Raw genomic sequence first — 71,910 nt, 5'->3', positions numbered from 1 at the left:
GTTTTTTGTTTTTTTTTGGTTGTTGTTGTTTTGTTTTTTGTTTTTCAAGACAGGGTTTCTCTGTGTAGCCATGGCTGTCCTGGACTCTCTTTGTAGACCAGGTTGGCCTCGAACTCACAGCGATCCACCTACCTCTGCCTCCCAAGCGCTGGAATTAAAGGCGTGCGCCACCACGCCCAGCCCTGGGTTTGGTGTTTTAAACACTGGCAGTCAACCTGTGCACAGCTTTGCACCGTGTCTGATCCAGCTCACACTCTGCTCGTTGCTGGCCTGGAGCAGAGAAGTCAGGACAGAAACTAGAGCCCCTAAGGGTGGAGAGGGCCTTAACAGCCATCCGCCCCCCCCCCCCCCCCGTGTGGCCCCAGGAACCCTCTTCTAACCTCTGGGCCCCCTCTATATTTGCTTAGCTTCCCTTTACCCAGGGCTGTGAAGACATCTTTGAGTGGATTCCCAAGGCCTTTCCCTTCTCTCTCATAGAAAAACTGGCAGCCTGGCTTCATCATATCTGGGCAGGTTGGCGAGATTCCCCAGAGAAGGCCAACTTCAGGCTCTGGGAGGCTAGGTTGAGACTCCAAGGACCCTAAGGGCAATTCAAGTGAGTGGACTGAGGAGATGGACCACAGAGCCGGGGTGGGGTGGGGGTAGGGTCTTCTGGGGTCCCTCAAACTACCTGGGGAGGCACTTACAGACTGGGTTACCCTCTGTGCTGGGCAGAGGGTGCTTGGATGCTGGGCAATTGGCCCTGGCAATCCCTCAACTGCCTCAGTTTCCTCACCCGTGCATGAGGAAACTGGGTTCAAACGTGGGACCCATCACTGACCCAGCCCTGCCTGAGCTCAGAACCTCTCATTTGGATAAAATGGATTGCTATGGTTTGGCCCTTAGAGGTTTGGGGGCCAGTGTGCGGGGATATTGGGAGTGGGCCTAGTAAGAGAAAGCTGGCTCCCTGGGGGTGTTGCCATGAAGGGAATATCGGGACACCACTGTTTCTCTGCTTCTGCTTCCTGTGGCAACGCCCCCTGCCACCATGAGGTGCTGGCCCACCAGACACACAAAGCAACAAGCCGAATGACTATGAACCCCAAACTCTGAAGTTATGAGCCAAATAAACCATCTTTCTGACTCCTTCCAAGATGGCCCTTCCCGGCCGGGCGTTGGCCCACGCCTTTCATCCCAGCACTCGTGAGGCAGAGGCAGGTGGATCTCTGTAAATTCAAGGCCAGCCTGTTCTACAGAGTGAGTTCAGGACAGCCAAGGCTACACGGAGAAACTCTGTCTCGAAAAACCAAAAAATTAAAACAAACAAACAAACAAAAACACCCATGGCCTCTCTTTACCTAGCCCAGGTTAGCCTTGACCCTCTGTTCTTCCCACCTTAGCCTCTCAAGTGCCATAATTACGGGGCCCCCAACCATGCTGCCCCACGTGTTTGTCACTGACTGTCACGGGGACGCTGCTTCTTAGTTTTCTATTGCTATGTCCTGAATGTCCACAAACCTAGCAGCTTAAAAATACCAGTGCACGGTCCAGCATCAGCGAGGGAAGGAAGCCCTGTGAGGTCAGGGCTGTGCTCGGGGTCTCCCGAGGCTGGCAGTTCTCGGGGTGCCGGTGCCTCTTCCAAGCCCAGAAGTTGTCAGCACAGCTCACCTTCTTTTGTGAGTTCTCCGTCTTCAAGGCCAGGGCTTCTGTTTTCTCTGCCTTCCTCCTTTTCTTCCAAGGGCTCAGGCGGAGACTTCATGAACTCCCTGTTTTCAGGTGGTGAGCTTGCTAGGAACTTTGGCATCATCTGCAAGGTCCCTACTGCCAAGTAAGATAACGACTTAAAGAGTAACGCTGATGGCAGAGGCCCTGGGGCAAAAAAAAAAATCTGCCTGCCACAAACCCCAGACTTTGACCCCCTTTCTGCCTCCTTCCTCCAATAAGCAGATTCAGAACGGTAGGGTCTCCTGATGACAAGCCACAGCGCCACCTTGTGGCAAAGAGCAGGTTCGACTTTACTACACAGCGGAATTTTCTCCAGACAGCCTGGGGGGATGTGGGAAGCATCGCCTGTACCATTGTAAGACTGTTCTACCTAAGACTCAGCGTCTACCTCAGGTTCACCTCATGGCACGGTGAGACTGCACCACAGCCACCGCCCAACGGGTAGTCACAATGTCTTCTCCTGGATCAACACCTGACTGGTCTTGCACGTTTGCTGCTACAGTGCATCTGATTGGGTGAAACCACCTCCTGTGCATCTAATAGTTTCTGGGAAGTGTGTTTACTTTCTTTTTCTTTTTCTTTTTCTTTTTCTTTTTCTTTTTCTGTTTTTGTTTTTGCTTTTTTCGAGACAGGTTTCTCTGTGTAGCACTGACTGTGGCTATCCTGGACCAACTTTGTAGACCAGGATGGACTCGAACTCACAGCGATCCACCTGCCTCTGCTGGGATTAAAGGCGTGCGCCACCACGCCCGGTTTTTCCTTGCTGGGAAGGAAGACATTAGACAGAGGCCAGCATCGTCTAAAAGTGGAGAGGACCTGCGAGGAGGCTTCTAAGCTGCTGTTCTAAATCCCCAGGAAACCCCGCCCACTCGAAGTACCCACCAGAAAAAGCCTTACCGGGAACAGCTGCAACATAGCAGCCCAATTGTTTCCCCACCGGATAGAGGAGCATGCACGCCCCCTGCTGGCAACTGCACTGGCTACATAGCCAGTTACGACCTTTTTCTTTTTCCTACCTCTTCTGATTGCCCCCTTCCTCTTCCTCTCCCCTTCTCATTTGAGACAGGGTCTTACTATGTAAAGCAGGCTGGCCTCGAACTCACAGTGATCCACCTGCTTCCCCTTCCTGAACGCTAGGCTTAAAGTGTGTGCCATCACACCAGGCAGAGACCTTGCGTTTTTCTTCTTCCCTTGCAGAGAAAGCTGCTTCTGCCCTAGCTGGGCCTCACAGCATCCCTGGCATTGCTAAGAGCACAGCTGCCTGAATTTCATAGCTGTCCAGGGAGTCCTGGCAGGTGTGTAGCTGGGAGACTATCAGCTAATTTTATCAGTCCAAGCCACTCCTTAGGCCCTTATAGTCCTCACACCAATAGTCTATCTACAGCGACAGATGCCATTTCAGCTCCATCTCACAGACACAAACGCTAAAGCACAGAGGGGCAAAGCGACTTGCCCCATATTGCACAGCTTATAAGTGGCAGAATAAAGATTTGAACCCAGGTCTTCTGGTTTCAGGACTTGTAGAGGAACCTTAACCCAGCAACATGGCTGCTGTGGCAAAGGATCACATCTAAGACCTTCTAGGTCTCTGTGATCTGGCTGGAATACAGACACAGTCCGGACTACAATACGATCTGGCTGAAATACAGTCCTTAGTACACACCTTTAATCCCAAACGATGAAAATAAGGCTGGTTTACACAAGGGAGCAGCCGTGTTGGTGATGTCTAACTGAAGGGCAGACAAAGAGATGAATCAGAGACAGATCTGACAGAATGAGCAGAGGAGGATATGTCCAACTCAACTCTCACGAGAGCAGGACTGGAAAGGGAGGCTACTTAAGAGCAGCAGGGAGAGAGAGTTTTTGGTTTGTTTTTTGAGACAGGGTTTCTCTGTGTAGACCAGGCTGGCCTTGAACTCATGGCCGATCCGCCTGCCTCTGCTTCCCGAGTGCTGGGATTAATGTCGTGCACCACCCAACCCCCCACTACAGCCTTTTGGTCACACTTGCACCAACAAATGGCTTTTATTTTTGTAACTATGTAAAAGCAGCTGTAGCTTTAAAGTAGAAGGAAGGGACGGTTTCTGGGAACATTTGCCACAGGGCCACATTTTATAGATGAAGGTATTGACAACTCAGAGAGGCCAACAATCCTCCGGAAGTCCCACAGCTGGGAAAGGGTGGAGCTTAGAAGTGCTGTTCCTGCGGGAAGCAGCAAGAGTCCCCAGAGACATGCTCAGTGCCGTCCTCAAAAGGGACGACCTCTCAGCCGACTCCCTGCCCTCCAGGGTCATGGGTCAGATCTCCCGTACCTCTCTGGCCCAGAACCGTCATCCCGGCCCTAGCCAGTCCTAGCACTGACTCGTCCATCCCACTAACGCCCGCATCAGCTGTGCTCACTGCTTTCCTGAGGCGCCTCCTGAGCACTGAATAATTCAGGCCCGTGTAATGGAGTAATGAATTTACTGACAAGCCAGTGTGGTCTCAGTACTTACAGTCTGGAAGTGCTGACTCCCCAGGCTCACTAGGCAGGCGGCTGGTGGGGGTGGGGGTGGGGGAGGGGGCAGTCCCAACATGAAGCTGGCGCTCCAGCCTTCCCTAGGGAACTTGGCTTGATGAAGTGGAAAGCCCAGCTGGGTCTCACTGGTTCTCCTACTGCTGAGGGAGGTGGTTGGGGTTGGGGGGGGAGGGGGGCAAGAGGCCTGGTGGGACCTTTCATGGGGGATAGAACCCGATAGAAGATCGGAGATGGGTAGGGACACTCAGCCCTCTCCAGTGTGCCCTCGCACCATGGTTCTTTATGGGGCAACCGAGGTTGGGGCGCCGTAGCCCTGTCACTGTTCTGTGCTGGGAGTTTTGGGGGGCTCTGAGCCCCTGGGGAGGAGACCCGCTTTCTTTTCTGCTAACTTGTTGTTCACATGTCCCCAGGTGCGGAGGGTTGCTGCTGATGGCTTGCACGTGCCCCTCTCTTGAGGTAACCACCTGCACCTGCAAGTGGGCGGGCAGGTGGGCAGGCTGTGAAATGACTGAGGGGAGAGCTCCCCAGCCTGGGGGGGGGGGTGGGCTGAGGACTGTGAGGCTCTTCAGCTGTGAGTCCTTCCTCTGGGGATGGTGTGCTGGATCACCTTTCCCTCTACTGCCTCCTGCCTTGGGGTGCTGTCTGTGGGGCACCACATTGTAGGAAGACACTTTGCCTGGCCTGAGCCTTGCCTTCCGGAGGACCCCATCAGACCATGAAGAAGAGCTCAGGGCCCACGATCCTTGGTCCTGGCTTGGATACAGTTCAGCTTGGGCCTCGGTTTCCCATCTGTGTGGTGGAGGGAGGGAGGAACTCTTAGGGTTCCTTCCAGCTCAAAAGATGTGACCCGAGGCGTGGGAAGCTCTCTCTGATCCTACCTGGCCCTGCCCCACATGCTCACCGGACTCTTCCTAGGTAAGTGTCTCCCTGGTTATCTGGAAGCCCCAGAGGCCTCCACTGCTTCCTAGTTAGCAGTGTGGCTGACGAGGGGCAGGGAGAAGATTCCATAGAGACCTGGCAAGCCACAGGTGGGGTTTGAAGGGGCCTACTAGCTGTGTCACGTGTGAGCCTGAGCCCCAAGCTCCTGGAGGCTATTGCTTACTTGTGTGGGGACCCTTCTCTGAGAGACTAGGGACTGTGAGTAAGACAAGGGCATGAAGGCCTTTGACTCGGGAAGAAAGGAATGTCTTTATCCAGCACAGAAACAGTTGCCCCTCTTCGCCTTTAAACAGAGGCAGAGGTGGACCAGGGCTGACTTCAGGTTGTGAGGTGTCTGTGCCCAGGGCCAGGGCAGAGCCAGTGCCCTCAGCATCCTCATGGAGCCAAACTTACGAGGACTAACTGCTGGTAGCTGAAGAAGAGAATGGGCAGTCTCCCCTGTCGCAGCCGGGAGGCCCAGGCTAGGGCAAAGGAGCCTGCTGGCTCTGCTCACTTGGTTGCCCACCTCTCTGCGGCCCTGGTTTGAGGCAGGCAGCAGGCTTTGCTGTCCTAGATCTCCTCGCTCCTAAGCTAGAGGTCCCAGTCTGGCTATTGTGGTGGTCTTGAAACAGGGAGCAGTCTGTGTCCCTGGCCATCTAGGACAGCCATTGTGAATAGAACACAGGCAGTGACGCTGAGAGGCTATAGGCTCTGTGGTGCCCTCACCTCCATCAAATGCCTGCAGTGCGTGATGGAGCCAGAGGGAGATGTGCCAGGTTGAGTCCAGCAGCCTCCAGTTTGAGCAAAACATTGAGTGTTTGGGTCCCTGGGTTTCCTAGGTAACTCATGCTGGGTGAGACCGAAACTTTTGAGTTTCGGCTCAGAGTTGCTGGGACCAGAGCCCAAATCATAGTCTTCCTCGGCAGGACGCCCTTAGGGAGCAGTGTGCTCCTGGCCTCTCTCTCAGCTTGGATGTTTTGGGCAATGTTTGATACCCTTAGCTTTCAGATTTCTTTCCATGTGTTGCCCTTTACACTGTTTTTGTTTTTTTTTTTGTTTTTCTGTTCAGTTTTCTCTCCTTCATTCGAAGACCAGTCATCTAACTTGGATCTTTGGGGGTGAGGCGGTGTCCCCTTTGGGCCCGCCTTCTTTTAACTAATACCAAGGACTTTACTTTGACACAAGGTCACATTTTGAAATACCGAGTATTAGGATTTCAAGCTATCTCATTGTGGGACACGGTTCAAGCCACAACTGTCCATCCTTTGGAGCCACTTGCTATGTAACGATGGTTGTTTAGAGCATTTGAATTATGGGATGGCTGGGGTTGTAACTAAAGCACCAGTGAAAGTGCATTGGGATGGGAACTGTTTCTAGAGCATCCTTCCAGGAGGCTCCTATCTGTGGCTGGAATCACTGACTAGCTGACTAGCTGGTAGCTTGGGGGTGGGACTAGACTCTCTCCCAGATATGAATGTTCTAGTAACAAAATGAGTTTGAATAATAACAACAACAGGCTGCTTCTGAAATGCCTCCTGACAAGCCAGTGTGCTCTCAGCACTTACAGTAGGAAATCAACTTGGAGTTTTCTCTGTGGGACACACTTTCCTTTCAAGAAATCCAGACTCATGGATTCTGTATGGCACAGTGTACCCCATCAGAGCAAGGCTAACTGTGAGGTGCTGTGTCCCGGTTGAGCGTCTGGCTTCCTTGGAGACTTTACACAGCCTTGGGGCCAGGAAGATTTTATCTTGTTTTCTATCAAATCCTCAGCACAGTTCTTGGCATGCAGTAGATACCTCATAGCTATTAGCTCAAAGAATGAATGATGGAAAAAGAACAAAGCGATTTAAAAATACCTGTATAATGACTAAGGATTCAAAGACCTATTAGCTTCAGAGCATGAAACAATGTTAGGGAAAGTGCTGTTGAAATCCCCTCTAGTTGGTAGCAAGAGTCTGCAAGAGACAGAATTACCAGAGGCCAGGAACAGATTGAAATCACTGTTACCAGAAAGTAAGTGACCCTCTGAGCACCCTAGGACTTCCACAACTTAAGGCTCTGGGCAGAAGAAAGAGGCAGAGAGGACAAAATCACCAGGAAGATCTAGTAAACACTTGAATTAGTTACACACGAAACACTCAGAAAGTACGCGGAATTGACATGGCTGGAGGAGCAATTTGTAAAGTGAAAGGTTTAGAAAATTATAGCAAACACAGAAAGGTGGAAATGTACAAGGAATTAAGAGATAGTAAAGTTGGAATTAAAACTTAAATTATTTGAAAGGAATTATAAAAATGGAGGGAGGGCTGGAGAGTTGGCTCAGTGGTTAAGAGCACCGTATGCTCTTCCAAAGGACCAGAGTTCAATTCCCAGCACCCACATGGCAGCTCACAACTATCTGTAACTCCAAGATCTGGCACCCTCACACAAATGCACATAAAATAAAATAAAATAAAAATATTTAAAAAAAGAACACTCTAACCCCAGCACAAAAAAAAAAAAAAAAAAAAAAAAAAAAAAAAAAAAAAAAAAAGAAGAAGGGAAAGAGGCCACATTTAAAATGACAGTAGCTCATGATTTTCCAAATTATTGAAAACAAACTGTAAGTCTGGTCTGGGGAGACGACTCATTGGGTAAAGTGATGGCTGCACTAGCCTGACCCCATTTTGGAGGCCTTAGACGCTATTGGAGGACAGGAGCTGGTGGCAGGCGAAGTCACTGTAGCTTGAGGGCTCCTGTGCAGAGCTGAATGAGGAAATAACCAGTTTCAGGCAAGGTAGAAGGTGAAGACTGACACCCGAGTTTGTTCTCTGACCATGGCACGTGTCCTACTGCATGCACACACATGAACATGCATGTACATACATGCCATACACACACATAACAAAACACAAAACAAGGTACACCCTGAAAACCCCCATAAGTCTTGGCTTTGTGTGACGGCACACACCTGTGATCCCAGCCACTGGGGAGGTGGAGGCAGGAGGCAGGAGGACTGGAAGTGCAAGTCAGTTTCAGGGATGTATTTTGCCCAAGGCCAATCTATACTACATGAGACTCTGACTCAAAAAAAAGTCCTCATCTGCAGAAGTTACAGTGATTTCAAGCAAGCTGAATGAAAATAAATTCATTTTTAGACACATCATAGTCACATAGGAGAATACCAGAAAATAGAAGGTCTTTATAGAATGAGAAAAAAAAAATGGTTTGCAACTTTTAGGACTAGAAGAGATTAGGCTAATGGCTGATTAGTAACAATAGTATCTATCGTAACAATGAAAGAAAAACATTAACTTTGAAACCAACAAATTTATATGTATTCTGTGTGTACGAGTATTTGTGTGTGTGTGTGTGTGTGTGTGTGTGTGTGTGTGTGTGTGTGTATGCACCATATGTGTACAATACTGGCAGAGACCAGAAGAGGGTGTTGGATCCTCTGGAACTGGAGTTGCACACAGTTGTGAGTTGCCCTGTGGGCTCTGGGAACTGAAGAGCAGCCAGTGCTCTCAACCAGTGAACCATCTCTCCTACTTCAGAGTATTAACTTTGAAACAAGGTTTTTAAAAAAGTGAAGTTGAGAGCTGGAGAGATGGCTCAGAGGTTAAGAGCACTGGCTGCTCTTCCATAGGTCCTGAGTTCAATCCCCAGCAACCACATGCTGGCTCACAACCATCTATAATGAGATCTAGTGCCCTCTTCTGGTGTGCAGGTGTACATGCAGGCAGAACAATATACATAATAATAAGTAAATAAATCTTTCTTCTAAAAAGTGAAATTGAGCCAGGTGTGGTGGTGCACCCCTTTAATCCCAACACTTGGGAGGCAGAGGCAGGAGGATAGCTGTGAGTTTGAGGCCAGCCTGGTCTACAAAGCCAGTCCAGGATAGCCAAGGCTACACAGAGAGACCCTTTCTCGAAAAACAAAACAAAACAACAAAAAGCAAAACAAAAAACAAAACAAACAAACAAAAAAACCAAAAAGAAAATAGAATCCCTTTCCCCTCAAACATCAAGAGCAAAGCATGAAATAAAGCCAAGTAGATTTGTGATCTTTAGAAATAAAATCAGACTGGCTTCTTCCAGATAAAAGCACAGACCACTAGATTTAAATATATACATATGAGAGCAGAATGGGGTTATCTGTTGGGGGTCAGGGGGAGGAAGTGGGACCAACATGGACAGAAGAGGTTGGAAGAGAGGTCATGAGGTGTGCTACGGCTAAGAACAGTAATAATGTGCATTTGCAAGTGCCACAGGAGAGCCCAGCAGTTTGTTCACACACAAAACCAAACCAAACCAAAACAATAAATGAAAAAAAAAAAAGCATAAACTACCAGACTGGATTTTAAAAGATTATGGGGATCATCAGGTAAGAGTGAATAGTGCTCTTATAGGAGACCCAAGTTCGGTTGCCAGCACCCACATTGGGTACCTCACAGCCATCTGTCCCCACAGTCCAGGGGATCTGCTTTCATCTTCTGGCCTCTGTATGTACCTGCACTCACTGGTACATATACATACAAAATAACCTTTGAAGGAGATTAGCCTTCTACTCATGAGTCTCACCTTAAGGGGAGACTGACGAGAAGTCAGTAAAGCAGTGAGAAGGAGTCAGGGAAGTACCAACCGAAAGAAAGCCAACCTGGTCGTGCTAATGGCAGGCAAAATAGATTTTAAGACAAAATTGCATTATCAGAGACAGCGTGTGAATATAATGAAATTAAGAAAATTAGAGGTATAAAGTCATATAATCATACCTAATAATATAGCTTCAAAAATATATAGACCTCCTTTTTTTTAGTTGTGTTAATATTTTTTTTAAACTATGCACAAGCATCTGAAGGCACAGGGAACAGAAGTATCAGATTCCCTTAGCTGGAGTTACGGTGGTTGTGAGCTGCCTGATGTGGATGTTGGGGACTTAATGTGGACTGTCTGTAAGAGCAGCTAGTGTTCTTTATTACTGAGCCATCTCTCGAGCCCCAAATTACTTATTATTATTATTATAGTCTTTGTGACAAATACCCAAAAGAATGCCTGCATAAATAGCTTTCTCTTTCCCCTCTTTGTCACTGAGACTAAACCATCAACATTCAAGGTGGGCACTCGTGTCTTTCTCCTCCCTGGACATGCCCAAAGTTATACTTCCCCATCTTGTGGGCACTTCTCAATCCAAGCAAGTGGACAAGATTAACAAGGCCACTCCCGCCCCATGGACGTGACACCCAGACACGTCTTCTTAAAGCCCTCGTAAGGCCCATCTCCATCCCATTGTGCAAAATGCATTCAGTTGGTGTCCAAGAATCACTGCAACCATAATATTTTTGATACTGACCAAAAGCCCATGTTCAAAGTCTCCTGGGAGAGTAAGAGCATGCTGTCAGCTATGAGCCCTGAAACAAACAAACAAACAGCAAAAAAAAAAAAAAAAAAAAAAAAAAAAAAAAAATCTACCTAGGGACTTCCAACGTGCAATGGCAGACTGGACAGTCCCATTCTGAAAGGGACTTGTTGAAGCCTAGAATGGGGATGAGAGTAAAGAAAGACCAGAGCTCAGCAAGGCAAGCGTTCCTAGGGCTGTGTCCCAAGCCTGGTAACCAGCTTCCAAAGGCTGGGCCAGCCCCAACGCTGCCGGAGAAAATTACTCACTACTGCCACCTAGCGATGCGGCTTCAAAATATGTAACATTCCTTATCAAGTGTGGTAGGTTTCCTTGTCACTGTGTGATTTTAGTCACTGCTCTATTGCTATGAAGAGACACCATGACCAAAGCAACTCATATGAGAGAAAGCATTGAACTGGGGCCTCGCTTCTGGTTTTAGGCGTCTAGTTCACTCTCTTCACGGCTGGGAGCATGGTAGCACACATGGTGATGGAGCAGTAGTTGATTTGAAACCTGAAAACCCATCCCTGGTGACATACTCTCTCCAATAGGGCCACACCCCTAATCCTTCTAATCTCAACAGTGTCATTCTCTGCTTGCTAAACATTCAAATATATATAAGCCGATGGAGGCCATTCTTTCTGTGTTTGTTTTGTTTTGTTTTTCTGAGACAGGGCTTCTCTGTGTATCTCTGGCTGGCCTGGACTCTCTTTGTAGGCCAGGCTGGTCTTGAACTCATAGAGATCCACCTGCCTCTGCCTCCCGAGTGCTGGGATTAAAGGCTAATGAAGGCCATTCTTATTCAAACCACCCCATTGTGGCAGAAATACCGGAAAGAAACAATTTAAGCTATAAAAAAATATCTCCATTCTGACTTTTGTTCCAGGGTCTTATTATAATCCTAGCCAAACGCAGCCAGAATTAACAATGCAGCAGCTTGATTTCGGCACCGAGATTTCCTCTGCCAGATTAATTAGGCCATTGCACGGTGGAGTGGACAAGATGGACGCCCTATCTAAATGGCTTTCTCCTCTCTCCTGTTATTCTCCCTGAGCCCCCAACCTTTGAGGTGGGCAGCAGACATTCAGAGACGGTCCTCTCTGCTACGTGAGTTGATCCTGTCTGGAAAGCTTCCCGGTGAAAGCCAGGGGTCTGCCATGCTAACCTCCTAGTTGCTTCCCAAGCTGGTGAAGTTAGTGATCAAGGTTCGCCTCCCCATCAGATGAGGTTTTATCGTATCCATCTTATCTTTTTTATTTTCTTATTATGACTATTTGTTACTTTAATAATGTGCCTGTGTGCCTGGGTGGGTACGCACTTGTGAATGCAGGTGCTTGTGGAGGTCAGCTGCGTCAGATCCCGGGAGCTGGAGTTACGGGCAGTTCTAGGCCACCTGACAGGGATGCTGGAATCAAACCCTGGGCCTCCGCAAGAGCAGTGCTTGCTGTTAATTGCCGTGCCATCTCTCCAGCCCTGTTTTTTTTTACTTTATTGATACTGTCCTTCCAACCTCAAATTCAATTTAAATTTTCTTTGTTGCTTATCTTTTTTTTTGGAGCCATATCTAAGAACCTCTACTAAACTCCAAGATTATGAAAATTATCTTTCTTTTTCCTTCCTTCCTTCCTGTTTGCCCCCTCCTCACCTGCCTGTATCTCTTTCTTCCTTGGATCTCATGAAACCCAGGCTGGTGTCAAGCTCACTATGCAATGGAGGATGACTTGAGCTGCTTCTTTTTCTGTTTGTTCGTTTGTTTGGAGACAGGGTCTCTCTGTGTAGCCCTGGCTGTCTTGGACTCGCTTTGTAGACCAGGCTGGCCTTGAGCTCACACAGATCACCTGCCTCTGCCTCCCTTCTGGGATGAAAGGTGTGCTTTACCATGCCTAGTGACTGTGGGCTTCTTGTGTGCATTTCCTGAGAGATGAGATTATGGGAGTGCTCCAAGCAGCTAATGTTGTGCTGAGGCCTGAACCCAGGGCCCCCTGTGTGCTAGAGAAGTCCTTCGTGTTATTTCTGCCTCTTAGAACAAAGTCTTCCTACATAGCCACATAGCCGAGGCTAGCCTCAAACTTGAACTCCTTCCCACAAATGCTAGCATTACAGGCATGGGCCTGGCTATGTTCTTTTACTAAGAGTTTTGTGTTGAGGTCTTTGATCCATTTTGAGCTAACCTTTGCCATCCATTGTTTTCTGTCAAGGGCTGCCTTCCCTTTCTAGAGTACCTACTGCTGCTTTAGAGTAAGTTGGGGAATCCTTGTCAGTCCTCACATTTGGCCTCTTACAAAAGATTGGTTTGGTTGAACCAGTATATGTGTTTGAATTTTATAACCAGCTTGCCAAATGCTGCAAAGAATCCATGTTCTGATGGGGCCACACTGGGGGTGCACCTCAGTGTCTGTGGAGCGAGTACACCTTCAGCCAGCCCTTGTTGGTCTGGTGTGGCTGTCCCTGGGACTAAATGTATGGTGAGAGTCTAGATGGCGGAAATGGCAGCCCGAGGGTTCTGGGCATGCTCAGTGGGTCTCCCGTGGGGCCATGGGAATGCCTACGCTCAGAATAGCTACCTGTGCGGTTCAACGCCAAGTTGTAAGCATACAAAAAAACAGATGGGGTGATTGATTTCTAAACTTGAACTCTGTAAAGGAGATATTGTATTGCCATGTTGAAAAGGTGGACATGCCTGCAAGACCCTTCTAAGGCTCTTATGTGACCCTAGGGTGATCTTAGGTTGGGTGACCCACGAAGCAGGTGTGAGACCAGGATTTTAGCGAAAGCAGTTATGTGGGGTGATGCAGGCCTGGGGCTGGCAGGGGCAATGGGTCTTGAGCCAGGGAGGGTGAAGCAGTGGGAAAGTGCGAGCTGAGCGGGGGAGTAATGGGACAAGCGACTAGGGCTCCACCCTTTGGGGACCCTTGGGAGAGGATGTGACAGGACTTCTCCCCCCTCCCCACTGCTGGCAATTCATCTCTTGGTGGTCAGGGCGTGGGGGGATGTCCTGGGCACTGCAGGGTACTAGCAGCATCCTGGCCTCTACCTCAGGTACCAGTTATAACCTTCCAACCAAAATGTCTCCAGATGTTACCAGATGTTTCCCACGGGAGCGGAATCATCCCTGGACAAGACACAGTAGGACATGGCCCAGAAGCATCCCATCCAAGAGTTGAGGGGCTCTCCATCATTGTTTAGTGCTGTTGTCTATTTTTGTTTTTGGAGACGAGGTTTCTCCATGTATCCTTAGTTGTCCTCGAACTCACTCTGTAGACCAGACCGGCCTCAAGCTCAGAGAGCTGCCAGCTTTTGCCTCCCAAGTGCTGGGATTAAAGGTGTTCTCCACTCCTGCCTGGCTCACCATCGCTGCTTTAGAGTTGCTCTTGAGGATATTCAAGGCCCTATGTCCCTGGGCTACCCGGAAAGCAGACTAAACATGGTGTTGTTCATCAAGAGACAGTGTCTGAACAGCACTGCAGGCGTGCACATGGAGAGAGAGTGGCAGCTCCAGGGCAGCTGGGCATTCTGAGGGGAAGGGGGCGTCTACTCTGCAGGTGGGCGGACCCTACTGCTCTGCAAGCCCATATTTCTGAGACCTTGGAAGAGTACTTCAAGGGCAAGGATGGCTGCACTGAAACCAGACCATCCCAGGGCCAGACTCTGGCCCTCAGCTCTGTTCCATTTCTTACTGTGTCACAGCCTTGGCCCAACACCTGCAGGAAGAGGGAAGGTGGCAGGAGATTGAAAACAGTGAATGGCGTGGTTTTCCTTGATAGAAGGCGCTGAGCAGAAGGCTGTGCTGACCGCTCTGGTCCCCACCTCCACATGCAGCCCTCTTGTCGTTTCTAGTCTGCTGTGTGGCTTTGGCCAAGACACTTGTCCTCTCTGGTCCTCAGTGTGTTTTCTGTTAATCCAAAATGACCTTGAAAAGTCCTTATAACTCGAGTGGCAGTTGAGAGCCTCCAGGTAGCAAGAAGGAGAGGTCCAGCCAGAAAATGCTGTTTCTGACAGCCTGGCCACACTCTCGGCGCTGCTGGCCTCTGATCTCTGAGTGTTTCCATGGCACGCCTGACACTGGGCCTGGTCACAGGCCTGCTCGGCCCCTTGCTCACTCACGAACATCTGTTACAGCACTTTACCACGTTAATAGATTCTCTCTCTGAGAACCAGGCAGGTGTTCACCACCCAAGCCAGAAAACATCAAAATCACATGCTTTCCAAGCCTTTCTGTAGTGGGCAATCGAGTTTAGAATGACTCATACAGTCTAGCAGATAATAAAACACACATAACATTTGCTTTAGGGGACAGGTGAGGGCATTTTGTCCCGTGCATAGGAGAAACAAAAACTCGGTCTATTTGGGAGTCAGGTAATTGAATACAGATGGGCGGAGGTAAATGAAAGAATTTAGCAAATATCTCTGTGGAATAGCTAATGGGAATGAGACAGAATAGGAAATTAAAAATTATTTGAAGCAGATGGACCATTCTTTTGAGTTTTTAAAAATTTATTAGGGCCGAGGAAAAATGTGTCTGTTTATTTTCTGTGGCCATGAAATTAATGGCTTGGTGAGTTTTGCTTGGGCAATTTTATGACTGCCATGTCATCTGTCATAATTTGGGGGCCGTTTGATATGGATTTATGAATGTCTTCACCCCCACTCTCCCTGACTTATAGGTGTGGCTCACATCTGAGTGAGGGCTGTCCTATTGTGAGAGTTCCATGCCAGTGGTATCTTAGCCTGGCAGACGCTGGGTGGGCAGCGCCTTCAGGGGTCTTTGGAGAGTGGAGAGGTGACAGAAGGTCACACTGAGGCTGTGGGAACTGGACCTGGCCTGGAGGAACTTTTGCTGTGGGGTGACCCCAGTCAGCCTGGGATGGAAAGGAGGAGTTGTGGGGCCAGGAAGGCCAGCCCACACTGATGAGGTGCTTGTCTGGGACCTTGGGGCTACATTGCTGCAGCCTCTGTCTACAGCCTTGGGCCCTTCGATCTACTATAGCCATCATAAGCCCAAAGATAGGATGTTTACGGGAGGAGGGAAAACATTCTCATTACTTGGGGACCTTTGTGGCTCTCGCTGGAGTTGAGGTGCCAGTGTTTTCCAGGTGAGGGGGTAAAAACTGGGTTTTACAACAGGAAGACTTGGGTCCATTTTTATCCCATTTCTTAGCTGTGTGGCTTTGAGCTGACCACTGACCTCTCTGGCCACTGCCCTTGTTTTCCTTCTTTATGAAGTCAGAATAGAAACCTCTCACATTAGAAAGGTTTTGGGGATCATGTGAGGTAAAGCGGGAAGTGGTAAGAAACAACCTGTCAGCCTCAGGAAGTGGACTTTAGTATTTCCCCCTGATAGATGGGCAATTGAGGCCCAGAACTGTTAAATGACTTTCCGAGGGGCCATAAACATAGAGTTAAGGGATTGGGGTTGGCTTTTGGTTGTTGTTGTTTTGTTTTGGAGACAGGGTTTTTCTGTGTAGCCCTGGCTTTCCTGGAACTCACTCTGTAGACCAGGCTGGCCTTGCACTCTGAGATCCACCAGCCTCTGCCTCCTGAGTCCAGAACTCTGGCTTCCTACATTGTGATGTGCCAGGCTCCTGGCGGGGTGGCCTAGGGGGTGTGCACCTGTGACTGTGTCCCCTGTACCCTCTGGCTAGTGCCTTGTTTCATTGCTTTCCTGGTCTGTCAGTGAGGAAACGCTGCTCTGGGGTCTCAAACCTTCGGGACAGTCGGTTTCTTCTTAAATCCCTGGCAGGGAGGGGCCGGCTGGCTGCCTCTTCCTATCCTGATCAGTCTACAGGACCTTGGGGAGAGCCGGGCTGTGAGGGCAGGACTCAGGGAGCCTTCAGGCAGGCAGTTCTCCAAGGGCCAGTGGCTGCTCTTTGACCTTGGTCACAGCCTGGGGTATTTGGCTTCAGAAGAGGCCATGGGCACCCCTGAGTCCCATCCATCGCAGCTCTGGGACACGAGGCTTGTCCCTTCCTGAGCCTCTTGGCTTACTACAGGGCTGAAATGTCAGTACCTGCTCTTGCTGATCTCCCGGGAAGGCAAGGCGACTAGGTTACACCACCAGCAGCGGCTGCTGCTTCTCCAGTCACACATGCATGGAATGCTGCATGCCAGGCGCTGGCTGTCCCAGGACCAGGGAAATACCATTTCTGTCAGCTCAGTGACAGGTAGTCAACAGTCTCATTGCCCTCTATTGTAGTAGGTAGTTTTAGGGTTTTGGGAAAATGTGGGGTAAAAGGCAGAAAGGGATAGGGAGGTGGGTGATAAAGAAAAGCCTTTCTGTGGCGGCGGGCAGGGGTGGGGGGGCCATCTGAGCTGTAGATGTTTGGGGAGAGTAAGTGCAAAGACCCCCAAGGTAGGAACAAGGCTGGAATAAACAGGTTGGCCAGAGCCCAGTAAACAAGGAGGAAGGTAATGTTGAAGGCCGTTGTCTCACTTTACTTCTATTTATTAACTCTGGCATTACTGATTTGAGCACCGAGGCGCAGAGCGATCAAGTCCCTTGGCCAAGGACTCCTGTGGGCCTTACATTTAGAGCTTTAAGCCTAGGGCTTTTGCTCATGTTGGGCCTGGTCGGGAAGATCACTGTCCTAGTCAGGGTTCTGTTGCTGTGAAGAGACACCATGGCCATGGCAGCTCTTAGAAAGGAAAGCGTCTAGCTGGTGCTGGCTCACCCCTTCTGGGTTTAGTCCATGATCTTCATAGCTGGGAGCATGGCAGACATGGTGGCTGAGAGTTCTACATCCGGACCCACAGGTAGCAGGGAGAAAGAAGAGACACTGGGCCTGGCTTGGGCTTTTGAAACCCCCAAGCCCACCACCAGCGGCACACTTCCTCCTCCAAGGCCACACCTCCTAATCACTTTCAAGTAGTGCTACTCCCTGATGACCAAATATTCAACTCTATGAGCTGATGGGGGGGGCATTTTTTGGTAATGCTTCTTCTATTTCCATTTCTCAATTTCTTCCCTATCTTCCACCCCCCTCCCTACCTCCACCCTTAACTCCAGAAAGGGTTTCTCTGTGTAGCCTTGGCTGTCCTGGGACTCACAGAGATCTACCTGCCTCTGCCTCCTGAGTGCTGGGATTAAAGGTGTGCGCCACCACCACTATTAGACAGATGGAGGTCATTCTTAATCCAACCTGCACAGCCGTCACCTGTGATTCTAGCCTAGGACTATTCTTTTTTTTTTTCTTCAAGAAGGGTTTCTCTATGTAGCCTTGGCTGTCCTGGACTCACTTTGTAGACCAGGCTGGCCTCGAGCTCACAGCGATCCACCTGCCTCTGCCTCCAGAGTGCTGGGATTAAAGGCGTGTGCCATCACCACACCTGGCTGCCTTGATTCTTACCCTCTGACAACACTTCTCTAGATGTTACATGTGAGTAACTCCAGCAGAGGAAGAACAAATCTCCCAGGTAGGGTGAGGGCAGGAGAAGGTAGCATTGAGTCCACAGGGGAGATTGGCTTTGTGGCAAAATGCTCTAACCTCAGGGCTCTGATCATAGGTATGGTAGGTTGGGGCTCTGACAAAGGGGCAAGAAAGATGGAGGTGTGTTACAACCAGCCACATTTACTGTTGGTTTGCGTTCACGTTATTCCCAGGAGGATAAGAATGTAAAAACTGGTTTTTGCTTGTAATCCCAGCATTTGGGGAAGGGGGGGGGGCAGAAGCAGGCAGACCTCTGTGAGTTCAAGGTCAGCCTGGTCCACAGTCCAGAACAGCCAAGGCTACACAGAAAAACCCTGTCTTGGAAAAACCAAAACCAACCAACCAACCAACCAAAAACAACAAATCAAAAAACCAAAACTGATTTCCCTGGGCGGAGAGACATGAAGAAGGGATCCTGGATGGTCAGCAGTGGGAATGGTCTATTTTCAAGTGTAGGAAACCACTGCTCTGTAGCTCCTGAGCTGAGCTGGGCCTGCAGGCTGGGCTGGAGGCACAGGATGGCCATAGGCCTGCTGCCAGGGCCGCTGCGATTCTGGGCCCAGCTGTCAGTTTTCACCTGCATCGCCTCTATATCTGCTCCTGAGTGAGAGAGGGTTCCTGCGGGCCCCACATCCACAGCTTATTTTCCTGGAGCCTTTGCTATTCTGGTAGATTGTCATCCCTTACGCTGTGCAGGGAGCAGTGAGGAAGTGGTCCATGAATTTCGTCTCCTTAAAGAAGGCATCTAGCGGGCTGGAGAGATGGTCCAGAGGTTAAGAGCATTGGCTGTTCTTCCTAAAGTCCTGAGTTCAATTCCTAGCAACCACATGGTGCCTCACAACCATCTATAATGAGATCTGATGCCCTCTTCTGGCCTGTAGGCACATGTGCAGGCAGAACACTGTATAAATAATAAATAAATAAATCTTTAAAACAAAACAAAACAAAAAAAGAAGGCATTAAAGATGTAGAGTCTCTGAGAAGAGAAAGAGCCAGGATGTGACCTCCTTTAGTGTAAGCTCTGTGACATGAAGACAATGGAGTGTGTGTGTGTGTCAGACAGAGACACAGTGGTACCCTGAGTGTATTGGCACATTCCTATAACTCCAGCACTTCAGAAGCTGAGGCAGGAGGATCATGGGTTTGAGGATAGCATGGTCCTATCTATAACAAACCAACTAAACACAGACACACAAATCCGAAGTTAAACCCTAGTAGCATCCAGCATGGTGGCACACAGTTGAGAATGTAGTATCTAAGAGTTTGAGGCAGGAGAATTTATAATTCAAAGATAACCTGGTCTACAAATTGAGAATTTGCCAAAACCAAAACCAAAACCACTAGCAGAGGCCCCAGTGTGTGTGTGTGTGTGTGTGTGTGTTGCACACCATGGCATGTGTGTATGAAGGTCTGAGAACAACCTCAGGTGACAGTAGACACCTGGATTGCTGTCACGTTTTGGCTCTTGTGAACGCTGCTGCTTTGAACAGAGTATGAAAACAGCAGTTTTCTGCCTCCTGTAAATCGTCTTCTGACATCCACATAAGAGTCTTGGCACGTGTAGTCCCACTGAGTTAAATAAGCAAAGGCTAAAACACCACTAATGATGAGCTGGGTGTGGCGGTGCACACCTCTAATCCCAGCCCTCGGGAGGCAGAGGCAGGTGGATCTCTGTGAGGTTGAGGCCAGCCTGGTCTACAAAGTGAGTCAAGGACAGCCACGGCTACACAAAGAAACCCTGTCTCAAAAAATCAAAACCAAAACAAAACCCTTATGATGGAGGTCTCTCTGTATCACTATCGGAGCCAATAGCCCTTGACACGAAGCCAGGAGGCCCAAGGAATTGAGTTTTAAATTTGGCTTACCTGTTATTGTTGCTAATTTTTACTCATGGCTTCAGTATTAGGCAGAGAGCTCTTGAAAAGTTATTCTTCTCAGACCAGGGTATTCTTCTCAGACCAGGGGCTGGTGACTGCACTCGCCTCCCTCAGACAGTCCAGGAAGGGGAAGAGAACAGAGCTGTTGGGGTTCATTGTATAGAGGTGTGTCTCTGTATATTCAACTGTTGCTTGCTAAACTGGGAGAAGAAAAGAGGTGCCGGAGATTCGCCACTGTTCGTGGCGGTGAGTGGACGGAAGAGAGCAGAGTAGAGAGGGAGAGCGAGCCATGTGGTGGGATGTAGTGCCAGGGTTAGACGGGTTAAGCTAGCTAGCGGCCTGGGAGACTGCCCTAGCTAAAAGGCCTAAGCTTTAAAGTATTAAAAAGCCCCTGTGTCATTTATTCTTGCTGGCTGGCCCAGAAGTCCAGAGGAGGAAATAGCCTTCTTAGCTTACATCACTTCAGCTTAGCTACTTCTTGTTGAAGTCTTACTTGGAGGGGCTGTGCCCAGCCGCAAGGCATGCAGAGAAACGACGTCCCTAGTTGGGTGGCTGTGCAGTTGCTATTTCTAGATGGATGGTGTGCTGAGTGATGTGGACAGTTAAGAGTCAAGGAAACGGGCCTATTCCAGATGGTTGCCAGGGGCTCAGGAGGAAGCAGGGCTGAGAGCGAGGTTGGGACTCCTTGAAAGGGGATGGGAAATCTCAAATTTGCGGTGGTTCTGACCCTGAGTCCTGCTTAACAGCACAGCGCACACTCTTGGGCACACTGAAGGGTTGGGTTGGCGGTGCTACCTGAGTCTTCAAGCTGGATCTCTTGTTCCAGTGCCGAAGCTGTGTATCCATCTCATTAGTCCTCAAAAAGCAAAGCAAAGCAAGCCATCGAGGCCGGAGAGGTGACTCAGTGATGAAGAGCGCAGAGGACCCGGGTTTTGCTTCTCAAGCAATCACGTGCCAAATCACACCCATCAGTAACTCGGGTTCCAGGGGATCTGATGCTCTCTGCTAGCCTTCCATGAGCACCAGCACGTGTGTGCGCATGCGCGCGTGCGCACACGCACACGCACACATACATGCTCAAACCCTGGACATCTCAGTTTGAGATTTAAAATCTAATCCTGCGATGGCTGGAGTGGGAGGCCCTGCTTCCCTGCCTGCCTCTGAGCAGGTAGTAACCAGCGACCTCCAAGGTGGTCACAGGATAGCCCCTGGAATTCCTCCCTGTTGACAGCATCTAACCTCAGCCAATAGAATGCGTTTACGTCCCCAAACCCCTCCCTACTCCACAAGGTTTATTATATAGTCCCTGCTCACAAGGAAGGAAGAGCGCAAGCTGTTTATTTCACCAAGGATCTTCTGAGACCGGCTGTTCTCTCTCTCCCTGAGGAATTCATCGTTGGACCCTCTGACCTGCCTGCCTGCCTGCCTTCCTGGTCAGGCTCAAAACCCCGTTTTGATTCCTAGAGAGCGTGTTTAGGTGGCACAGAAGCACCTCAGGTCCAGCGGCTCTAATGGCCTCTTCTGACCTACATGGACACTGTACTCATATACCTAAACCTGTGCGCGCGCTCTCTCTCTCTCTCTCACATACACACACACACACACATATATATACACACAATTTATTTTATTTTATTTTATTTTTTGGTTTTTCGAGACAGGGGTTCTCCATGTAGCCCTGGCTGTCCTGGACTCACTGTGTAGACCAGGCTGACCTCACACTCACAGCGATCCGCCTGCCTCTGCCTCCCAAGTGCTGGGATTAGAGGTATGTGCCACCATGCCCGGCCCATAATTTATTTTTTTAAGTCTTTTTTTTGAGACATGGTCTCTCTGTGTAGCCTTGGCTGTCCTGGACTAACTTTGTAGTCCAGGCTGGCCTCCAACTTACAGTGATCCGCCTGCCTCAGCCTCCCGAGTGCTGGGATTAAAGGCGTGCGCCACCACTGCCCGGCTCAGCCCTATTTTTTTTAAGTCTTAAAGAAACGTTTTGAAAGATAGTGGCTTACCATGCCGTCGCATGTCTTTCCTTTCTAATGCTGAGTAATACTCCATCCATTTAGTGTACACACTGTATTTCACTTAGGGATTTCTTTTTCAGTGAGTAATTGAGTGGCTTGCAGCTTTTGTGAACATTGTTTTTGTAAACTAGGCCTTTGACTCTCTCTTTGCTGAACTGTCCTTTCAGACATTTTTTTTTTTCTTCCTGAGACAGGGTCCTCTCTGTGTAGCCTTGGCTGTCCTAGACTCACTTTGTAGACCAAGCTGGCCTCAAACTCACAGTGATCTGCCTGCTTCTGCCTCCTGAGTGCTGGGATTAAAGGCGTACGCCACCACACCTGGCCTAGAACAGGTTTATCCTGGGTCTATTGATGGAGGTTTTGGGTAACTTCGTGTCTATCACAGCTGTCTACATAGCTACGTACAGATACATTGTTTCGTTTCTCTTGGGTGCATATTATGGGTGTTCAGATCATGTGCCAGTATATGTTTACCTACCTACCTACCTTCCTTTCTTTCTCTTTTATTTTTGGTTTTTTAAGACAGTGTTTCTTTGTGTAGCCCTGGCTCTCCTAGACTCAATTTGTAGACCAGGCTGGCCTTGAACTCACAGCAATCCTCCTGCCTCTGCTTCCTCTGGTGGGTGCTGGGATTAAAGGTGTGTGCCACCACACCTGGCATGTTTAACTTTCTAATGATGCTAGCAAACTCTTTTTTTTTTTTTGAAGTGGTCAGGTCAATTTACATTCCTGAACGCACTGGGTCTAGGTTCTCCACAACTGTGCCAGCATATAGCACAATCAATTGTTTCAAATTTTCACTATGTTAATAGGCTTGGAGAATTATCTTGTGTTTTTGAGACAGTGTTTCTCTGTGTAGCCTTGGCTGTCCTGGAACTCTCTCTGTAGACCAGGCTAGCTCGGAACTCACCAGAGATCCACTTGCCTCTGCCTCCTGAGTGCTGAGATTAAAGGAGTATGCCACCATATTATGGTCTTAACTTATCTTTTCTGACTGACTGACTGACTGACTTTTCCTCCACCTTTGGCTAGAGGAAATGCCAGATGAGGGCAGTGCCCCCAGTCACTTGCCAGCTTGTCTTTTGAGACAATGTCCCTCTGTGAATCTTACTATAGCTTGTTGATTAGGCTGGGCTGGTTGGTCAGCAGGCCTCAAGAATCCTTCTGTGTCTGCACCCACAGTTTTTGGACTACAGGCATTTGCTACCACATCCGGCTTTTGTTTGTGTGTGTGTGTAGGGGGTCGATCTTAACTGCTTTACTGGTTGTCAGCTTCTCAGCCCCAAAAGCTTCTTAATGTATATCTTGCTTGGTAGAGTCTGGGGTAAAAGTCTTTTTCTGACTGATGCTGAATTTGGTCCCTTACTGAGCCACGGTTCTTTCCACAGAAAGGCTCTGAAAATACCTCCTTGATCTGTGACTTGTCTTTCTCTTGTTGGAGGCTTAATCTTGTTTACTTCTTCTCTTTCTCTTTACCCATCACGATTTCGTCGCGCCTCTAAGAAAGCTCTGCCAGAGTCAGGCACACAAGGCTTTCCCAGAGAACTGTTATAGCTCTGAAGGTTCTCTTGTGTGCTTTAGCTCGATGTAAATGTGCGTCCATGTGTGCATGTATGCATGCATGTGCACACGCCTGCCTGTGCTTGAGATCAAAGCCTTGGGCATGCTAGCTCTATCCCTGAGCCATACCCACCACCTTGGTAGTTTCAGGTATTTTATTTAAAGTTTGTGGCTCATGGCTTGGGATGAGGTTAGGGGTCACCTGATACTTTTGTTGTCTTGTGTTCAGTTGCCTTGTGCTTGTCTCTCCAGCATCACATACACACACACACCTACACACATGTGGATTGTGCACATGCGTGCACACACACACACATGCAGAACCTGTGGTCTATTTTGAGCTAATATTTTGCATGTGGTATGAAGTATGAATTAAATAACCACCCTCCTTTATTTTTTCTTTCTTTCTTGCCAGGGTTTTGCTACATAGGCTAGGCCACCATTCTCCTGTTTCAATCTATCTTGAGCTGGGGATTACAGGCTTGCACTAAGCCTGGTTGGGGATTTTTTTTTCAAGTTTTTTTTTTCGAGTTAGGTTTCTCTGTGTTATCTTGGCTGTCCTGGACTCGCTTTGTAGACCAGGCTGGCCTCAAACTCATAGTGATCCACCATGCCTGGCTCAGCTCTGTTTATCTTAATGCCAATAACAAACTATCTGGATAGCTTCTGATAATAAGTCTAAAGTAATTTTTATCACACTTGTTTTATTTGCGAGCATGTAGCTATGTGTGTTGGGGGCACGTGTGTGGTGCAATGTGTTATAACAGATGTTGGAGGTCAGAAGTCACCTTGCAGGAGTCAGTTCTCTCCTCCTGTGACGTGGGTCTGGTGTTTTGGGTTAAGATCATTAGGCTTGGGGCTGGAGAGATGGCTCAGTGGTTAAGAGCACTGACTACTCTTCCAGAGGTCCTGAGTTCAATTCCCAGCAACCACATGGTGGCTCACAACCATATATAATGTGATCTAATGTCCTCTTTTGGCCTGCAGCTGTACACGCAAGCAGAACATTGTATACTTAATAATAAATATTTTCTTTAAAAAAGATCATTAGGCTTGATGACAAGTGCCTTTACCCAGTGAGCCATCACTGCCATCCTTGTTTTTATTACATTATTTTATGTGAGTGTAAAGTTTTGGAAGGTACTGTTAGAACTCAATTTTGTTCTTTGTGTGCAAAGTTGTTTTTGCCTATTGAAGTCTTTAGTGTTAGCTATATAAATTTTTAGTCTGTTTCTACCAAAAACCAACCAAACAAAAAAAGCCTGTTTGCCTGTTTAGAGTGCTTCTATTTGTGAGGTCCTGGGTTCAATCCTCTCCCCAGGGAAAGAAACACCTGGTAGAATTGTTTTTATGCTACCATGCTTCATGTCCCAGTTTTTTGTTTGTTTTTTTGAGACAAGGTTTCTCTGTGTAGTCTTGGCTGTCTTGGATTCACTTTGTAGACCAGCCTGGCCTCTATTTCAAGTTAGGAGAAACTTTGTATCTATTTTTACTGGGTATGTGTGTGGGTATGTGTGTGTACACGTGTACCTGTATGCATGTGTGCATGCTTAGGGAGGCCAGAGGCTGACCTCACAATGTCTCTCAATGGTGTGGGGCTTGCTAATTTGGCCGGGCTGGCTGGCCACCAGGCTCCAGATATTGTCTAGTGTCTATCTTCCCAGCACTGGGTTACAAGCACACCGGACCCCAGCACCGGGTTGCAAGTATGCCCCACTGTGCCTGTCCTTTAATGCTGGGGGTGGGTCTAACACAGGTTCTTATGCCTTTACTGACTGACCGACCTATCTCCTCATCTCCAGGAAGTGGGTTTTCAAAAAGTCAAATTAAATTTGAGTCAAAGCTTTATTCATCAAGATGGATAAGCAACTCCAAGAGTTCTAGAATTATGCAGACCCAAAATCGAACCAAACTCAACCAACCAAATGAACAAAGCAGCCAGGTGTGGTGGCTCACGCCTGTAGTCCCAGCACTTGGGAGAATGAGGCAGGAGGCCTACTGTGAGTCTGAAGTTAGCCTGGGGAACATAGTGGGCTCCAGGCAAGCAGGGACTATGGAGTAAGACCCTGTTTCAAAAACAACAGAGCTGGCAAGTAACGGCACTTGCCACAAAGGCTGATGACCTTCAGGATAAGAGAGAACTCGCTCCCATACGCTGCAGCTGATACCCACGTACACGGAATGGCACATGCATACACATGTACAAAGTAAGTGTAAACAACAATAAAAAAGGCAGGGATTCATGCTGTTATGTACATACATCCCTGATGGCCCTTTTGTGGGAAATAGGGTGACTGTAGAAGAGTGCGCACTGTGGGTTGTGTGGCTGGAGTGGAGCCAGAAGCAATATGGCCGCTCTCCCATCTGTGGTGACGAGAAGCTCTTACTGTGTCATGTCCCGCACCTCACAGGTGTTCTCTCCTGACGTGGCTTCTCAGAGCCTCTGGTAGGAAGTCCAGCAGTCTGTGATGCTGTGGGGGAAGCTCAGCTTGCTCTATCTCCTTAGTGGTGACTGCGCGGGATTTGGTATTCCGGAGTATGTGTGTGTGTGTGTTGATCTGTGCATTTGTGAGAAGTGTTATATGTTCACTCATTCATAAATCACATCCTGTGGGCACAGCTCCAAGGCAGGGCTGCAGCTCAAGTGGCTGCGGCCTTCATGGTGCCTTCCCAGTGTAATGGGGGAAACAGCTATTAGACAGATAAGCATGTTATCACAAGCGGTGACTCTGGAGAAATAAATCACAATGTGTGCGCGCGATGGAACGAAGGTCGGACCTAGCTTAAGGTTCACGAAGGCAGAGAAAGAGCTGGAATTTCAGTGGGACCCAGAGCTGAGTGGAAATTGGGTGAGGGGAGAAACAGGCCTATGTGTCTTAGGTTGAAGTAACTGAGGTCTGAGTGTGGTGGGGTACGCAAGAACTCAGCCCCTTCCAGGACCTCCTCTGCCTGGCTGGAGGAGGCTGGGGACACGTGGAGCCAAATGCTCGAGAAGGTGACCCCGTGATTTATCACCCAGCCTAGCAATACTTGGGAGTGGAGGGGGCATTCCATTAATAATAATGTTGCGGTAACAGGTCACCTACTTGTAGGTCAAGGTGCAGAGCTGCATTTTATTCTTGGGGGGCATGCATAAAGAAATCTGGAGCTTATCAGAGCATGACTCCCAACTTGGCCTTTGTCTTTGACATCATGACTTCCCCTCGTGGCTCTCAGTTTCCTTGGCTGCACGGTGGAGGCGTCTGCGACAGTCAGTGGGGGTAAGAAATGCACAGTATTGCATAGAAAGGAGCCGGTGGGAAGAATCGGCTCCCCTTCCTCTCTGGGGTCCCGGGGAACTGCCCACCATGTATTATTAGCTCCTTTTCTTGCTATAACCAAATACCCGGCAAGAAGCAGCTTCAGGAAGGAAGGGTTTATGTTGGCTTTGAAAGTTCAGCCCACCATGACGAGAGAGTCACAGGCGCAGGAGCGTGAGGCAGCTGCTGGTCACATGGCACCCACATCCAGGAAGCAGGGAGACAGTGCCTGGCCTCATAGTTCTGCCTTTACCGCATCAGGGAGGCCCAAGGAATGGTGCCTAACACATTTAGGGTGGATCCTCCCACCTCAATTAGCCTACTCTCTAGGCTCTCTCTCAGGCCCGCCCACAGGCTTGTCTCCTAGGGGATCCTAGAGGTTGACAGCCAATCAGTATCCTCCTAGGCTTAACTTCCTGCTGGAAGGAAGGCGATTTGCATTATGAAAGTTTGAGGTTCGAATGAAGTGTCAAATGAAATTAGGCAAGGCTAAGAATTAATTATTATAAAAGCCTGACTCTGAGCCTGAAGGTGGGAGGGACCTTACCTGGTACTCCAGGTTATGGGATACATGAGGCCAGTGATTTGCTGTGGTGGATCCCAGCCTGGGCCCTCAGGATCAGGGCTCCTTGAGGAGTGCCCCGGGGGGTGGGTGGGAAGGAGGGAGAAAAAGGCCTCCCCTGAGGTGTCCTCTACCCCCAGGAGGTGGCTCCAGGCTCTCTCTGTCTTTCTGTTATCTATCTGTTGTCTGTCTGTCTGTGCCTGTCTGTCTGTCTGTCTGTCTGTCTGTCTCTCTCTCTCACACACACAGCTGTTGTCTGCCCTTCTCCTTTAAGAGAAGAAGCTCCTGCTAGAGTGGTCAGAGCGAAGGAGAGGTGCAGGCCAGAAGGGAGGCCACATTTGTCTCCATGACAAGCCAAGGACAAACGCCCAGCCTGGAGCATTCCAGAGCATGGGCCAGCAGGCCCCTTAGTCCTCTGGCTTTGGGGACCAGAGTCTGTTTGAGAGGAGAGCCGTGTGTGGGGGAGCGAGCAGCTGGACGCGGAAAACACAGAAAACAAGCTAAGTTCACAGCCCCCCGTCCTAACCTGGGCCTCCCCTGCCCTCCTGGAGGAGTCTGGGTTTAATTTTCTGGTCAGTGTGACAAGGAGGAGGAGCAGGAGAAGAAAGGAGCTAGTCGAAGCTCTAATTCGGTCGGCTGGGATCTGTCACTCAGTGAACAGCCGCTGACGACTCGGGGCAGCTTCAGCTGTAAGCAGCCCATGATTTATGGACACTGAGTGAACTCCTGCGGCAGAAACCAGCCCGGAGATCAGAACAGCAATAGGCCTTTTTTTTTTTTTTTTTTTTTGGCAGGAGACAGGGTCTGCATTTTCCTCATTCATGCCAAACTGCTTTGCACGGCAATTAGCTCTGTCCTCGGTTAGTCTCCAGTCCCAGAGGGTAATGGAAGTCATATATCATCTTCAAGACTGCTAATTATTGAGCTCCCTTACAGGTAGCTTTGTAACCGTGAGAAGGGCCTGTCGGCCTGATATTTATTACTCCTCCAATAAGTAAGCAAAGAGGCGGGGGCCAAGGAGCTGGGGTCCAGGGAGAAAGGAAGGGGGACAGGAGCAGGGAGGGAAACAACTTTTTTGAAAGGCCGTCCAAGCCAAGCCCAGGGATCCCTGACAGCCCTCTGCCAGCGTGCGCATCACAGGGCAGACGTCTCTATTTTGAAGGGCTGTGTTTTCGTGCTGTAGGGATCAGTGTGTCTGTAGAGCCGGGAATGGGGAGGAAGGAAGGGGCCTGTGCCGGGAGCAGGCCAAGGGTGGGGAAGGGGACAAGGTGAAGTGACAGGGAGGAGGGGACAGAAAGAGAGTGGAACAGAAATGGAAGAAAAAGCTGCATGGTGGTGGCACATGGCCTTAATCCCAACACTTGGCAGAGGCAGGCAGATCTCTGAGTTCAAGGCCAGACTGGTATACAGAGTGGGTTTGAGGACAGCCAGAGTTACACAATCCTGTCGTGGAAAAAGAAGAAGGAAAAATGGTGCTAGAGAGCTAGCTCAGCAGTTAAGAGTACTGGCTGCTCTTCTAGACATTCTGAGGTCCTGAGTTCAGTTCCTGGCACCCACATGGCAGCTCACAACTGTCTGTAACTCTGGTTTCAGAGGATCCAACATTCTCTCACAGACATACATGCAGGCAAAACACAATGACAATAAAATAAAAATAAAAAAAAAAGAAAGAAAAAAATCCCTCTGCCAGGTGTGGTGGCACATGCCTTTAATCCCAGCACTTAGGAGGCAGAGGCAGGCAGATCTCTGATTTTTGGGCCAACCTGGTTTACAAAGTGAGTGCAGGGCAGCTAGAGCTACATAGATAAACCCTGTCTTGAAAAATCAAGGAGGGAAAGAAAGAAAATAGAAAAGAAAGAAAGAAAGAGTCCACTATCTTTATCCAGATCCAGAACTTTCTTCCGAGGTTCCTGCTGGGTAGGGATGGCAGCAGTGAATGAGGACTTGGGTCTGGGCTGGACCATGTCTGTTCTTTCAAAGGACGGGGGAGTGCAAAGCTGATGCTGGGAAGTTTTTGTCTGAGTCCTTTGCCTTCAGTTTGGCTGTCTTGCTACCAGACAACAGTGATAATAATGCCTGGGCTATAGGCTACACCAGGCGTTCCCATGGTTATAGGTAACTAAGGGGCAGCTCTGGTCTTTTTTTCTACCCAGATGGACTTAAAAATTTTAACAAGTATTATTCATCATAACTGATGGCTGTTTTTAAAGCAGAGAATAAAGTTAAAGAGAGAGATAAAGAAAGTCCACGACTTAGGTAGCATCACAGGCTGTACGCTCATAGTGCCCAACATTGCTGCATGTGTACTCAGGCAACATGCCTGTCACATACCATGCTAGCTACGGTGACAATGGTGATCGAGATGGGTGGATACGATTGTTTCCTTTGTGCTGTCTCAAGTCTCATTGTAAGGATGTGTTCAGTCCTTGGCCAAGGTCACTGCCATTCTCTTTCTATATTGTCTGTGGTGATGTTTCCTAGCCCCTTCCCATCTGCAAGGGCCCTGCAGAGGGGGCCAGGGCATAGACATGGCCGCCTGACATTTTTATAAAGAGACACTGCTGAGGCCCCACAGCTTGGCAGTCCAGAGTAGTTCTGCTTTTTAACTTGTGATGCCCCCAGCAGCTGTCACAATTCTCTTCATGTTCCATATCCTCATGGCAAGGTGCACTGATGGCATCTCATGTGCCCCTGGTATGGAGACTCCAACTGAGGGAACATGATCCTGGGTTCCCTAAGCAGGTTGCTGGAACAATACTGAACTGGTCTGTGGAACTGCCCTCCCCCCTCCACCTACATGTGGTCAGAAGTGTCCTTCCTCACAGATGGCTTCTGGCTCTTCCATGACAGTCTGTCCCCTCATTGCATTTATTGTAGTGGTTATTTATGGGGTGGCTGCCACTTGCCTTCTACCTTTTGCTGTGTAACTCTTTGGATTAGGGACGTGCCCTAATGGTGCCCTACCATCACGGCTCTCCCCACTCCAGGCATCTCCCCCCAGTATCCAAACAAACACTGAGGATTCTCTTTCCCATCCTCCAGGGGCTGCTGCTTCCCGATCTTGGAGGACATATTTGTCTACTAGTTCGGCTGTGTATCCTTCTCTCTCTCTCTCTGTCTCTGTCTCTGTCTCTGTCTCTGTCTCTGTCTCTGTCTCTCTCTGTCTCGCCTCTTTCTGGTTTTGTCTTCTCCTAACCACCTGCACTCCTTTCTTCCTTGGGCTTAATTCTACATCCTTTTTCAGCCTCTCAATCTTGCTGCCTACTCATCTTTCCCGACTTAACTGGGAGCCAGGCTTGGTGGTACTTTTGGGACCTCAGAGAGAAGACTGAACAACTGGGCAGGGAGAGGATGTGTCCCCTACACAAGCAGCATTCATGCCTCCCTCACCCCGCCCCCCCCCCCATCCTTGGGCTGGTCTGTCTCAACTTCCGTATCTGCCTAGCCCTTCCTCATGTTTAGGGCTCAGACACCACAGCTTGTTCTCACAATCACGTCCACCACTCAGATCTATCTTGGAGTCTAGTTAAAGGTTCCCAGGGAAGGGGCTCCAGTTGTCCAGGCTTGAACACATGCTTCACCCTGAGTCATGAACTGCTGAGAATGCCAGGCTGTGTGATGGGTCTTGTGGGGTCACAAGCGTGGTTAGTGTCTAAAGGAAGGAAGAGGAGATGCTGGGTGGGCAACAAAAAGATAACTGCACTACAGATGTGAAGGATGGCCAGATATCCCAGCACCAGCGACATGTGTGGGTCAATCCGAATGGTATGTGTTTTAGTCACTTTTCTACTGCTGTGAAGAGACACCATGACCCAGGCGACTTACAGAAGAAAGAGTTTATTAGGGGTTCACTCACAGTCTCAAAGGGTGAGTCCTTGACCATCACGGCTGGAAGGATGGCAGCAGGCACGCAGACATGATGCTAGAGAAGCAGGCGAGAGCTTACCTCTGATTTACAAGCATGAGGAAGAGAGAGAGCACGCTAACTGGGAATGGCTGGGCTCTCTGAGGCTTCAAAACCTGCCTCAAGTGACACACCTCCTCCAATAAGGCCACGCCTCCTAATTCTTCCCAAACAGTTCCATCAACTGGGGACCAAGCATTATGGGAACCTGTGAAGGCCGTTCTCGCTCAAACTACCACGATATGGAAGCCTTCGATTCAAACGTTGGTAAATATGCTCCATAGGAGACTGTCTGAAGGGAACGATAGTATTTAAAGTATGACGTTTGTTCAGTTGTGTGTATAGGTCAGAATTATTTATTGTACAAAAGTTTCCAGTGTGCTGGCTCTAGCTGAGACCTGGCCAGCATTGCTTTATCAAGTACTGGGCAGAAGAGACAAGGAAAGAGCTGGGAATTCCATCAGCACCCTGCCACACACCCTCCTAGGAATGGTGACACTGGTGATCAGGATGGACAAGACTTTTTCCCCTCATGCCTCCTCAAGTCCCATCAGATGCCTGGCACGGCTGACACATGACAAGTGCCTAATCTGAGTGTGTCTGGATTTTGGACCCCAGAGCTGTGAAGATGATGGTTGGGACTCCCAGGCGGTGAGACTGTGAGTTCTGGAGTGGCCACCCTGTGCTCTCTTCCCATGGAGAATCCTCCTGGTATCAATGCCCCGAATGTGAAGCCAGGAAACTGGCCTCCTCTCCATCAGTTCTCGTGGGTTGGTTGAGAGCTGAAACTTGCTATCTACACGTTTCCGCTCAGAGAAAGGGGTGACCTATGAGAACACAGGACACTTTTCCATGGGGAGTTGGGTCAGGATAAGGGGGAAAGTTTTCAGATTTTGACCACGTAGGCAGGGTCTACATGAGCATCACATATAGAAATGCTGCCTTTGCGACTTTGCTGTGAATATATGTTTTCCACTTGCCAGGCTCCTGTGCCTTCTCTGTGGTTGTCTGTACCGGGGACAGCAGGGAACTGTGTGCCTGGCGAAGGGGCTGGTCTGGCTTTGTCTGCAGCAGCTTGCTCTAGCAGCCCTCCCGGCTGTCCCAGCTCCTATGTGGGTTTCCACTGGGGGATAAGTAGTGACTGGTGGCCCTGGGGTTCTGGAAGAGAACCCCAGGGCTGCTCCTTCCCTGCTGGCGTAGCTTTCACATCCTTAGTTTTTTCTCCCTCATGAGCCGGAGAAGGTTTGTGAGCCCGGAAGAGCCAGAAACAGGGACTGTTATGCTAAAGGCAAGGCCTGGATTTCAACTTAGCATAAAGCCTGGCTGCAGAGGAGGCCATTGTGGAGGAGGAGGGGCCTGAACCAGTGGACCCAGTGGACCCGAAACTCAGTCCCTTGCAACCCAGCCCTCTACCTGCCTCATCATGACCACAGACCTCTGACAGTGGTCTGGTCATCTTGCTCCAACTATTTCAGTGACCATTGCTGCATAAGAAGCCATTCTAAACCTCTTCATGGCTCACCAGAGAGAGAACTTGCTGTGCAAGGATGAGGACATGAGTTCCACCCCCAACACCCACAAGAAAAACTAGGCACAGTGCGGTGTACCTGAGATCCTAGCATAGAGAGACAAGAGACAGGAGGGACTCGTGGCCATCAGAGCTAGCCAACTGGGGAACTCCAGGTTCAGTGAGAGACTCTGCCTCAAAAAATAGGGTGGGGAAGTAATTGAGGAAGACACCTAACACTGACCTCTGACCTTCACATGTATACCCTACACACACACTCTCTCTCTCTCTCTCTCTCTCTCTCTCTCTCTCTCTCTCTCTTCTACTTCATTGAGTCACAGTTCCTGTGGGTCAGAAATTTGGACAGGACACAGTGAGATTGTTTTGTTTTTTGAGATTTCACCTGGGCCAGATTAAAGACTGGGAGGAACTCCATATATGGTTCTGCAATCATCTGGAAAAGTCTTCATTTGCTTATCTTCAATTGTTTTTACTTTTAATTAATTAATTAATAATTAAAATTTTTTTTCTTTCTTTGGTTTTTCTGTATCTTTGGCTGTCCTGGACTCGCTCTATAGTCCAGGCTGGCCTCAAACTCACAGAAATCTGCTTGCCACTTCTGCCCAGCTTCCATTGTTTTTAATTATGATAAAATACACATAACAAAATTTGCCATTGTGACCGTGTCTATGTGTGGGTATATGCACAAATGTGGTGGCCAGAGGTAGCGTCGGTTTCTACCTTTGCCATGTCTTACCTTGTTCTGGGAATGCAGACATGAGCTTTAGATCTATTTTGTAGATCCTGGGATCTGAACCCAGGGTCTCAGGTCTGCAGAGATAACACTGACGGAGTCATCTCCCCAGCCCAACTGTGGTCATTCTTGAGGCCACACATTTATGATGTGGCATAGCTATCCCCAGGGTCCTTTTGCATCCCCTTTATCTCGTAAAACTGATTCCCCATTTTCTCCTTCCCCGAGTCCCTGACAACTGCCATTCTACTTTCTCTGTGATTTTGAGTATTTTAGAAACCTCACAGAAGCAGACTCTATAATATGCACCTTCCCTTGAATGGCTTATTTCATTTAAAGTGTAGTATTCTGAAAGTAATCCACACTGCAACGTGCATTGTAATTAATTTTCTTTTTTTAAAGATTTATTTATTAGTTATACAGTGCTCTGCTTGTATGTGTGCCTATATGCCGGAAGAGGGCACCACGTTACATTATAGATGGTTGTGAGCCACCATGTGGTTGCTGGGAATTGAACTCAGGACCTTTGGAAGAACAGACAGTGCTCTTAACCTACCTCTGAGCCATCTCTCCAGGCCTGTAATTAAATGTCAAGGTTGTATAATATTCCAGTGTGTGTGTGTGTGTGTGTGTGTGTGTGTGTGTGTGTATCCATTCTTAGATATGCTTTAGTTACTGTAAGTAGATTTTTAATTTTTGTTTGTTTTTTCGAATCAGGGTCTCTCTGTGTTATCTTGGCTGTCCTGGAGCTTGGTCTGTAGACCAGGCTGGCCTCAAATTCACAGAGATCCACCTGCCTCTTCCTCCTGAGTACTGGGATTAAAGGTCATAGGACAACTACAGAATCAATTTTTTTCTTCTATCTACCATGTGGGTCTCAGGGATCAAATTGAGGTTGCTAGGCTTGGCTGAAAGCGTCTTTACCTACTGAGCCATCTTGCATCTCTAGTCATTTTGCATGCTGCTGCTGTGACTAAGACTCCATTCACTTTTGGCGTCTGATGTCCCAGATGTGGGCTGGGATCCTGGCTTGCCTGGGGTGGGAGTCGGACACTCCTGTGGGCCTCTCCATGTGAAAACTCTATGTGAGCCAGTTTCTCACAGCATGGTGGCAGGGCTCTAGAAGTAAGCATTCCCAGAGAGCCACCAGAAGCTGCGTGGCTCTCTGAATCCAGCCTTAGAAGCCATCTGTGTCACTTCTGCCATCTTCTATTTGGATGTGGCTAGCATCCCAGTTAATCGGAAGCAGCTCGGGGACGGCCCACTCATCTTTGAGGGGGAAAAGGCAGGCTGTGTGTGTGTGTGTGTGTGTGTGTGTGTGTGTGTGTGTGTGTGTGTGTTGCAGCGCTATCACCGCTGTCAGGAATATAAGCAGTCATGCTGGAAAATCCCCTGACCACAGCTGAACGAGGAAGATGAGAGTGGCTGTTCACAGCCACTGCAGAGGGGCAGCTGAAATTGGAGTGACACCCAACTGAAAACATGCACTCGATTTAGGGGCTCGCTCTGTGACATGCGTTGAGTCTCTGCTTGAGCATGTGCAGTTCAGCACCTTTCCAAAAGCCAGTTCCACTTGCACACGGTTGGAAATGTCAGAAAACCCTTAGGATGAAAGGTCTCCTGCATGCTCTCTCTCGGTTCTGGGTCAGCCTCCGGGTGAGTGAGGACAAGGGAGAACAGAGGGAAGCTAAGTACCAGCTGCGTCTGGAAGCTTCCCAGCCATTTCATGGGAAGCCAACTCACAGCAGCGCCTAGAATCTGGTCCAGATGCCAAGGGAGATGGGTTTCCCTGTTCCTCAAAGGCCGGATGCCTGCTAGTTAGTACTTCTGTCTGCGCTGGCTTCTCAGAATTCTTTTTTTTCCCTCCAGAGTTCCCTAGTTCTCAGCAGAGCTTCTATTCTCTCTTGCTGCCTCTCCAACATCTAGAAACTCCTGACACACAGCAGGCACTAAATAAATGATTGTAATTTCTACTTTGTTTGTTTGTTCTTTTTAAAGACAGGGTCTCACCAGTTACCCAGACTGGTCTGGAACTTGTCATTTTCCTGCCTCAGCCTGCTGAGTGTTAGAATTTCAAACATGCACCATCATGTCCCTTTCTCTCCATCCTTGCCTGCATCGGTTTGTCTGTCTGTTCATCTCTCACTCCCTCCTTTCCATTCCCATTCTCTTTCCTCCCATCTTGTTCTTTCTTTCCCTCTTATTCCCACTCATTCTCCTCGGGGTTCTTAAGACAGCATTTGAATGTGACACAAACTGGCTCATTGTTCTCCTCCTGTTCCTCCTCCTCCTCTTCTCTTCCTCCTCCTCCTGTTCTCCTTCTTCTCCTCTTCTTCCTCTTCTCCTCCTCCTCTTCTTCCTCCTCTTATCCTCCTCCTGTTCTCCTCCTCTTCCTCTTCTTCCTCCTCCTCTTCCCCTCTTCCTCTTCTCTTCCTCCTCCTCTTCTCTTCCACCTTCTTCTGTTCCTCCTTCTCTCCTCCTCCTCCTTTCCAGAAGTGAAATCACACAAGATTGGCTCACATTAAGCGTGCAGTAAACTAAAATTCCCAATTGTTTTCCACTCCCCTGCTGCACCAGGTTTCTCCCACGTGTCCAGGGATTTTGCTATCAAAGCAGAACTGAACCGAGGGCAACAGGCAGAGGTCCACTGGCCCTGAAAAGACCATCTAAGGCGAAACCTAGCTGGTCATGCTCAGCTGCTTGGGAAGTTGAGGCAGGAGATTACTTGAACCTAGGAGCTTGAGGCCATTCTGGGAAGTATAGTGAAACCCTATCTTGCAGATGGAGGGTGAATGTTATCTGAAGAGTGGGGTTTGGGCCTGTCTGAAGTAGACAGAGGGTCACCTTGTTGGAAAAGAGTAGTCTCAGTGTTACACAAAGAAATACCTGAATAAAGAAAAATTAAGTAACATGGCAAGCCTTTTTTTAAAAAAAAACCATATTCCATGACCCAAACTTGGCTAGCGAGTAGCACACATGTCTTATATTCATAAGGGGAAGCTTGGCTGTCCCTCATTGGCTGAGGTTCAAATTCATAATTTACTCCTGATTGGCTAATTTGGAAAGCAACATGAGAGTGAAGGGAAGGGGAAAGGGGTGCTGGCCACTTGGGGGAGCAGTTCCAGGAATGCAGCAGGCCTCTGTGTAAACAAAAGTTTTATGGTGGGGGAGATTAAAATATTTGCATAAAAGTTTTATAAGATGGGGGCTACTTAAAAGATTTGCATAAAAAGTTTTATAAGCTAGAGGAGATTAAAGATTTGCATAAAAGTTTTACAAGGCAGGGGATATTGGCCCTTGGCTAGTCATCTTTGGTAGAAAAAAAAAACTTTTCTTACAAGTTAGTGCCTGACTTCCTGCTGGGATGGCATGAGGGATGGGCCAGGGGCAGAAACTGGATGGCCATCACTTATCCCTGCCCTTCTTGCTTGGGAGGGGAACAAATCAGAGAGTGAAAAGGGCCATTTTTGGAGGGGCTCAGCAGTCCATTACTTGGGCCAGATGGGAGCATCTAGACCCAGGGGCACAATTGTTCAGACTCACTGTCTGGCAGGAGGGTGAAAGTGGGTCTTGCAGGAGAGAACTGTGTGTAGTCTTCTCCACTCTGTGTTCCAGTGGTCTTGTTTATGTTCATGTACAATGAGAAGAGAAGTAGAATCATTTATGGATGATAGATGTATCCTCCTAAAGCTGGCCTGTCCCCTGATCTCTTGTATGAAGACTTTCTCAGCTTGCAAGAAAGAGAAACCAAACTAAATCTATTTTTGGCAAGGTAGGGAATGTATTGACTCGCCTTGTAGGAAGGTTTGCTACAGAGCAGGTGCTAGCATTGACAAGATAGAAAGACCAGACAGGTCACTGGGACCCATCACCTGTGGGCGCCATTGCTGGGCCTCATTAGTGCTCATGTAGCTTGGTTTCTTGCAGGCAGTAGCCATGGCACTTGAAACCATGAAAGTCATAGCATTACAATACTTGATCTAAAAGGTCTGAAGATGGCCTGGGGAGGTGTCTCAGCTGATAGAGTACTTGCCTAGCATGCATGTGGCTCTGGTCTTGGACCTCATAAAGCCAGATATGGTGACAGATGCCTGTGATCTCAGCACCCTGGAGAGGCAGGAAGACCAGAAGTTCAAGGTCAGTCTTGAACATAGGATGCATGAGACTCTGTCTGAGATATCAATGACAAAACAAATACTGAAAAATGTGCCTCTCAGAATCAGCCTATAGAATTCCAGTAAAGGCCTATGATTGGTTTTGCATGAGTCATGTGATTATCCCTGGGCCCGCCATTTTGGCAGAAGGATGTGATGAAAAGATTGACTAGGCCCAAGTCTTTTCCAGGGACTGGCTGTCTCACAGTCATGTCAAGACAACCAAACCAAACCAAACCAAACCAAACCAAACCAATGAAACCAGGCATTGGCATAGGATCAGGCAAGTAAGGAACCGGAAACTCTGCTGTCTTCTCCTGGTATCTACCTGGTACAGCACACCCACTTCTCTTTCCTACCTCATTCTCTCTGTGTCCTTAAACATCAGCCTTCACTTCCCTCCTCAGCACATCTATAAGGCTCAAAATGGCTTCCCCGACACCAAAACACCACATGGCTTCTAACTACCTGTTCATATCCGATTGGCTGCCAAGATGGGCGTTACATATCACTGTTACTGATACTGTTCTGCTGGTGATGGAGAGCTTGTCAAGTGTATACTGGACTGGCCATCGGTGGTAAAGGATATTGTTACAGGGGTCAAACATGGCCTGGAAGGACCAGTTTCTAAGAGTAAGGGCTGAGAGGGGAGCAGGTACTGCAGAGCAGCTTGCTCGTCCCCGGGAACTCAGAGGATCATAACACGTGCTGTTGTCTGGTGCTCAAGCAACTTCAAGTCTAATTTGGCAGGCAAGACATTTCCGGGGGCTGAAGGTCACGGGTATAAGAGGAGGGTAAGGTCAGTGATGACCCAGTGGCAAGAATGACCCTTGCAAGAGCAGCCGCCAAGGAGGCAGGAAGGAAGTGATACGGTGTCCTGCACTTTGCAGTACAGCGGCGCAGGTACGGCCTCCTTGTCCTCTCCTGAAAACACCGGTCTGCGTGGATGACCCAGCCCGGCCTTGCCTTCTCCAGTCACTGTCCCTCTGTCTCTGATGCATGTACAAGTTATCAGCAGTTTTCATGACTTTTTGTCAAAGTCAAGTTTATTCTCTGCTAAAAAGCCAAGAATAGGGCCACAAACAAACAAAAATAACTCCCTCTCCCCCAAACCTCCAAGGTTAAAAGCAGGCCAATAACTCTCTACATTTGGAGCCTATAAACAAACACAATGGGGCCTCCAGGCAGGGATCTTTTTTTTTTTTTTTTTTTTTTTTTGGTCCAAGAACGTTCTGGACTTGCCCAAGGCCTTAAAGCTGGGACTGAAATGAAGCTGCTGGCTGCCAAACCCTGGATAAACTAGTGGGGTCTGGGCCTGGCTAGTCTCTGTGTAAAAGCTGTGGGGGATACCCCACCTTACGAAGGATGTGTGGCTTCAGCCAAGTCCTGAGGGTGCCCAAGAAGCTGCCAGCATCTCCTCGGCAAAGGGTCTGAAGGTCCATGCAGCATGTCTTATCTGGACAGACGTCCTTTCCTGCTGGAGGAAAAGGAAGAGATAGATACTCGTTACTCTGTTGTCTCTGCCCTTTCAGACAGACCAGAATTCAGATGCCCCGCCCCCCAGATAAGTCCAACTGACGGGGGCGGGGGGGGGGGGCGCGGAAGCAAAGCACTATGAAAGGGGCCTTCACTCAAAGTCACACAGGAAGCAGGGGGTCTTTGGGTCACAGGCCCCAAGCACCTGGCTTTGGATTTTGATAGTTTCCAACACACAGTGATTTGTATTCATTCTCATGACCTGAAAGCCATAATTGCAAGTGCTGTACGCTCAAAGCCTTCATACTTCCTGTCACGGCTGTGGTGTCTCCTCACGGTGTCACTCATGGGCTGCCTCACTAGAGTGTCAGGGGCCCAAACGTCACTTGACCTCAGCGAGGCCCAAAAGGCAAAAATTACAGGAGGACAGAGGCCCCAGGGGAGGGGTCCTGAGGAGGGAAAAGAGGGTCTGGCAAGGAGGGCAGAGGGATGGCTGGGCGGAAGAGGAGGGAGCCCGGGAGGGAGGCGGGTGAGGGCCATGGTGAGGGCCCCTTGTCAAGGTTCTATCTGCACGATGATTGATGCGAGCCTGGGTTTTTCTGTCAGCCTGTCACGGCGCAGGAATGTTTAATGTTCTCATTATTGGTTACGCTGTTGTGTATATTTCTCTGTCAGCACCACGGACCCAGCTGAACTGGCAGAGCACTTCAAAGGCCTGCGGGTCATTCATCATCCCCATGACGCCCAGGCAAACGCTCAGCTTCAGCTCAGCGCCAAGGATTTGTTATGACTTGCAAGCCGGCTGACAGGCAGGGCTATGGCAGGGAGGGGACAAGGCTGCAGAAGGGCCCCTCCCAGGCTTTTTTTTTTTTTTTTTTTTTTGTCACTCTGGGCTCAGGGCAGTGCCCTGGTGCCTCCAAGACCAGCCAGGGTTGACCTTCCACAGCACACGTGTGTTAGGTGAGGAGTGCAGGGTACACCCTGGTGAGGGGGTTCCCTAGAGCACCCCAAATCCTCAGTAGCTCCGCTTTCCTCTAGATATCTAATGGTATCTCCCCAAAGTTATGCTGAAGTTGGGTGGTGGTGGTGGTGGTGAGGGGAACGCAAACTTGCAGGACCAGGGAGGGGTTGGGGGGGGGGCAGGGAGAGCCGGGAATATGGGAGCTTTGTTCCCTTTCCCAAGCCTGACATGATTAATCGTTTTCTTCTGATCTAATTTTGGAACATGAAAAACAGCACATTTGTCTTGAAGAAAAATGATGTGCCGAACTGCGCAGATGGAAATTTCGAGCAACGAGAAAGATTAAAGTGAAACCCCACTCCTTAGACCTAATCATGAGTTGTAGATTATTCTGTCGGCCCCAGCCAGATGGTAGCTCCGATTCCACAGCCCCTTCTTATATTAATGAATACTAGACTGTTATATTTGACTTAGGTAAGTGAAATGTCTATCAGGGCTAATGGGCTGCCAGCCAGCATAACACATGTTGGACCGCTAAGGGTCCTTGCTGCATTTTTCATGTTTTATACTAATGTAGAACATTTTGTTTCCTACTGGTTTTCATCATTGTCACTGTTTGCTAAATATTTTCACATGGAAAGGGTGGAGGAGGGACGCAGAGTCAGGAGGAAAAAAGATCCCCCCCCCCACAAACTTGTATCCAAAGCTAATTTCCTCCCGTTGGGCTTGGCTATAACTCTGCAAGTAAAACAGTCACCCCGAGCAATGCGTACAGGAACTCAATAGTAACGTGATTAAACCCCTAGTCAAGAAGACTACACTCGACTCTATGTTAACAAACCTAATTATAGCCCTGTAGTGATAAATTGGGCCCAGGTCCTTGCTGCATATCTCCGAGGTCACGTTCAAAGAGCAGTTTGACCATCCTCTCGTCCCTGGGGAGAGAATTGTCCTGGGGAGGTGTCCCAGGCTCCCGCATGGCAGAGGGGCTGTTTCTCTCTGACCTAGTTGCTCAGTCCCTGGGGAGGGTGAACAGATGCCAGGCAGCTTTCAGAGCACAACGTCTGAGGTGTGAGTAACTCTGAGCTTTCCTGCAGGAGGTAAGAAGTGTCATTCCTGCCCGCCAGGTCAATGGTCTCAGGCAGGCCTCAGTGTGGGTGACTCCCCCCGGCCTGAGCAGCAGATGGCTGGGACCTAGCTTTCTTCTTCCAGACTACTCTGAGCTGGAAAGACCTGGAAAAGCCTGTTGTTGAGGAGGAAACCCATCCTTCCTTCTTAAGAAGGACCCAGACTGATGAGCATAGCATCCTGGGAAATGGGGAGTCCTGGAGATGGAACCTAAAAGCCGTGTGGGGGCAGATAAGATGGAGTTGAGGAACATCTTCAGGGGATGGCGTCCTGAGAAAAGACTGGATGGAAACCCGTAGCTGTGAACACTGCCAGAGTCAGCTCAAACTCGTGGCTAGCAATAGGTGGCCTGCCCATCTACCCCAGCCCTCCAGCCTCATTTCTCACCTGTCCTCAATGGTGAACCCCCATATTTCTACTTCATGAACCTTTTTAGTGTCCCCAAGAATATCAGGCTCTTTCAGAACGATGTGCTTGTGCCCAATTTTTTTTTTTGGTCTGTGGTTTCAGAGGGAGAGGGTCCATCATGGTGAGGAAGGCATAGCAACAGGCTGTAGGAAGCTGAGAGAATGAACAGGAAGTGACTTCTTCCCTTCCTGCAAGAGGTTCCAGAACCTCTCTAAATGGTGCCATCCCCTGGGGCCCAAGCATTCACATATGTGAGCCTATGGGGGACATTTTCCATTTAAGCCGCAACAGCTACCCTTAACTACCTATAGCTCCCGAGGGAGGGACAGGCCTTCATGAGTCCCGCCCCTCGCTCTCACGGCCATGATGATAGGCTCTGTTTCTGTTTTGTGCAGGTCTCGCCAGTCTCTTTGACCATGTCCCTATGAAACATGAAAATGTGGTGCTGAACCATGTCCACTTTCTTCTTCAGTTACCCCCATGTTCCAGAAATATGCTTTGAGCACTCCCAAGCGCCAGGTACCAGGTACGGGGTTCTGGAATGTGTAAACTCCCTGTCCTCTGAGGTGACCGCTTAGTAGCCCTGTGTGGGCTATGAACAAATTGTGAGGAGGAGGTTGCTGTTTAAATAGACCATGTGCAGCTCTTTCTTGGAGAGCAAAGTCACCAAGCTTAACCCTAGGAAGGAATTGGGAGTCTAAGACAAGAAGAAAGAAGAAAGACAGAGCCCCGCGGGGGTCAGGAGCAGCTGCATAGCTGAGACTCTCTGCTTCTGTGAGTTGTGACCAGTCAGTCATTGTCCTTCCCAGTCCCTAAGGCAATTAAAACAAAACCTCTTAGGATATATGAGACACCATAGAAAAACGTACCTATTGCATGAATACAGCTCAGAGGGTGATCATGAACTGGAACGCAGGACAAGGCCAAGAAACAGACCCCTCCAGTACCTTATAAAACATGACCCTTTTGTTTCAGTTTGGAATTCTATTTATTTATTTATTTATTTATTTATTTATTCATTTATTTAGTGTGTGTGTGTGTGTGTGTGTGTGTGTGTGTGTGTGTGTGTGTGTGTGTGTGTGTGGGGTGGGATTCCCAGGATTCCCAGGATTCCCAGCTGGGAACTGAGCACACTGTCTCTAGAAGAGCAGAAAGTGCCCTTAACTTCTGAGCCATCCCTTTTATTTCATTTTTTCTTTTTTATTAATTAGTTAATTTATTTATTCACTTTACATAGCCCCCTCCCTTCTTTTCTCCCAGTTCCACGTTTTCTCCCCCTTCCCCTCCCCTAATCCTTGGAAAAAGGGAGACTCCCCGCCTGCCCACCCCGGCCCATCACCGTGCATCAGGACTGAGTGCATCCTCCTCCCCTGTGGCCTGGTGAGGCAGCCCCGTCAGGGGGAAGTGATCAAAAAGCAGGCAACAGAGTCCATGTCAGAGACAGCCCCTGCTCCCCTTGCTAGTGGACCCACATGGAGCCTGAGCTGCCCATCGGCTATATCTGTGTAGAGGACCTAGGTCCAGTCCATGCATGGTCCTTGGTTGGTGCCTCAGACTCCACAGGTTCCTCTGGGCCTTGGTTAGTTGGCTTTGTTTGTGGAGCTTAAAAAGCAAGCAAACAAACAAACAAACCAAGCCCAAAAACCTTTAACTCCAACAGTTTATTCTGTTTTGAGTGGCCTTACTTTATAAAAAGTGCAAATATGAACAAGATCCCTCCCACCTTTTTTTGAAATAGGATCGTACCATGTTGCTCAGGTTTGTCTGGAACTTATCCTGTGGCCTATGCTGGTCTTGAACACATGACCTTCCTGCCTCAGCTTCCTAAGTGCCTCCATCAAGGCATGTGCAGAGCCGTACCCACCTCATAGACTGGGTTTAGAATATTTCTACCATTTCCCAAAAACTCTCTTGAGCCAATTTCAAATCATTACCCAGCATCTGCCAACCCTAGCCTTAGGCAACCAGTTCTTATATTTTATAATTATAAACATAACAACCCCAGGCAACTTTTAAAAATTGAAAAATAATTCATATATCATAAAGTAGATGTTTTAAAACAGAATTATTTCAATTTTTAGCACAGTTGTAAAATTATACAAGTGTCACCACTAATTCCAAAAATTTCAACACCAAAAAGATGCTGAATACACATTTTAGTTAGTTACTCTCCACGTCTCTCCCTGGAGTGTCTAGAAATCACCGGTAACTTTCTATCTCTGGATTTCCTTGTAGAAATAGACTCATATGATATGTGGTGAATTGTGTGTCTGGCTTCTTAGTATAATGTTGGTTTCATCTCTGCCATAACACAGATGAAAACATAATTTGTTTTTACGGTCAAATAATATTCCACAGTATGAGTTTGTAACATTTCCTTTATCCAATTATCAATTGATAGACCTATGAGTTGATTTCATTTTGGGAGCTATTCTGAGTAATGCTGCTGTGTACAACTTTATTTTCAAATAATGTCATGTTGGTGAGACTTCACGGTGTAGCTTCTGCAGTGTTTCTAGGAGACACAACCTGAAAGCAAACTTCCTGTTCCTCTGGATCGTGCAACAGTCTTTTCGCCCCCTCTTCCTCAATGATCCCTGAGCCTTAGATGCCGAGCTGCGGTGATGTATCAGTTGGAACTGGGCTCTACAACTTTGTGTTTGATCGGCTGTGGATTTGTGTAATTGTTTCCATCTGTTTTGAAGAGAAGTTTTCTTGGCGAGGGATTACAATTACCTTGGGTATAAGGACAAATATTCAGAGTGTAGTTTGGGAGTGTGCTGGTTTACTGAAGTGGCAGTTGTGGGTTCTCCTCGAAGACCCATACCTTCACTAGTGCTAGGTTGTCAGCTGGGTTTACAGTAGCAGGCATGATCGCTCTCGTTGAGTGGGCCTCAAGTCCAGTCAGAAAGCTGTTGGCTACTGTTGATGTGTGCATGCCACTGCATTCTGAGGGGATTGTTGTGGCTCCTGGGCGTCATAGCTGGGTAGTGCTGGTTGGCTGCTTCTCTCTTTTGTACCATGAAAACTGGTCCACAGAGAGGCGGGGTTCAGGACATATCTAGCTCAGGTGCTTTGGGCCCTTCTACCTCTGGGAGGCAACAGCACTATCCTGTTTGGACAACCCTCGCCGGAAACTCAAAAGTAGGTTCCTTATGCCTGGTGTTAAATTTTTGCTAAGTAGTCTATGATTCTTGTGAGGAGTATTGTCATCCCAGAATGGAAAATTTCATTTAAACTATCCATGGATACAGAGACTTACATGTACTATGGGTATTTTCAGTAGATAGAGAATGGTCTGACTCCTTATGACCTTTTCGGACATCCTTACTGTTATTTTACCCTTCTTCCACCTGTTGGATTAATAGCTGTTTCTAGGCCCACTCTAGCTCTCAAACGATGAGATGGGGACGTTACAGTTATAATACGCTTTAACGCACTCTAGCTGGGTAGATGCTCATCTATTCTGACCCATCTGTCCTGGCCGGGTCTACTTCCCAGCCACATGCTGGGTTATTTGTCCAGTAGTCTCACCCTAGCCGCCCTGCCTCCACCCATGTCCCCATGCGACTCCTCATGGCCCAACAACCTTTTTTCTCTCTCTCTGTCTCTGTCTATCTGTCTGTCTCTGTCTCCCTCCCTCTCTCCTTCCTCCTCCCCCCTCCTCCCTCTCTCTCTCTCTGTCTCTCTTACCTCTCTCTACCTGGGACCTTCAGACTGGAAACGGAAGTCCCACCCACTGTCTCCGCTGCCCTGTCATTGGCTCTTCAGCTTCTTTATTTAACCAATTGGAAATAATCAGAGAGCATTCTTACACAACATTGATACAGGAAATTCTTCCACAATCCTGACAATGCCCATGGGACTGCAACCTGATCTCAGGGCACAGAAATCAGCATCTACTCATGTCTGAAGACTTGCAGATGGAAACCTCAAGAACACGTGACACTTTTTTTTTTCTGTGTCTGGGTTACCTTACTACATATGATCTTTTTCTAGTTCTATCCAATCACCTTCAAATTTCATGATTTCATTTTTTTACAGCTAAATAGTATTCCAGCCTGTATATGTACCATATTTTTGTTATCTTTTTTTAAAAATGAAGGACATTTACATTGTTGTCACTTCCTAGCTAGTGTGACTACAGCAACAGTGAACACGACTGGTGTGCATGATGCATACAAGCAGGCAGGACATTGCACACGTCTGGACTGCAACGAGATCTTGGCACCCAGATTTTAGTATTTGTATACGTAGCACTAAACCAGCCCCCAGCACAGTGCATGTGTGTGCGTGTGTAGGTCATAAGACAACTCTGAGGGTCATCTTTAAGTCTTCTCTTTCCCCCTTTTTTGAGACTGTTCTCTCACTGACCTGGAGCTCGCCAAGTAGGCTAGGCTGCCTGGCCACCTAGCCCTAGGACCCGCCTTTGTGTCTCCAGTGCTAGGGTCATGAGTACATGCTACCACATTTGGCCTTTTTTTTTCTTTCTTTTTTAAGTTTTTTGAGACAAGGTTTCTCTGTGTAGCCTTGGCTGTCCTCAACTCACTTTGTAGACCAGGCTGGCCTTGAAGTCAGAGATCTGCCTGCCTCTGCCTCCCGGAGTACTGAGATTACAGGTGTGCACCAGCGAGCCTGGCTCAGATTTGACCTGTTAATGTGGGTTCTATAGATTGAACTAAGCTTCTCATGCTCAGCGGGCAAGCGTTTTAAAAAAATATTTTTATTTTTATGTTTGTTTTGAGACAGGGTCTTGATCTGTTTGTTAGCCCACACCGCTATTTACCTTTATTTTATGTGCATTTGTGTTTTGCCTGAATGTGTATCTATTTGAGAGTGTCGAGAGTTATAGACAGTTGTGAGCTGTCATGTGGGTGCTGGGATTTGAACCCTGATCCTCAGGAAGAGGAAGACCTTAACTGCTGAGCCATCTCTCCAGTGCCAGAAAGCAAGCATTTTATTGAAGTGTTTTACTCCTCATTTTTCTTTTCCTTTTTTTCTTTCTTAAAAGACAGGTTCTTGCTGTGCAGCTTTGGCTGGCCTGGACTTTTCTAGAGCCTCACTGTGTTGACCAGGCTGGCTGGCTTTGCACTAGCAGTGCCTCATGCCCTTGTGCTGAGGTTACGTGTGTGTGCCACCGCCATACCCAACAAAACCTTTGGACTCTCCTTAGGTGAGAATCCTTTACAATTGTTACATGCTGATGTACTGACCTTTTTATCACCATAAAGTGTCCCTTGTCTCTGGTACTGTTTATTACTTAAACTCTATGTTGTCTGACAGTAACATGGCCAGCGCAGCCCTCTTGGAGTTCCTCTGATGAGATTTATTTCCTTATCTTTTCATTTTTAGTCTTATGTCTTGGGACCTATTATATATATCTTGTTGACATCATTTGGTTAGATTTTTCTTTTGAATCCAGTTTAACAACTTCTGACTTTTGAATGTAGTTGTTAATTCCATTCCCTTTTAATGTGATTATTGATTTGGCTAGATTTACACTTGGCATTTTTTCCTACTCATTTCAGGTACTTTTTGTTTTTCTAGTTCTCTTTCATTACTTTATTTTGTATTAGATACTTGTATTTTAGATAAATATTAGAAAAGTAATTCCTCTAGATTTTTTTTGTTACATGAGTTTTAAGTAATTTTCTTAGCCATTGTTCTTGGGATTATGGCTGCATTTAATTTATCCTAATCTATTTAAAAATAGTACCTTAATTCTGGAAAAATAAGGAATTTAACTCAGCTAAGTCTGATGGATGAGGCAGGAGGATAGCAAATTCAAGGCCTTCCTAGTGTACAGAATAACTTTTTTTTTTTTAAAGAAAAAGGTTCGGCATGATATCTCAGCAATGGAGTACATACACAGCACATTTAGCACCCCAGGTTCATGCCCAGCACTGCAAAAACAAGGAAAGAAAGAGAAGAACACACCCTATTTCTCCTCTTCTCCTGTTGTACTATTATTTTCATACATATACATGTGTAACATATTTGTTATAAACCCAACAATACAGTGTTTCCTATCTTATACTTTTAAAATAAGCTAAGAGAGGAAATGAAGAAAACATACACAGAATTTTAAAAATGTTTATTCACATATTTTTGGAACTTCATTCCTTATTTCTTTTTATTTATGTATTTATTTATTTTATTATTATTATTTTTTTTGCCGAGACAGAGTTTCTCTGTATAACTGCCCTGGCTATTCTAGAACTCTCTTTGTAGACCATGCTGTCCTTGATCTCTGTGAGTTCTTACAGAGATCTGCCTGCCTCTGCCTCCGGAGTGCTGGGATTATAGGTGTGCATCATCACCTCCTGGCTAATCTAAAAGACATTAAATTGAAGCCAGGCATGGTGGCGCATGCCTATAATCATAGCACTTGGAAGGCAGAGGCAGGCGGATCTCTGTGAGTTCGAGGACAGCCAGGTCTACAAAGTGAGTCTAGGACAGCCAGGACTGTAAGAGAAACCCTGTCCTGAAAAAAAAAATTGAAACATTCTTGTTTGTTTTTGAGACAGGGCCTGTCTATTAGGTAGCTCTGGTTATCTTGGAAGCTATGTATAACAGGCTGGCCTAGAAGTCAGAGAGATCTACCTGCCTCTACCCCTGGAGCTCTGGGGTTAAAGGCCATGTACCAACATATCCATCTTAGGTTGAATTTTTTTGAGCTTAAATTTAATCTTTTGAGCAGTCATGCTAGCATCAATTATTCTTGGTCTTTATATATTTGGTAACATCTTTATTTTCTTTCCATGCTTAAAAGTTATTTTAGCCGAATCAGAATTTCTAGGTGAAAACTTTTGTTTTTAATGCTTTTAATGTGTTAACCCATTGCTCTCTGACTGTCATTGTTTCTGAGGAAAGGTTAGCTGTTCACTGTTCTCCTGTATACATGAGTTATTTTCCTTTTGCTGTTTCAAGTGTTTCTCTCTCTCTCTCTCTCTCTCTCTCTCTCTCTCTCTCTCCCTCCCTCCTTCCCTCTCTTTCTCTTTTGGGGGGTCATAGAGGGGAGTTAATAGTTTGGTTATGTGGATTCAGGTATAGATCACTTTATAGTTATTATAATTAGGATTTATCAAAATTTAGGCTGATAGATTAATATTTTTCATCAAAATTGGTGAAATTGTAGTCATCACAGCTTTGAATACTTTTTCTGCTCTTTCTCTCAGTACTATTCTTCCAGGAGATCAGTGGGAAAAAATGCGTATTCTAATATGCCTTGCATTTCTGCACATGTGCACAGTCTTTGTTGGCCAGAGATGAGTGGGTTCGTTTGGTATTTTTTGGTCCTGTTACGCATGCACAGGATTACTAGGAATCCTAGGATATACGGGGAATATCCTGCTGCCGTGTGTATAGTTTTAATGAGAATGACCCTCATAAGTGCCTATGTTTGAATACCAGTTGATGGGACTGTTGGGAAGGATTAGGAGGTATATTGGAGGAGGTGTGTCACTTGGGGGGTGGGCTCCATGCCTTTCCCAGTTAGCTCTCTCTGCCTTGTGTTTGTGGATCAAGATTTGAGCTCTCAGCCGCTGCTCCAGCATTGTATACCTGTCTGTCAGCTGCTCCCTCGCCAGGATGGTCATGGACTCACCCTCTGAGCCTGTAAACCCCACATTAAAAGCTTCCTTTTATAAGTTTTCTTCATCATGCTGTTTTGTCATAGCAATAGAAAAGTGCTGACCTCTTGAAAATTCCTCAGTAATCCTTGCTGGTGCATCTGCCCAGAAACAAGCTTGTGGCCTTGGGTTAGTAGCACTTCTGATCCCTTCTCTTTGTCTATTATTGAAATAACTTCCATTGATAATGACGACAGTCAAATGTGTCTCCTCCGGCATCAGTGGTAGAGCTGGTAGGTGTAATGCTACCCAAACCACTGGGGCATTAAGAAAAAGTGTGAGTAGCAACATACCCATGCTTCTCTTACCCAGACTTGAACAGTTTTCATTGATGTAGTTTCCCTAGCTTTTATACAAGGTTTGTAAAGTCCTGGAGTCCTAAACTAGATTTTTGATAATTTCATCTACTTTTTATGTCTTATTTTGGGGGAAGAGGTTTTGTAGATGTTTTAACCATCACGTTAGAAGTCAAAGGCCTTTTTGTTTGCCTTTCTGTCCTTTCCTCTCCGAGCACTCATATCCTTTATATTTATGGCTCACATTTATAGTAGCAAGAACTATGTTCATCTAGATAGGCTGAGGCAAAGCTTTTTCTCCAAATCGGTTCACAGATAGTGGCCTGGCTTTTATCTTGAAAGTAGTAGAAAGCTTAGGGAGACATTTAGGAGAAACAACTGTGTGAACTCAGGGCCAAGTATGCACCACAGACTTGCTCATTGTAGTTTCCACCCAGGTCTGACCAATTCTATATGTAGTTGGAAAGTGTCTATAGGCAACACCAGCAGCACTGATGAGGGCTGGCGGGAGTAGGTACCAGAAGCATCGGATAGTGGACCACAGGCCTGTTAGATCCGTATTCCCCATACTGAGTGATAGCAAGACTGTTAAGACGGGTACGGCCAGTCTCATCCTGATTCTGGCTTGATTCATCTTGTCTTTGTCTGATTAGACTTAGTGGGTGAGGGATATAAGCCCTTGTGTTATTTCCCTCAGGTATGCATTCATCCACAGATAATATGATCACAACCTCATATCCAATGGTGTGCCAGAGACTGCAACTGCTCTTGGGAGCAAAGCCCACATGTCCTGAACGTCACAGAGCACAGGCTCCTCATCAAGGACAAAGACCCTCTCAGCACAGAGAATGAGACTCTACAGGCAGCTTGGTTTGCTGTAGTTTGGTTCCTGGGAAGAGACCACTTTCCTCACCAGGGGAAGAGAGCAGTATAAACAAGGTTGTGGAGAATACGTCTGAACTACTTGAAATAACTTACTGTGCCTGAAGCCTCAAGCATTTTCTGCTTTCAAATTAATCTTGCTAGTTACTAATGTGTATCATTATTCATTAAAATAGGCCAAGTGAGAATCCCATTTAGTAAAATTGGTTATTAGAGAAAATACAACTTCTAAATGTGCAGCAGAAGCTCCGGCAATCGACCTTCATTTAAAATTTTCTTTGTTTTCTTAGTTTCTTTTATTTACATTTGTGGTTTTGTTTATTTATTTATTTTTGCTTTTTTTTTTTTTTTTTTTTTTTTGAGACAGGGTTTCTCTGTGTAGCTCTGGATGTCCTGGAACTCACTCTGTAGGCCAGGCTGGTCTCGAACTCACAGACATCTGCCTGCCTCTGCCTCCCAAGCACTAGAATTAAAGATGTATACTAGCGTTGCTGAGAATCTTTATGTTTGGTGTGTGTGTGTGTGTGTGTGTGTGTGTGTGTGTGTTCATGTGTGCCAAAGTAAGAGGACAACTTACAGGGTTTGATTCCCCTGTTCTACCATAAGGTCCCAGGAATTGAACTCAGATCACCACTAGGCTTAACAGCAAGCCTTCTGGTCAACCCTTCTTCATTCTCTCTATAAAACATGGAGTGATGTCACCTGCTCAGTAAACACTTGTCACTATCACTACTAAGTCAGGTGTTAGTGCTCTCAAGCACGTTCATGCCAGGTGTACCTATAATTTTAATTATATAATTTATTTAAATGATACAGACATCAAAATATGCAACTCCAAGAAGAAATAAACATCTTCTTTACTTAAAAACTTGAATGTTTAGGCTATGTTCAGTGAAGGGATGGGCCAAAACTAACACAATAAGTTGGGAAGATGTACAGAAACTAGCAGAGATTAGAGGGAGGAACACCACACCTCCCAAGTAATTTCTACAGAAGGGTTTTTGCTTGAAAATTATTTTAAAAATTCTCACTGTATTTAAAAAAAATCCAAAATCATGCCATGTGTGGTGGCACTCAGTCCTCTGGGAGGCAGAGGCAGCCAGATTGCTGTGAGTTGGAGACCAGCCTGGTCTACAAAGTGAATCCAGGGCAGCCAAGTCTACATAGAGAAACCCTATCTCAAAAAACCAAAACCAACCAACCAAACACACACACAAAAAAACCCAAAATACAAAATTAGAACTCACAGAGGATTAATGAAAAAATTTAGTTTTCTATAGGGAAAACTATTTAGATATATGTTCTAGAACTTTGAGGGAGTAAAATAACATTGGCTTTAGAAAAAAATTGGTGTTGAAATATACTTTACCTTAATGTATTCACATTTATGATTTGTTATTTATTATCTTAACTCACCATAATTATTAAAAATTCCATCCTAAGTGTAGTCTATATCATTGTCAGTATTATATATTTTGTCATTTTGGAGTCTTCCTCAATTTTTGAATGTTGTCAGTTTTCTGTATATTTTTCCATAGAATCTTTGCTCAAAGAAAACAACAACAACAAAAATCCTTCCCCTAGTTTGTGACATTAATGAATGGGCTTTTTCTCTTTTTTTTTTTTTTTGTAAACTAACCAAGCATAAGATGAACACACACACACACAGACACACAGATACATAAACACCACACACATACATATATAAAGAAGGCTTGTGTTATATGAAACACCATTGGGTTTAAACATTTTATGAATCATGTCAATTGTCAAAAATTCCTATTTGAGGAGCTGATGAGATAGTTCAACAGATAAAGGTGTCACTGCCAAGTTGATGACCAGAGTTTGACCTCTGAATCCACGTGGTAGAGGGACAGAACTGACTCTCTCAAGTTGTCCTCTGACTTCGCCATACACATACACACAAAAATAAGTAAGAAAGGAGTGAAATATCATGCTTGACAAACCATACATATTTTTGTCATAAGAAGCGTAACACAAAATGTACCATTTTTAAATATATAATTCAGGACTACTAAGTGCATTTATGATATTTTAGGACCCCACATGCTGGGTCATCACTTTACCTGAGCTGCACCCCCAGTCTACCACCATCTATCTTCAGAACTATATTCATCTTATAAAACGGAAAATCTACCCACCGGGCAGTAGCTCCCTGTCCTCTCCCCCAGTGCCTGGCTACCATGAGCCTACCTCTTGTCTCCATGAGTCTGATGATTCTAGGCACCTCATGGAAATGGGATTAAACGGTGGCTATTGTTTTCCTGTGACGTTCTGGAGCTGGGCGTGGTGTGCTTATTTTGGTGGTCTGTGCCCTTTCTGTTCCTCAGCTTTCTGTTCCTCAGGCTGGATGGACGCTGAGCTGCCCCGCACCCCCACGCCCGGTTGCTGATTCTTTTCTCTGTCCTTCGATCTAATGCTGATTTGACGACCCATCTAGGCTTTTCATTCCCCCTCCTGTGGTTCAAGAACGTTTGTTAATTGTTGATTGAATCTTTTTCTTCTTTTTGTATGGCTTTCAGATTTGTCAGATAAAGTGTTTCTGAGACAGACATGTACTGATTGACTTCTGAAGAATTTAGTTTGAGATGCTTTCTGGCTTTTGGCATGACCTAAAACAAACAAACAAACAAACAAATAAACAAACAAATAAACAAACAGACAAAACAGAGGCATAAACTGACAATTAAACCTGTAATGCCCTCCTTGCCCCTCTGCACGGACATACATGTAGAGAAGTCCATAACAATTAAGCATATCAAAATCAAATTACTGAAAACTTAGGACGACAGAAAGGTAGAAAGCAGTGTCTTACATACAGGAGAAAGGCATCTCAATGTCAGGTTTCTCATCAGAAGCCAAAGTGGCAGAATGATGCAACAAGGTGACAGGGCGAGCCTCCTGTAGTTACTCCCAGTAGAAGTGTTGGTGTTGACACCACCTCAGACATCGTGGAAGCCTGGGAGTCTGCTGGAGAAGTTCCAGCACATTAGTAAGGAGAAGGAGAAGGAGAAGGAGAGAGAAGGAGAAGGAGAAGGAGAAGGAGAAGGAGAAGGAGAAGGAGAAGAAGAAGAAGAAGAAGAAGAAGAAGAAGAAGAAGAAGAAGAAGACAAGACCTGGTGTACTTTCAGCTAGCTGCGGGGCTGTGGAGAGGGCTCAAGCCCAGTCTGGACAACTTAGTGAGACAGTCTCTAAGCAGGAAAGCAGAGAGGACTTGGGATGAGCATAACACAGGAGAAGAGCATTCACCTAGGACGCATGAGGCCGCGGGTGATCTCAAACAGGACCCCTCACTCCCTCCTGAAAAAAAGTCAGAGCTGTGCTGCAGTGCCGTGCTTGTAATCCCAGCACGCAGGGAGGCAGAGAAGGGTGGATCTCTGTGAGTTCAAAGCTAGCCTGATCTACAAAGTGAGTCCAGGCCAGCCTAGACTACACAGTTACACAGAGAAAACTTAAAAAAAAAAAAAAAGAAAAAGAAAAAAAAAAAAAAAAGAAAGAAACCAAAGGAGACTTACTAAAGTAGGGAGGATGAATGTTTTATTTTGCTTATGTCATACATCCTGTAAGGTACCACAGGTCATTGCCAAGAGAGAACCCCCTGCCCCACAATCCTGTGCTTTCTCTAGTAGGAGAAAGTAAGGACATCATGAATGCACGCCGGATCCCTAGCTTTGTCCCCAGTTCTTTTTCGCTGAGGTGATCAACTAATTTAAGTGGTTCAAAGAAGAGAGGCAAGAGAGAAAGAGAGAGAGAGAGAGAGAGAGAGAGACGATGGCCTCATTGAGCACCCCGAAGCCTCATGTGAGCCTTGCCTGTGGCCGAGAGGGCTTCTGGGCAAACCAAAGCTTCCACTCCCCTTGTCGCTTGTTCCCAGAGCTTGCCCTGGTAAAAGGTGTGGGGAGATACCTTATTGCAGATACCTGGTTCAAACAACGTTGGAAGAAATCGAGCATGCCTCATCACTTCAGGGACAACACTAGTTAAAACTAACAGGGTGGTCCCAGAGCCTGATCTTGTTTTGTGGGACACGCAACCTTAGGAATCTTACCCGCAGCTGCGTGGTGGCGGCGCACGCCTTTAATCCCGTCACTCCAGAGGCTGAGGCAGGTGGGTCACTGTGAGTTCGAGGCCAGCCTGGCCTACAAAGTGAGAACAGCCAAGGCTACACAGAGAAACCCTGTCTCGAAAAACAAAAACAAAACCAAAAACAAAACAAACAAACAAACAAACAAACAAAGAATCTTCCCCGCATCCCCGAGAGGGAACAACGAGAGAGAAGAAAGCATATCTACCCCCAAAGTCCAAGAGAGCCCTGGAATGCCTGGCTGGGCTGCGGGCCAGGGAGCTTTTTTCTGACACTATCACTGAGACGGAAGGAGATGATTATTAGCTCAAATGACATAAAGACTCATGCAAATGGGGCTTTTATTAAGGACACACAATGATATTTTAGTGATCGTCCCCAAAGGTATAGGGATCTGTACACTGCCTGAAAAATAATTTCATAGTTTTAAGGAATTTTTTTTAGTGAACTATGAGAGGACACGTACAGACAACTAGGAAAATCAGAAAAACAAACAAACAAACAAACCCAAGCCACTGAACAAAGTAGACTATTCAACAAAGAGAGCTGATCAGAGCGTGTGAAATGGAAACTCTAAGTGAAGAACACAATGAAAATTTTAGCAGGGTATGGCAGCCAACTTTATTGAAGAAAATTGTTTGTGATTTCAAAGGTCGTTTAAAACTATCCAGAGGAGGAAGTAAACAGGGAGAAGGAGTACAGGACGCCCAAGGGACTCAAGACAATGCCCCCAGGAACGCTAACCTGTGAGCCCTAGTGAGAAAGAGAAGGATATAGGTACCAGAAAGCTGGCATGCCAGGCATGGTGGCAGATCCTGGGGCCTAGGACTTGGGAGGCTGAGACAGAAGGATAATGGATTTGTGGACATCCCGGGGTGCTCGGAGAGGCATGAGCAAAGAAAAGTGGCTGAAAACTTCCCAAACATGGGGACATCCAGATATGTACATTATGGGGGTCTCTGGTAAGATTCAACCTAAGGGAGCTCAACACACACCGTAGTCAGACTGCGTAAGATGGAGGACGATGGCCAAAAAGGGGGCAGCGAAGGAAGAGGCTCACGTAAGGCGTTTTAGTTTCCTCTCCTGTTGCTGTGATAAAATACCCCGACAAAAACAATGCAAAGGAGAGAAGGTTCAAGGGTGCAGTGCCTCATGCCTGGGACATCAGGGCATCCTGCTCAAGGCAGCTCGACACTTGGTATCTACAATCGGAAAACAGGGCTTGATGGACGCTCGTGTTCAGCCCACTCTTTCCTTTTTATTTGTCTGGTCCTTTGAGTGAAGGTCTTCCCACCTCATGTAACCTAGTGAGTACAACCCTTCACGGGCATGCCCAGAGGCTAAATTCCCCTCAAGTCTTCCTAAATCCCCCACAAGTCACCCAGTTGACTTCAGCTGCCATGCCAAGAGCAGCTATGAATTTGACCCAATGCAAAATCGTAAACTTACTTAAAACATTATGAGATCAGCGTTTGCAACTCAGTCGTGCTGTTGGAGCTTAGAACTACACTAGACCTAACAGATAGGCACAAAATACTCCATCCAACAGCAGCAGAACACATATTCTCCTCAAGCATGGGTGGAATAATTTCCAGGAGAGGTAATATCTTAGGTCAGAAAACATATCTAAACCAATTTAACAAGGTAGAAATTAAGTCTTGGGCTGCAGAGATGGCTCAGGGGTTAAGAGCACTGGCTGCTGAGTTCAATTCCCAGCAACCACATGTGGCTCACAGCCATCTGTAATAAGATCTAATGCCTTCTTCTGGTGTATATGAAGACAGTATACTCATATACATAAAATAAATAAATCTAAAAAAAAAAATCAAGTCTTTTGTTTTATACTTGCATGTGGATACCAGAGGTTGATGCTGATCATCTTTCTCAATTGCTTTTCCACTTTATGGCTTTGTTTCGTTTTTCTGAGACAGGGTTTCTCTGTGTAGCCTTGGCTGTCCTTGACTCACTTTGTAGACCAGGCTGGCTTCGAATTCACAGTGATCCACCTGCCTCTGCCTCCCGAGGGCCAGGATTAAAGGCATGCGCCACCACCCGCCTTCCACTTTATGTTTTGAGGCAGCCTCTCTCACTGAACCTGGAGCTCACCAGACTAGCAGCGTGGTGAACCCCAGGGCTGCTGCTGCCTCTGCCTCTCCAGCGCTGGGATGACAGGCACATGATGCTGTGCTCAGATTTTTTTCTGGGTGTCAGATAAGAGTTTGGTTCCCAGAGCCTACATGGGAGCTCACCACCACCTGCAACTTGTATTCTAAGGGATCCAATGGTCTCTTCTGGTCTCGCTGGCACAAGGCATGCACATGCCACACATGCATGTATAATAAAATAAAAACAAATCTTTTGAAAAAGAAAAAAATAGATACAAGTAAGTCAGTTATAAAGGGGTAGATATCATCACGGATAGCGCAGAAGCACCAAGAATCAGGGTCAGGGGAAGCAGCCCAATGCTAATATGCCTGCTCTGGCATGTGTAAAGGCTGGGATAGATGTGTGGCAGTGCAAAACAAACAACCATTGGAGAACCTGGAAGAAAAGGATTAATCCTTTGAAGCACCCAACCTATCGGTAGCAAATAGTGAAGGACAGAAAGTCTGAACTTATCACTAACAAGAAAGAAAATTAAATAGATGACAAGAGACACTCCCATCAAAGGGAAGCTGGGCTGTGGTGACTTCACTGGTGAAGTTAATAGCAATCTCCAGCCTTCAGGAAAAACATCTAAAAGGAGAGAGCGTTTCCACTAAGTCCACAAGGGATGCAGTGCCCTAACAGCAAAGCTGGATGGTAGAAGTGAAGACCAGACCATGGCCCAACAGACAGATACAAGCCTGATCAACTGTGAGGAAAGAAAATTTGATATTGTGGTTAGAGGGACCACATGCCACCATCAAGTGAGATTTGTTCTTGGGATGCAACTATGGTTCAACACGTATAAATCACAGCCATAGGGGAAATGCGATGGCACACCAGCAGAGTGAAGGGTAGAGGGCCGAGCTCGTGGGCTGCTGGAAAAGTAGTTAACGTCCTTTCATAGCAATGGAAAGATTGGACTAGGTATGGAAAGTGTTTACTTTACCCTAACAGAGGCCACACTTAACAAGCCCACAGCTAATGGTGCCAGCAGTAGAAGCTGGGAATTACTTCTTTAACTCATGGTTATAGTAAGGATGGCCATTCTCAATACTTCTCCAATGGAGCTCTTAACTGAGAAAAAAGCCAAGAGACATCTGAGTGAGAAAGAAGAAGAATAGTCTCTGATAATGACATGGTCATTTACATATGTATGTATGTATGTGTCTATGCACATATGTATCTATGTATATTTATATGCATGTATGCACACATATATATGTATTTACCTATGTATGTATATATGTGCCTATGTATGTATGCCTATATGTGTAGGCTTTTTGTTTTTTTTCAAGTGGCTGTCCTGAACTTTGTAGACTAGGCTGGCCTTGAACTCACAATGATCCATTTGCCTCTGCCTCCTAAGTGCTGGGATTACAGCCACGTGCCATCCTGCCCTGATTAGGCTTATTTTTTCAAAACCTCCTTTATTTAGGGTTCTTAAACACTTCGACCTCACTTCTGACCCACCGACCAAAGGAAGGAGAGAAAGAATGTTAATAGGGAAAAAGGGTTTTGGACCTGTTTAGACGCAGTTCCTTGGGCCAGTTTCACTCTGTGTTGTCAGGACACCAGCAGGACACCAACAGCAACACGACTCCATAGTGGTGTCGGGATCTATCAGAAAGAGCCAGGCTCTGCTGAGGCAGCAGCAGTCAGTGGAAGCAGCCAGAACCAGCCAGAGCATCACGAGAAGTTCTCTGGAACATTTCTCTCTGTGAAGGGAAGACCAGTGAGCAGTGGTGAGGAGTTCCACAGTGTGGCAACACACAAAGCCTTGCCCCACTGGCTGTGGTTCTTTTTATACTCCTTCAAACCATCGTGAGCCCTCTCACGCGTCTGCTCCAAGCAAAACATCACATGCCCTCTCAGAAGACATCTTCGGGGGCGGGAGGGGGGGTGGGAGGCGGGGAAATCATATGACCTCTTACAAGACAGCGCCCAGAAAAACATCACATGACACAACTGAGTCATTGAAGAAACCAGAAACTTTAACTTCACATATGTATATACCTATGCATGTATATTTATACATATCTACATGTATAAATATCTACCTATGTATATATTTATATATGTATATACCTATGCATGTATGCATACATGTACTTACCTATATATGTATATATAGGCATATATGTATGTATATTTGTATGTATTTATCTATATCTTCTGTCACCTATCTATCATCTGCCTGTCTTCCTGCCTACCTAACTATCCAATATCTTTTTAAGTCTCCACAAAAAACCATTAGCGTAATAAAAGCATTCAATAAAATGGCAGAATACAAAAGTAACATACAAAAAAATAAATTGTTTCTACATACTGACAGTAAGGTACCTGAAAAAAGATTAAGAAAATAGTCTCATAATAGCACCAAAACCAAAAATATATTTGGGAATAAAAAAGAAGGTAAAAGACATAAAACATTGGTTTAAAAAACTGAAGAATACATAGATAAGTGGAAAACCACACCATATTCATGGATCAAAAGAATTAATATTTTTAAAATTTCTGTACTACCCAAAGTGATACACTCAACTAGGTCCTACCAAAATGAAATAGTATTTTTCATAGAAGTAATAAAACAATCTTAAAATATAAAGTACTCTAAATAGCTAACGCAATCTTGAGTATGGAAAATCCAGATGACCACAATTTTTGAATTCAAATTATATCATAAATCTATAAATGTACTGGATTAAAATTAGACACATAGTTCAGTGGTCTAGAACAAAAGGAAAGAAACCTACATGTACGTAATTAACTAATTCACAAAGTTATTGATAATACCCAATAGGGAAAAGATGGTCTCCAATAAAGATGCTGGGAAGTCAGGCATGATGGTGGACTACAGAGGGCGTTCCAGGGCAGCCAGAGCTGTTACACAGAGAAACCTTGTCACAAAAAACAAAACAAAACAAAACAAAACAAAACAGATGTCCAAGTACTGCATAGAGGGTGGTAACTAGTTATCAGAGAAATTCCATAGAAATACTATGTAGTTAGGATTTTTATCAAAAAAGTGAAAAGATAAGAGTTATTTAGGCTGCAGAGCAAAAACATATCCTTAGATGGCATGGCTAGTAATTCAAGTTCATTCAGCCATGGTGCAAAATTGCATGGAGTTTCTTCAAAAGTTAAAAATAGAACTATAGCATACAGACAAATAAACAAATAAATACACACAATACATTGTATGTCCCAAATACTATATAGAAATTAATGAAATATTTATTGTCAATTTAAAAGATCGGCACCTTCATTGATAGATTTTGTTCCTATAGGAGATAAGGCTTTTGATTTAGTTTTGAGACAAGCTTTCACTATATGAATCAGGCTGGCCTTGAACTCACTGAAATCTACCTGCCTCTGCCTCCCAGCTGTGGGAGTAAAGGTGTGTCTCCCACACCTGCCAATGTCAGTATGTTGTTATTTTGGTATAGCATGAGAAAATCGTACCTTTTGGTTGGAGCATCTTCTCAGTCACACGTAATATTATGGCTGAAGCATTGGGGTTGCAACCGCCATCTTGGTTTCTCTCACACTAGAGGGTCTGTCTCTCCCCTTCCTCCATTTCTTGCTATGTTTTAACTCAAGCAAGCATCTCCATTAGTGAACCTCATTGTTCTCTTACCCCAGAGTTATTTGTTATCTTCAGTAGCTATTTCGCAGCAGGAACACATATATTTGATGATTTTTGCACCTTTGGTTTGCTAATCAATGTGAAATAAGGCTTATACTGCTCTTCTCGTGTAAGTACCTCAAACTTAAAAACTCCTTTACTTCCTTCAATTTAAAAATGATAAATTTGTGTGTGTGTGTGTGTGTGTGTGTGTGTGCCTTACTGGTTGTCTGTGCCTGCAGTGCCATCAGAGATGAGCGGAGGGTGTTGGATACCCTGGAACTGGATGAGCAGGTTCGTTGTCTGCCATGTTGTTGTGGGGGACTAAATCCAGGTCCTGTGAAACAGCAGTGTATGCTCTTAACCTCTAAGATGTCTCCCAGGGGTTCTCAACCTTCCTAATTCTGTGGTCCTTTGACACAGCTCCTCACGTTTTGGCGACCCCAATGATAAAATTATTTCCATGCTACTTCATACTTGTAACTTTGCTACTGTTACGAATTGGAATGCCAACATCCAACATGCAGGGTGCCTGATATGCAACCCCTCTTGGGTTGCAACCCACAGGTTGAAAGCACTGCCCATCTGCCTCCAGTTTTATGGGTTTACTCTCATGTATTTTAGTTCTATATGTACTTTAAACCCCAAACAATACTTTTTAATAGAAATAACATCAGCTTTCCATTTCTCTCTCTTCACGTATGTTATGTATATGCATATGCAAATGTGAATGTCTACATCTTCAGCCACATAGGTGATATTTTACTTTAGTTTTTTCTTATATATCCCGATTGATTATTGATGGTGTCCATGCTGTAGGCTTTATCTGTTTTCATGCATAAAGAAGCCTATATATTTTGCCAGTGAAGTCTTGTATTTGCCACAACATGTTTGGTTTGCAGCAATGTATCATCCCCAAGTTCTGGCCCCTATAATCAACTCTGCCTGTCTCTAAGCTCTGAAACGCCAGGGTCTGTTTTTTTGTGTGTAGCCTTATGGCTCTGACTCTTTTCACACAGCAGAATGCAGTTAAAAATGACACGTGTTTCCCTGTCAGTCATGTAGTATGTTACTGCCACAGCCCCGTCGTACTCAGTTTCATACTTGTACTAAATGGTGCTTGTTCGTTTGCTTCATGAAAGACATCTGGGTTGCTTCCAGTTTGGGGTAATTATGAATAAATCTCTCATAAACATTCATCTATTATAAGCACAGATTTCATTTGTCATGGATAGATACCTAGGAGTGGGCACATCCGGATCGTGTATGCATTTAATTGTTTGAGTCACCATCAGGTGCTTTCCAAAGAGGCTCTGCTATTGCGCTTTCCCACCAGCAACGTGGAAGCTTCCGGGGAGACTCTGCTCTTGTCCATGCCTGGAAGTGCCAGGCATTCTTCTTAATTTCTGTCTCTGTAATAGGTATGCCATATCATTTTATGGTTGCTTCAATTTTCATGTCCCTGGTGAATAATTATGCTGATCATATTTTCATATACTTATTAGCTATCCATATATCTTTTTTGATGAAATGAGTGTTTAGAATTTCCACCATTCAAAAAAAAAAACTGGACTGAGGCTATCGAGATGGCTCAGTAGTTAAGAGCACATAGTGTGCTCTTGCAGAGGACCTGAGCTCAGTTCCCAGCTTGAGACACACATTTTGTTTTTTAACGCATTCACAAAGTTGTGCAGCCACCAGCGCTAATTCCGGCATCTGTAGAATAAACTCTGCCCCCCATTTGCAGGGACTCCTTGTTCTCAGCACCATCAATGGTGCGCCATCACTAGTTAATGTGTTAGCTACATGGAGTCTTTCATTGTGTGTTTGTGTGTGTGTGCGCACATGTACTTAAAGATGTATTTGCTTATGTATATGTATATGCACATAGATATGTATATATGCCTTTGCGAGTTTATGGGTACCACGTGCGTGCAGGTGCCTGTGGAAGCCACGTGAAGGTGTCTGATTCCCTGGAACTGGAGTTGCAGGTGCTTGCAAGTCACCTGCTGTGAGTGCTTAGAACCAAGCCCGAGTCTTTGCAAGAGCAGTGAGTGCTCTTGATCGCTGATCCTCCTCCCCAGACCTTCATTTAGCGTATCTTTTGAGGTTCATTTGTTGCACAGCCTGTATCGGTATTTGATTCCTTTTTATGACTGAATACAGTCACTCTACTTTACAATGCGCATTTCATTTACCTAGCCATCATTTTATGAGGCAATGAGGCATCATTGGGTTGTTTTTGCTTTGGGCAATTAGGGAATACACTGCACCCAAGCTTTTGTGGGGACTTGTGTTTTTAATTACCTTGGAAGTATAAGGCTCTTGAGTTAACTTTTCTATAAAGTGTCAGGTGTGAGTTGACGTTTCCTTGTGAGGAGGGGCGGAGACGTGGACATCCCGTTGTTCCAGGACCATTTACCTTTTCTGTCTTAGATTCCCTTCACCTTCTGTCAAACTTCAGTTGACTCTAGACTCTCTGTTCGACTTTATTGACCGACATGTCCATCTCTTTGCTAGGATTGAAGTCTTGAGAATGCAGGTTTAGAATAAATCTTGAAGTGGAGTAGTTGGTGTCCTTCAGGGTTGCTCTTATCTTGCTCCTGCCCCTGCCTTTCTCATACACTCTTTTCATTATTTTGAAATTCTTTGTATGTATGACATACATGTGTGTATGTGTGTGTAGCTACTTTTTAGAATGTGCGTGCAGGTATGCTACGGTGTGTGAAGGTCGGATGACAACCTCGGGTGTTAGTCATGCACCTAGTACAAGGCAGGCTCTCTTTGCTGTTGGCCGCTGAGTACACCTGGGTAGCTGGCTTGCCAGCTTCTGGAAGAGTCTCCTGCCTGTACTCTGCAGGAACATTGGGACTAAAGATACAAATGCTGCTATGCCTGGCTTATACATGGGTTTTGGGGATTCGAACTCAGGTCCTCATGCTTGCATGCCAACGTCTTACCCATGGAGCCAACTCTCAAGCCCCTCACATGTATTTTAGAATCAGCTCATCACTCATGATTTGAAAAACGTATGGCGAGACTTTGAGAGGAGCTCTCTCTTAAACAGTCTGCTTCTTCCAGTTAATACATACTGTAGTGTTGTACTGTTAGTTATTTATTTTTATGTGTATTGGTGTTTTGCCTACATGTGTCTGTGTGAGGTGTCAGGGATCCCTTGGAACTGGAGCTACATATAGACAGTTGTGAGCTGCCATGTGGGTGCTGGGAACTGAGCCCTGCTCTTCTGGAAGCATAGTCAGTGCTCTTAACCACCGAGCCTCCTCTCCAGCACAGACTTAAGTTTTTTTTTGTTTTTGTTTTTTTTTTTTTTAGGTTTTTCAAGACAAGGTTTCTCTATGTAACAGCACTGCCTGTCCTGGACTCATTTTTGTAGACCAGGCTGGCCTTGAACTCATAGAGATCTACCTGCCTCTGCCTCCCAAGTGCTGGGATTAAAGTTGTGCGCCACCATGCTCAGCTCATACTTAAGTTTTATTTGATTTCTTTCATCAATATTTTGCAATTTCCAACATACAGCTAGCTCTTCATCCATTTAGATCACATAACCGCATTTATGACTAAATTTTATTTTTGGTGCTATTGCAAATGATAATGCCTTAAAAAATGTGGAGTGTAATGTTCTTTGCTAACCCGTAGAATGAAATTCATTGTTTTTATACAGACTTTCAGTTCTGTGATTTATTTAACTTATCTTTTTGTCTAGGAGATTTTAGATTTTTTTTCTGGAATTTTCTACATAGACAGTCTATTCATTGTAACAGCACATTTAAAAAAATCATTTTTCCTTCTTTCCTGGACACTGGCTCTATCTGGTATCAATTCTTCTGCAAGTAGACACCCCTTTCCTTTTCTCTGCTCCCCCCTCCTTTCCTCCCTCCCTTCTTCCCCTCCCTCCCTCCCTTCCTCCCCTCCCTCCCTCCCTCCCTCCCTCCCCTCCCTCCCTTCCCTCCTCCTCCTCTACCTCTCCCTCCCTCCCTCCCTCCCCTCCCTTCCTCCCTCCCTCCCTCCCTCCTTTCCTCCCTCCCTCCTTCCCTCCCTCCTTCCCTCCCTCCTCCCCTCCCTCCCTCCCTCCCTCCCTCCCTCCCTCCCTCCTCCCCTCCCTCCCTCCCTCCCTCCCTCCCTCCCTCCTTTCCTCCCTCCCTCCTTCCCTCCCTCCTTCCCTCCCTCCTCCCCTCCCTCCCTCCCTCCCTCCCCTCCCTCCTTCCCTCCCTCCCTCCTTCCTTCCCTCCCTCCCTCCCCTCCCTCCTTCCCTCCCTCCCTCCCTCCCTCCCTCCCTCCCCTCCCTCCCTTCCCTCCTCCTCCTCTCCCCTCTCCCTTGTCCCCTGCTTCTCCTCCCTCCTCACTCTTGCTTCCGCCCAGGTGTGAGTTATAGATGCTCCAGCTGATGTCTCTTTGTCCGGCTGTGTTGCAGAGCATGAGCACAAGGCCTCCCCCCCCCACACTGGCGAGCGCTTTATCACTGAAGTATATCCCCATTCATTCACTCCATGTATTTGAATTCATTTCTTTCCATTTTATCATTTTAAAACATTCAGCGATGAAACCTATTTTTCTAGTTTGCATGTACGATTTTGTTTTGTTCTTTCTTGTCCCCTCCAATGACCCCTTTTACTGTTCTCTCTCTCTGCAAACGGTTCCTTCTGTGTTCATATTATATATATTTTATTACCCTTCTTCTTCCTCACTTCCATTTAGGCTGCATCCTTCTCTTATGTGGGACCTTTTGTGTTTTCATGTCCTCTGTATGTATGTGTATATGCACATATCCATTTACATATAAATTTAAGTCTAGATTCTGCATGTAAGAGAAAACATGGCATCTGCCTTTCTGAATTTGGCTTATTTTGTTTTCATAGTGATGTCCTATTTTTACCCATTTTTTGGAGGTGTCATAGCTTCCTCCTTCTTTATAATTGAATAGATAACTGTGTGCTCATGTTTCTTTTTAAAAGATTTATTTATTTATGTATTTTTATGTGTATGACTATTCTATTTGCATGTATGCCTACATGACAGAAGAGGGCATCAAATGCCCTTACAGATGGTTGTGAGCCACCATGTGGTTGCTGGGATTGAACTCAGGACCTCTGGAAGAACAGTCAGTGCTCTTAACCACTGAGCCATCTCTGCAGTCCTATTTATTTATTTTTTGAAGCAGGGAAATGGAAGAGAGTGAAGATATTCTAGACTCCCTAATGCATCCTTCATATACCAACCCTGAGCCAGTTGCACCACCTGATACTTACACGTCAAGTATGGATAAATAAAGCTGTGCACCCAGGCAGCCCTCAAGGAGGCAGAGGCAGGCAGGTCGCTGTGAGTTCAAGGCCAGCCTGGTCTACAAATCGAGTCCAGGGCAGCCAAGGCTAACTCAGAGAAACCCTGTCTCAAAAAAAGCAAAGCAAAACAAAAACAAAAACAGAAAAGAAAGAAAGCTGTGCATTTCCCCCTACTGTGCACCCAAGGCCTATAGCATTGACTTTTCTTTCTGAAAACCATCTCCTCAAACCCCAGAGATCCAGATTCATGTGCTAGAAAAAGAACTCAGATCAAATGCGCCAATGTTTCCCAGAAGTAGAATGGATGGCTGTAGTAAACAGACATCTTCAAATGTAATTGTCTGTGTATCTAGCCTTGTGAATATGACAGGTGACAATTCTTCTTACATGGAGGGGACAGGAAGATTTCCTCTTTCCTCACACTCTCTTCTCGCCTTACCCTTGCAGTGATGGGTCACCCGCCTACCTGTAGATATAGCTGAACGCGATAGTTGCGGGCTCTAGGCTCTGGAAAAGAAGCAATCTGATTCTGATCCTGGCTCCTCTTACTCCGTGGCTCTTTATCCGAGATCCACAGGTCGTACTTTCTCATCAGTTAATTCGGGAGAGATGCATTATTTAAGTGATAGTGTGTATAAAGTGCTTAACAGTAGGCCTAGCACAGGAAAGACACGAAAGGTGCTGGTGAGGACTAAAATTCACTCTATCTTGTTCTAGGTTGCAGGGTGAGACTTTTAAGAAGAGCCAGGCCTTCTTTTCTTTTCTTTCTTTTTTTAAGATTTATTTATTTATTATTACGTGTACAGTGCTCTGCCTGCATGTATAGCCACATATCAGAAGAGGGCAGCAGATTACATTATAGATGGCTTTTGTGAGCCACCATGTGGTTGCTGGGAATTGAACTCGGGACCTTTGGAAGAGTAGTCAGTGTTCTTAACCTCTGAGCCATCTCTCCAGTGCCCCCTTATTTTCTTTGATGTTTCTGCGTATTAGGGAGTAATGGTTGAGGGATGTCAATTCTCTTCGTCCTCTCCCGCGACTCCCGAGGGTCTGGAGAGACTCCTTAGATCCAGTTGCTCTCTGGGAAGAGAAGAAATAGATAAAGGGCAGGAGAGAAATCACAGAAGGTGCCACCCCCCACTGCCACTGTTCGGTGGGGAAACTGTAAACATGGACTGAGCACCAGCTGTGCACCTGCCTTGAGGTTGTCTTTTGAGGGCAAGGCAACTTCAAGGGCTTGCTTGCTGCTTCTCCTTCTAGACCTCTGCCAAGCCAGTGTCACTTTTTGCCTGCGTCTCTCTATTCACAGCCTGGTGAGATGCTTTCTCCCCTTGAGAGGTTCTCTGTCTCTCTTTGGAGGAGACGTGTCTCACGTGGCTGTGGCTCACCCAAGCTTGGCTTCCGCTAAAGCTCATGGTGGGAGGTGGGTGGGTCTTGGGAAGAAACGGTTAGGTCAGGGGGCTCCAGGCTCAGAAATGAATTTACATTCTTCTTGAGGGACTGGGTTAGATCAGTTACCCTGGGAGTGGGTTGTTATTGAAGGGGCCACCTGTGGGTTTTTTTTTTGGGTCTCCTTTGCTGTATGCTGCTTGCTGCTCTCATGTGTGTCACCTGCTGTGTGATGACACGGCCTGGAGTCATGACCATGTAGCGTAGAGCTTGGTCTTTTCAGTCTATAAACATGGGAGGCCAGAAGAGGCCCTCCTGCAGAGACCCCAGCATTACTTAGTTATAATGTCACAAAGCTGACTAAGACGCATGCTTATTATAGAAGTAATGCTTTGTAGTGATGGATGACTTGCCTACCTGTGGCTATATCTGAACATGAGAAAGTTGTAGGCTGACTAATAGGAAGAAGGCTAAAGATGATGGTCTTTGGCCAAAGGTACCGAGTGCTTTGACTGTCATTGACAGATGAGTGTTGGAGCAAGGATAGGAAACACGAAAAGCCACAATTAAGGGCCAGGGATTTGGCTCTGTCAGCAAGCCCAGGGACCTGAACCCCATCCCCAGAACCTACGTAAAAGCTGGGCACAATGGTGTGCGCCTAACATTCCTGTGAGGAGGCAGAAGACACAGGAGGATCCTTGAGTCTTGCTGCTTGGCCAGTCGGAGCCAAGGTGACAAGCTTGGTTCAGTGAGAGAGCCTATCTTTAAAAAACAATCAAGAGTAATTAAGGAAGACACCAGGAGTCTCTGGCATCCCTGCGTATGTGCGCACACCCCCATGCCCCAAATACAGCACAAGCAACTCAGATCTCAAAATGCTTTCCCTCAGGCTAAGATTTGACTGCTTAAGAAGATGCTTATTGTATATTACTCGTGGAAGAAGTTTTAGGCCCTGTATGTTGCTGGGGGATGATATATATTTTTGTCAAGAACTAAACAAATTGTCTGCACCTAGGCACCCCTGGGTGGCACGGGGTGGGAACCAGCAACGAGCCAAGCCATTTGTGCCACCCCTGGAGACACTGTTTGGGAAGCAGAAACACGGGGTAAGAAAAGGGAGACTGTAGGGTAGAGGGGATGGTGTGGTAAAGTTTTAAACCATTTTGATTGTTATTTATTTTGAATAGTTTTTAAACATTTCGAGGCTATTTTGGTTATAAAGATACAGCTTATGGATCTTTATGAGTCAACCGAGTTTCTCCCAGGCTAGTACAGCAGGTTATTTTGAAGCTGTGTAGGCCTTCCTGGGCCACCTCCTTGCATAGACAGGGAGTGAAAACAAGTGACAGAGAGTTAAAATCGTCGCCATTACACATAGAGCACAGAACAGAAGCAGGGCTTTAACCCTCACTGTGGATTGTAAACTTGTCCAGTCTTTCTTGAGACATTTTGGCAGCAGTCTCAAAAGTCTCTGAAACGTTCATATACTTTGGTCCAGGAGTTCTACCAGTAGGAGTGTGTGTGAAAGTCATTGAACAGCAGACAAAGGTTGAGGTATGGTGATGTTTGTTTGTTTTTAATTATGTATACAGTGTTATGCCTGCAGGCCAGAAGAGGGCACCAGATCTTATTATAGATGGTTGTGAGCCACCATGTGGTTGCTGGGAATTGAACTCAGGACCTCTGGAAGAGCAGCCACTGCTCTTAACCGCTGAGCCATCTCTCCAGCCCGCAGTGATTGTTTGTTTTAATTATGTCACTATAACCTAGAAAGCCAGCAGTAAGAAATTGGGCAGCACTTGGGGCACTTCATGGCATGGTGCTTACACACTGCAGAGGACACCGCTACTGTTGGCTACGGAGAGATGGTTATTGCTTGAAGTGAGGAAAGCAGATCTCAGAACAGTATAATCATGAGTATTTTTTTTAATACATAAAAATAGGTGGGGCGGAGGAAATTAGGAGGAGATGGCTCAACAGTCAGGAGCTCTTGTTTCGTAGCACCCATGTCAGGTGGCTCAGTTTGGAAATTCAGTTCCAGAGGATCTGATACCCTCTTCTGGCTCTGTAGGCATTTACATGCATGTGTACACACACACACACACACACACACACACACACACACACACACACACAGAGCCAGGTATATATACATGCAAATGTAAATAAAATATTTAAGAAAAACATACATGAGCCAGGCGTGGTGGCACACTCCTTTAATCCCAGCACTCGGGAGGCAGAGGCAAGTGGATTGCTGTGAGTTCAAGGCCAGCCTGGTCTGCAAAGCAAGTCCAGGATAGCCAAGGCTACACAGAGAAACTCTGAAAAAAAAAAAAGAAAAAAGAAAAGAAAAACAGACATGAAGCAATGAAGATAGCTTAATATGAGGATCTGAGGTCAGTCTCCAGAACCCATGTAAAAAGTGCTGTGAGCAGAGACAGGTGGGTCCCTGTCCAATTGGGATCCGAGTTCCAGGACAATGAGAGACCCTGTGTTCCTAAAGGTAACACTCCAAGTTGTCTTCTGGCCTCCATGGGCACATGTGCACACACATGGACTTGCACACATGTAGACACACATACACACAAACACACATACAAAGTTAATTTCTTTCAATATTTTCTGCCTAGACATATTATTTTACTGAAGGGGAATGTGCCATATGGAGATCCAGTCTTACACAGCTTACAAAGATGGTGTGTAGTCTCATGCTGTGAAGATCCTGGTAGCATGTATATTCTTTACGTGGTGTCTGACACGTGGGTGCAGAGAAGTGAAATATTGCTTTCAAAGCCTGTCTGTCTGTCTCTCTCAGTCTTTTGTCTCCTTCACTCTGTGACTCTGTGGCTCTAGCCCCTGCCCACAGGGAACTTGCCATACTAAGCTCATGTTCTGCCCTGAGCTACATCCCTAACTCCTTGGCATTTTCATCAGATAGAAAGTATGATACAAAATGAGCAGAGTTTGTTGTTTAAAAATTGTGTCATTTGGGGGCTGGAGTGATGGCTCAGTGGATAAGAGCACTGACTGCTCTTCCAAAGGTCGTGAGTTCAATTCCCAGCAAACACATGGTGGCTCACAACCATCTATAATGTGATCCGATGCCCTCCTCTGGCCTGCAGGTGTACATGCAGGCAGAGCACTATATACATAATAAATAAATAAATAAATAAATATTTTAAAAAAATTGTGTCGTTGCTATGAACTCAATTTTGAAAGGCTAGTGAGACAAACAACAAAAGAAAGACTGCAAAGTGTGTGTGAATGTGTGTGTGCGCCTCTCTCTCTCTCTGTGTGTGTGTGTGTGTGTGCGCCTCTCTCTCTCTCTCTCTCTCTCTCTCTCTCTGTGTGTGTGTGCGCCTCTCTCTCTCTCTCTCTCTCTCTCTCTCTCTCTCTCTCTCTGTGTGTGTGTGTGTGCGCACCTCTCTCTCTCTCTCTCTCTCTCTCTCTCTCTCTCTCTCTCTCTCTCTTTCTCTCTCTCTCTCTCCCTCTGTGCATGGAGAGGCCAGAAGAAGTCAACTGTGGGAGTCACCTTATTGTCTGAGACAGGGTCTCTCACTGAGACTTGAGCTTTGCCCATTAGGCAAGGATGGCTGGCCAGCAAACCCCAGGCATCTTCCTACCTTCCCCAGTGTTAGGATTAGAAGCACAAACCTCCATGCCCAGCTTTTTGTGGGGATGCTGGGATCCAGCTCAGGTCCGCACAGATCCGTGTGCTGGCATTACTGACGGAGCCACCTGCCCGGCCCATAAGCGGTCTTCACATGGTGTTCCTCTTTGCTTTCACACAACCAGCCTCATGAGCAGCAGAGCACAGGAGACCTCCTTCTAACTGTCTTCCTCTTCATTCAAAGTTTTTTTTAAAAAAAGACTTTAATTACTGATATAAAGTAAAACAATTACTTGTTGGTTGGCTGAGAATTGCTAGAAATTAATAAATAGCTTGGAAATTATTTAGTAAATTCTAATTACTTAGCAAAAGTAATTAAAATATTTATAAGCGAACACCCATAAAACACCACCAAGCAAATACATTACTCAATAAATGGTTTAATTAGTATTTCATTACCAGAAATTAATCTCAGTAACCAAACATTACTACAAATTACGTGTAGGACGGACAACTTATTTTACTGCTATTAACGATTTCAATTACGAAGTCTGTACAAGTCTCATTCTTTCCTGCTACCCCATCTTCCTGCTCCCACCAGACAAGTTCCCACACTCTGAGCCCGGGTTAGCATGTGTGTGTGTGGGGGCTGGGTGGACCCCTCGATGGTGTGGGGAACCCTAGGCACATAGATTAATAATTTCCCTCAGCTCATTTCCTGCTTGTCTTGCTGAAATAGAGGCCCTAGGTGCCTGTTAAATCAGCTGGAATCAGACTCCGGGGCTGGTGGGCTTCTTTTCACAGATATATCCTCCTCTGGAGCCTTCTAAATCACTTGGCTACAGGGCTCAGTTCCTTCCCCGGTGCCACTGCCAAGGCCTTGCTGGCACTGCCTCCCATTCCTGCTTTACCTCTCAGGTGTAGTAGTGTAGCCTGGGCTGGGTTCCTGGCAAGGCATGCAAAGGCACCTTCACGTGGCACAGAAGGAACGGGGTCCTCTCCTTCGTACTATGCGGCCACACACCCGAAAAGCTTTCAGCACCCAGGAGCTGCTTCGTCAAGGTTCCCCAAGGCACGAACTCCAAGGCTTTCAGGAATGCTTTCAGGAGCTTCCCCTCTGCTGGGATGAGGGAAGCAGGCCAGGGCAGAGGAAGATGTTGAATAACTTCCTAAGAAAGCTCGGAGCTTGGACGGTCCTGTTAGATGTTCTAGATTGAGGTTGTAGGGAAGAAGCCTTTGATATCCTGAATGACCATATGTTAGATGGGGGTTACACGAGGAAGGGTGTGCCTCTCTTTTGGCTGAGGGAAGGGTCTGGAGAGGGATTCAGCCGTGGCCTGTTAACAGGTAGCACACCTTGGAGT

At 46.5% G+C, this 71,910-nt stretch overlaps 1 long non-coding RNA gene across 1 annotated transcript; it reads right to left on the bottom strand.

Annotated features, from left to right (window-relative positions):
• Nucleotides 1-38,766: 38,766 nt before the first annotated feature.
• On the bottom strand, nucleotides 38,767-58,417 carry LOC311605105. The gene is made up of 2 exons (XR_014781795.1): nucleotides 58,144-58,417; nucleotides 38,767-39,061 (listed from the first exon to the last, which is right to left on the bottom strand). It is a non-coding gene; the product is annotated as an uncharacterized lncRNA (long non-coding RNA).
• Nucleotides 58,418-71,910: the final 13,493 nt, after the last annotated feature.

This window comes from Acomys minous, assembly GCF_964271855.1.
Source record: "Acomys minous genome assembly, chromosome: 9".
NCBI lineage: Eukaryota > Metazoa > Chordata > Mammalia > Rodentia > Muridae > Acomys > Acomys minous.
This window is presented reverse-complemented; position numbering and strand designations above follow the sequence as displayed.